The sequence below is a fragment of the Polyodon spathula genome, chromosome 11, assembly GCF_017654505.1.
Source record: "Polyodon spathula isolate WHYD16114869_AA chromosome 11, ASM1765450v1, whole genome shotgun sequence".
NCBI lineage: Eukaryota > Metazoa > Chordata > Actinopteri > Acipenseriformes > Polyodontidae > Polyodon > Polyodon spathula.
In genome coordinates, this window is record NC_054544.1 from 20,130,389 (window position 1) to 20,191,336 (window position 60,948).

The 60,948-nt window shown below is 37.5% G+C and overlaps 1 pseudogene; it reads right to left on the reverse strand.

Annotated features, from left to right (window-relative positions):
- Nucleotides 1–15,498: 15,498 nt before the first annotated feature.
- LOC121323067 lies at nt 15,499–59,994 on the reverse strand (annotated as a pseudogene).
- Between the last annotated feature and the right edge of the window lie 954 nt (nt 59,995–60,948).

The following is a 60,948-nucleotide window of genomic DNA, read 5'->3' on the forward strand; positions in this document are numbered from 1 at the left end:
TTAAAGATACAGGGCACTAAAAGGCCATAAGGATTGTCTCTTTTTACAGTGAAGTAAAAACCTGGATTTTACCTTTTGTGTTAGAAACACACTAACCAGACCAAATCAACAGACACTGATAAGATTCCAGTTTGTTTACTTTGTATGAAAGTAACTTTTTATTCATTTGTTTTTGGAAATTTCTAAATAATTGACTAGTTTGAAATGCTATAGTCCTGTCAACACAGCTTATTGATGAATGACCTGTGAGTATATGTGTGGCAGGCAGAATATGGTACCATAAATACAGACCCATCATTATTGCCTCAGCAGATGTAGAGGAAAAAGCAAGTCATAAAATACATTCATGCTGGTCAGATTGTGCAGCTGCATGAAGTTTTTGGCAAAAAGCCACATTTCTGATGTATGACATTGCTCATCAAAATATGTGAGTCTTTACATTGAGCAAGGATTATTGACCTCAAATACTTGTGAAAGCCAGTCAGATAAGTGCATTATTGTTATGTTTTTCTGAACACAGGGTGAATCATGATGTGCACAAAACTGTCCACAGTTATTTAGGTAGAGGTTCAATATGAAGATAAAGACGGTACCACTCTAAACAAAAAATTGTGCTGCACGAAAATATTGCCTATTCTTTTTAAACTATAGAAAAGTGAACAATAAAAGTAAGCAGAACTTTGGACACACTGATATGAAGTGTCTGTATCCTACTACTTTACATATCTCAACACTTCAGTTTAGCACAAGTGATTTATTATATAATGTAGGAGTATATGGAGGCTGTTATTACAACAGTTTGACAGTGTGCCATACTTATATTTTTCACATGTATCTAGAGAAGTGCCTATTCAAATGATAAATATTAAGAACATCCTTTTCATATAACTGATATCTCTAATTTTGTAATTACAGTTGTGTTGGGATATGATGTAGCTGACATGCTTGTTGCCATAATAATTTATTTGAAGTATTCCAAATTGATAAAGGGGTTATTTGAAAAATACATGCATGGCATTATTTTATGATACAATAGACAATATTTTATATACGTACAGCATACTGTAATTGTATAATGTTCAAAAGGTAAGGTGTTACAGATAGTTACAGAAGTAGGCTATATTATCACAGTTCTCATCACCATTCAGTTGCATATAACATAAGGGAAAGCTCATTTTAAATTAATAATTCCACACATTACCCTCAAAGTAAAGGTTGACATTGAATTTGTGTAAAGAAGCATTACGTAATTTTTTTTTTTTTTAAATCGCATAACCAACATGGGCACACTAGTTATTCATTTTAGAGATCGCTGTTCCTTCTAAAGTAGACATTTGCAAGCTGCAGGAATGCAGCTATGAAGCTAAACACATAGTGGGTGCTTGGCTCGAAGGAAAACGTAACATGCGAAAACATGTTTTTAAGTACGTGGTACAAGTTGGGAGATAGGGTGAACCGTCACGCCTGCTTTTTTTAGCATGGGGTGTAAATTGGTTCTTACCGGTACAGAAATGTTTTTTTGTCTGGTTGCATTTATATATTTTATCATTGAAATTGTTATCCAATGGCAAGTTGTTGCGAAATCTATTGGTTTACCTGTAGATTGTTTTACCAATTCACACCAAGGGAAGCTTTTTGTCTCGAAAGCAAATGAATTAAAAATAAATAAATAAAACTGCTATTCTAACATCGTCCTAAGTGTTTTCCATATGAAAACGAATGTGTTCAAAATTTCAACAAACCGTGGCATATGAATAGTGTCACGATTCGGATTGATGAAGTCACAATCTGTAGAATTTTAAATCGCGTTTTTTGGGCGTTTTGCCTCACAGTTTACACGGGCAACCACAAAAATAGCAACTCATTACCTGTTTTGGATTTTATATATATATATATATATATATATATATATATATATATATATATATATATATATATATATACAAGCTTTAAGTTGGCAGAACTTTTATAATTGAACACAGTTATGTTTAACGAAGGTGACGAGGACTGGGAAACAGACCCAGATTATATCAATAACAGGACAGAGAGAGATTTGAGATGGGGTACAAGCAGTCGCGCCTACAACTATTCACCCACTGCTGAAACGCCCCCCATAGTTTCAGGTACAGTACATGGGATACCACACGCACGCTCTAAAACACTGATAGTTTAGAAGAAGGTGTTCTTAAAAGGTATTTGACAATGAACCAACAGACAACAAATTAGTGAACCGAACCGAATCACACAGTAAATTGGTCATCTGAAATAACTATTTTACAATAAATACACATTACTTTGAAAAAATATAGGCCACATAAAGATATTTGAAATACTATTATCATATATTATAATTAATAACTATATATATATATATATATATATATATATATATATATATATATATATATATATATATATATATATATATATATATATTTATTTGGTAAAACTACTGTGGTGGAGTGTAATCTCTGGGTTTGATGACTTGCTGGTATTTAATTTGCTGGATGCAGTCAGGCTACTTCCAGCTTTGTTTACTACATCACTGTAGCAACAGGCTTCTGGTTCACATCCTTAAACATCTTTTCTTTAAACAGTTCTACAGTAGTAGAAAAGCCAATCAAATAAACTTTATATGAACACCTTGTGGGAACTTTTTTAGAACTTACACAAAAAAGAATGTGTATAACATGTTTCATCACAGGAAAACAAGCAATTCTGAAAATCTACCTAAAATATTTAAGTACCTGTATTATTAACATACTTAAAGTAAAGATAAAGTTCTATGGCATAGATTCAGAATCAGAAATGTTTTTGTAAATGCTCAATTGATTTGTTTTTAACTGTAATATCTCTCTTCCAGAACTGTCTAAATTCATACAGAACTATCTGGTGATAAGAAAAGTGCCTGATCAATTGACCCAGACCCAATCCAGCAAGGAAGGACAAATATCCAAAATATTTCAGCACCTCCTCCAGCAAGAATGTGATGTTGAGAAGGAGGTGGTAAAGGAGGAGAAGCCTATTAAGTCCTGTAAAGAGGTCAGCCTTCTATTGGTTCCTCAAAGTCCGAGATTAGTCCAGACCCCTTCCACAGAGTCCTGTAGGCCCTCTACCTGTGGTCCAGCAACCACGTGCAACCAGTCTCCAGAAGATAAGCCCAAAGAACATACCCAGCCCTACTGTGATCAGCTTCATTGTGGTGAGAACAGTGTGGCCACAGAAAAGTGTGATGCTTCTCTGTTGGAGCAGCGCCAGGTGGATAGCAAAGACCTGAATAGATGTTCCACCTCTATTGAGAAATATGAAGAGTTCCCCCAAAGGAAGCCAAACTCCCCATGTCAGCCTTTCCAACCCGAGGATCAGCAGATTTCTCATGGGGATATGGACGTTGTTGGTGAACCAGACCCTCATTGTCCCAGAGGACATCTTTGCCTGAAAGATGATTCAAATCAATGGAGTCCTCCTGGTTATCTTATCCTAATAAAACAGAGGGTCATACTGTGTTCCACCTTGGACAGGGAGAACCTCTGCCAGCCAGTGCACACTTCATCCCTGGCCCTGGAGAAGCTGGATAGAGACCAAACCCAATACGTCCATCTTATGAAGGTAAAATATGAGAAGGGGATTAGGTGCCAGCAGCAAAGAGCCAAGGAAACCAAAAGAAGCGAGAGGCAAAATTCCCTCCAACACTTGGAGTATGAAAGAAACAAGAGGAGCAGACAAAGCAATGTAGCTTGCTTTAAGGCAGAACATTCAAGAAACTGTGATGGAGAGTGCTTTGTCTGGCAAGGGCACCAGCATATGCCTGTGGAAGCCAGTTTTAGGAGAAATGAAAGTACCAGCCATGGAAGCCAAATGAAGCAGCAAGCAAGGAGGACCAAGAAGAACGTTGAAGCCCAGAAGTGGGTTGAGAGAATTTCTAAGGGGGAACTGCACAGGAGTTCTCCAGAGATGCACAGCCTAACCCAATGCCGGCATGCTTGCACAAGCCAACTACCCAGATGTCACACTGAGAGAGAGGGTCAGAGGCAGACATGCACTTGCAAGGCCTGTTGGAGCCTCAACAGACAGCGAGACAGAGAGAGCAGTTACCCCGTGTCAAAATGTGGCCACAAACACTGCAAGACTTCAAGAGTGAGCAGAAGCTGGGCCAATGTCAGGTCTGCGACTAAGCAAGACCATGGATTACCTGAGGCAAAGGTTAGGCAAGGCCACAATATTATAAGACACAGGATATTCCATTATAAGTTGACTACTGTGCACCATGGCAAAAGCACAATGAAAGCTTAGTAAAATATAGGATTGAGGTATGGTAAATGCATGGCAAAAGCATAAGTAGCTAGAAAACAACCTTACACCCACTTTTCTGTGAGGGATTTTGCCTATTAGATAACTATGTGGTCCTTTCTCAGTGTAAAATAGTATGAAGTTCCTGTATTGTATTGCAGAACCATGAAACTGATACTCTTCACTTACACACACACAGCTTAAATAACCATTGTTAAGACATAAATCTAACATGTACGGCAGTAACATACACCCCCTGCTGCAGCTGCAGATAAATTAGAAATTAGAGCTATCAGGGCCTGAAAATTTAGATTACCATACGCACCGGCAACAGTATTTATGTAAAAATGTATAAGACATCTTACTCCTTACCCAGAAGGCTGATACTCTCCATAAAGTGCTAAAGAATGTCCTTGCCAAGTTTCATCACAATTGTTTCTCTATTTTAAGTGTGACAAATACAGACATTTTACAGGAATTTAATTTAAAGGAATATGTGCTAGTCTTAAAAAAAAGGTCTATCAAATGTATTAAAAAGTCACTTAACCAGTTCATAGATATGTCAAAGAAATAGTCTGTGGCTTAGCAATGTAAGATCAAGGGGAAGACAATAGTATGGTTACCATCTTGCCTCATAGGGGTCTCTGTTGAATACTGTTGTGGTCCCATATAATATCAACAGAAATGATCTACTTTTGCTATATGCTAAGTTTCATTTCTGTGCAGTACACACTTTTGCTCACTGAACTGAACCTTAAAATGTCACTGTGCTTATAGCTGAAAGCAGCAGATGCATTGTGTCAGATTTTAGTAAATATTTACATAAAACAAATTCTTGTTGTAAATATCATAATTTCATATTTAAAAAAAAAGAAATCCAATTTTTTCTTTATTCAAGTGCCAATTAAGGCTTGTATGTGTTCTTATGCATTAAAAAATATACCATGTCCATTATAAAAAGTTAGAAAAATACCATTTGGATACTGGTACTATTATTGTACCAGAGTATTTACTTAGAATAAATCCTAGCAGTATATTTGTATAAACCATGCTTATAAAATAGCCTATACAATATACACGAAATTAGAGAATTACCTTAGTAGACAGCAAAATTATGACTACAGTCACAAGGAATTGGTCCTTTTGGAACTGATTAATTTGAATCTGAAAACAACTGGGTTGGGATGAATCAATGCTTCTGAATCTAAGCACTGATTCCAGCTCAAAACTAAATTACATGCAGACTACCGTATATAGAGGATTTGTGAATGGATTCCTTGATCAGGAAGCTTGGATCTGATGTGATTGTGTATATACATGTAAATGTGTAGCACCTAGAACTGTTCAAGTGGAAACAGATGTATCTTGTCCAGGGTTTTTCTGATTTGTCACAATTTCATCACCTGCTTGTGATGAGAGTTATGTCACATGATATGCCAGGTGAAGATTTTTCTTAGCATTCTCTGTATTAAAATACATTAGTGAGATTGCAATAATGAGACTGGTCTGGTGTTCTTGTGCCGTTGTGCCTTGTTAGAGAGCTTGTTTTTCCTAGACCATTTTGTAACACTTTGTTTACTTTTTACTGTTGGAGCAGCGAAGCCCCAAGACCACCATCTTCAGTAATACTGACCAGTTGGAGGTCTCTACAACACAGTGCTTGTGTTGTGACTGCTCCAGGAGGATCCAGCACTGCCACACCCCACAGGAGCCCAAAAAACGAAGCAGAAGGCAGCCCCGGCAGGCCTCACAAGAGAGTCTGGGTCTGGCTTTCCTGAACACCGAGGACCTGGAGAGCTGGCTGCCAGGTGAGAGGGAGTTAGCAGACAGGCAGCAGCTGGCTTGGAGGCTCAATAACATGAATCTGAGAAGAGAGAGCTGGAGTTCCGATCACTGCCATTCTTCTGCAGAATGAGCCACCCACACCGCAATGGAACATACTTTATTAGTGTATTCTTCTCAAGACAACAGTTTTCTGTTGACCAACTGAAATACAAGAAAATACAGTATGGCCTGCTGCATGACTAACCAATTGATTAAAATGGATTCACACTTAAATAAAAAATCTTTGCATGCTCATGGTATCACAATAATATTAACGAAAACACACTCATAATCCACTGCTGTACATTGGCATTGTGTCAGGACCATTGTGCAACATAGTTTAACTTGCAATGCCTGTAACCTTTTATAGTATCATTATGGCATCAATGTGAAATGTCCAACGAGGTTATTCCTTAGTTATTGGTTATTTGAATTGCCCCCTTCTTGCCCCCAGTTCTAAAGCTACAGTGAACCCTGAATGACCATTTAGACAGCTGATTCTGCCGTTCAAGATGCTTCTGTCATTCATTTGTATTATTAAGTGGCTCACTGATGTGAATCTTATCTTGTGGATTAATTCAGAATGATTCACTCAATACAACAATTTGTCAGTTTAATACTAATACTTTATTAAACTTCAACATCAGCATGCAATATATTAAAAAGGCCTTAATTCACATAACTGCCCATTTCAGAGACAACAGAGTGTGCAGTCTTCATTTCTTCCTCTGGTCTAGCAAAGGCTCCATAAAAACATATGGTTACATCATTCTTTAACAATTCTTTATTTTTTTATGTTACTGTTTTCCAGCCCAGTTTGGTATCTTCTCAAACCTTTTCCCAGTCCTTCTAATACACACACACACACACACACACACTGCTAGTAAGATATATTGCTACACAGAGGTTACAAGACACAAGAAGAGTACAAGACACCGACAACCTCCATACATCAGACCCCAAATAAGGAATGTGTCATTTTCAGTAACGTTTCACAAGCTTGCCTTTACTCTGAAACTTACATAATTCGAAGCAAAGAAAATACACAGACAAAGCACAGCAACACATAAAATAGAAAAACATAAAAATAACACCTTGTCTTCTACCAATATTGAAACAAAAATATAGGGACAGTTAAACTGGTCTACAGCAAATGCAGTTTGTACAATAGCTATATCAAGATCTTTGTGAAGTTTTAACCAATAGAAAGCATTGTCTCACCATGGTTGATTACTGATGAAAACATTGTCAAATGTTTTGCTTCCTGTCTTGGGAGACGCTCAGAAGCTTTTGTTATTAAAGGTTTTCCTCTTTTGCACTCTCACTTGAATGGGAGAGTCCCTCGGGTCTGTCTTCTAGGATCTTGTTTCCTATTCTTGTGAATGGATAGTCGACGTTCCTGAAAAACAACTAAAGCCTACATTGAAATGAAATGGGGACTTTGTAGCAGGACAGCTGGTGAAATGTTAACTGTTAATAGCTGTACTATAATTAGAAGTAAACTATTACATCTATATAAACTATAGCCATTTACAGACATTTACAGCCTTATTGTTTACAGTTCCAACTTTACCAACTTTGCCTTAGAACAAACCAACCAGCACAATCAGCACAACAAAATTTAAATTTATGAGGAGGATATACAAATGTAATATGAATATGAGAAACCATAGTAACTGAAGAAATTCTAAATATATCAAATAAAGTAACCGCCCCCCCCCCCCCCCCCCCCCCCCCCCCCCACTGTACATATAAAGCTGTAATTCCATTTTAGATGAATTACACCATTACTATGTACAGTTGGGACATTATGCCTTTTACATTAATAGTTACAGTGAAGTTACCAATGCTAAATATGGTTTTAGCTAGGACCTGCTTGTAAACAACGTTTAAACCATGTTGCTTGTTTCCTGCAATCTGTATAGTGCCAACATTATTTAATAATAATTAACTGTAAAGGGCCTACCAACATGCTGCACAGATGTTGTGCTGTCAACAAGCACAGATACATCTATAACACAACGATAATGGGTGATAATACTTATAATGCAAAATAAGAAGCAAGAAAATGTATCATATTCTTCGGTTAAACTTTACTGAGAAAACTATAGTTTTTAAATGTCTGCTAGTACTCTATAATAAAGATCATAGTTATTATCTCATAACCATTTTACTTAGATAATATGTTTTTAATCAGACTTTCAGTTGCAGTTTTCTCCTAACCAGTGTGTAATTGATTAAATCTGTGTGCTCTTTCCCAGCAATTGGTTTTGTTCTGCATTTCATTTCTGTTACGGTTCCCCTTCTGGGGATTTCTAGCGTATCTGTATAGTGAGAGTCGTCACATTTGGATTACATTTGGAGTACCGTGAACCCTTCCATTTGTTTTAAGGGTGTCAGTCTTTAAATTCGGAGAGTCTTTTAAGCAGCGTGGTAAACATTAAGAGCGTGCATACTATTTGTTAATCATCACAATATTCTCCATCGTATTCCAGTTTGATTTAAAAATGTTTATTGTTCTAAAACTTTGTGAATAAGGCCTAATTTACTGTGTGGATTTAGGGCCTCCTGAGATGCGTTTATTCTTGTTATTTTCCTCCCCTAATGAGACAACAAGGTTTTGGTTCATTGTTTTAAATCACTCAGCACTAATTACTACTAAACCACTCATGGCAAGGACATGCCATTTTACCCATTATAAATCATAGAAGATGTACAAGAGGTAAATTAAGACCTTCAAGGACTGTAAACAAACACACACACATATTAAAAATCATATTGGGGCCCTCTTATGTTATGGCAAGCATGACGTCTATGGTAAACGTGTTACAAAAATAATAGTTAAACACCCAGAAGGGTTTTTAGAGGTTGACTTACTCCAAAATATCAATCAATAAGATATTTTGTTTCTGTCATTTGTTATATAAAACTGTTCTCTAAATTTCTGTTTTACTTTGTTGCCCAAACAGCCAGCTGCTTTTTTGCCTCAACGTAAGTGGTAAACCGCTTCACAATCAGTATGGTAAAGTTTGATGTCATTTTAGTGTTATCCACTGTTCACCCTGGGAGCGAGGCTGGGGATGTCAGCCAAACATATAAACCAATTACAGCCATAATTACACCCAGCATTTCATTATTAAGTCAAACAGCAAACACCAGTAAACAGCAAAACTAAATATTCTACTAACCTGCACATTCTGGTTCCATAATCAGCTCCAGAAACCATCAGTTTTTTACGTGTGTATCCTCATAGAAAACTGACTCCTTGGCAATTTGCCATGATTGCTTCAAAGAGTGTGATATCTCAAAATAAATTGCATCACAATACTTCACACTATCTGTTAAGAGCAGCTTAAATTAGCTTCAGCATGCGATAAGGGCGAATATTTCCACTCAGTATTTTTCCAGTTCTTTCCTTTAAAAAAGTAATAGACATCATAACGAGGGATCTGCTCTGCAGTACAGTCCAGCTTGCAGGCCAGTATTTGGATAGTGCTTGTTTCTCTGAAAACCTTCAAAGTCTGTGATAAGGCAGAAGATTATTGCTTGCTGCCCGATAGCATTACATGTCTATAAAAACAAAAACTAGTATTCTTTTTTTTCTTAGTGTTTTAATAAGGTGAGGTGGGCATGGTTCCAAAAAAGAATTAACAACAATTACATTACCAGAAAATACTTATATGAACACATTTTATTTCTGCAAAGTCAGTCATTTTGTTATTATTCAGAAGCACTGGCATGTCCTTTCCAATGAAAAATGAATTATTCAATTTAAAAAGGCTTGTCAAAGCATTTGTCAATTTTTTAAAGCATGCTGTTTTTCTATGGTATTTATTCTATGTGTGTTTTAAAATGAAGGGTATATTTTTTATTACTAACACTATTGTAACATGATCCTGTCTGTTATGTTATGTCTCTCTGAGTTAAGCCTTTTGTTTTGTATTTTTCTTTTTTAGTGTGTTTGTGCACTGGTACTGCTGTCCTCAATAACTTCCATGAACCAAAAAAAAAAAGAAAGAAATTGAACTACCAGGCTAGTTTCAAAACACTGCTGGTTCACAAAATTAACGAAGCTCAAAGCGTCCACACTAAAACACTGTTTCATGTTTCGTTGGGCTTAATGCATACAAACACAATTAAAATACTTTGGTTACAGTTCCTAGCAGTGCAATGGGCTGTGGGTCTTAATACAATACTATCCCACCATGCACTGTCTGTTTACAACCTTGCAAATATGGATCCCTTGCCCACGGAAGACATAGCACTTCTTAGCATGAATGTTATGGTTTTGTTTCTTAAAAACCGAAGGTACAATTTATCATAATGTGTGCATTTCATTTTGAACTCTGAAGTTCTTCTTGACCAATTTCATCGCTCCAGATATCAATGCACCTTGATTTCGGCATCTGATCACATCGCTCCATGATTCTCCATTTTACAACAAGCCTCAGAAATTGTATATATGTTACAGCAGTATTGATAGTCATTCTCAACTCCTTCAGGCGCCTGTTCTGAGTACGGTATTTGTAATGTCCACGCGCCAAAACATCAGAAAGCATTTTGGGATATTGGAGGATGCACTAAAAATGTAGTGTGTACAGTGTGTATAGTGTGTACAGGGCCTTAGTCAAGTGACTGTGATCAGCTAGTGTTTGCCAAAAATGAGTGGACAAAAGAAGAAAAAAAAAAATCTGGAAAAAACACAAAACTTTTTTAATAGCTTATCACTAACCTTATACATGAAAATGCTGGCATGATAGTTTGCTATTGTAGCACAACTTTAGAAAAACCTTAGCAGAACTTTTAGCAGACCAAGCATTACTAGCAGTAGCAATACAATGGATTTGGAAAGAATATTGAAAATGATACTACAGTATATTCATATGCTACTGCAGTGGTGTAAATTTGTCTATACTAGTGGTCGCCAAGCTTTTTGTGCAAGAGAGCCAAACTGAATAGAAATTTAGAGCAAGTGGTTTGCAAGGAGCCAGTCATTACAGCAAATCAAACCCTATACATGGTAAAACACACTCCAGGAATAGAATAGGTGGACCTTAAAGGAACAATGAGGTAGTATGAGATGACTATGAGCCGAGCAGCAGTACATTTGTGTTGATGAAACTTGTACGGTCTTAAAAAAATGATTTTTTTTTTTGTGTGAATGACTAACAGAGACATATTTGGTTATTCAAAGAGCCACAGGTTGGTGACCACTGGTGTGCCAAAAGGAGAAATGTTTATAAGAATTTGTTAGGGTTGCACAAACTAAGGGCAGGTTATATGATTAAGTAATCTGGAAATTGGTGAAAAGTTAAGGGCAAATACAGACTGCATGCAAAGTTTCCCATACCAATTGAAATCCACTGCAGCCGTGGCTCAGCTGTCAGCTGTGTTAACAAATCTTTGGCAGTCCAAGTGACTTCATTTTGCATTAAGGATTATACAGTCTGGAGTCGCAACAGGGGGTTATAATGTACTTCAAAAACACCTTGTGTCTTTTTAACTTTAGCTGAACCCATATCCAAGGAAACTGGTCTTGAAAGCCAAAACTGTTTTGTTCTCTGCTGTGTCTTTCTAGTTATGTGCAGGCACATGGGTTGCCATGCAACCACAAATGGTAGCAAGCATCCGCTGAGTTACACAATGCCAGTGCACAATGACTATTGTTACTTTGGTTACTGGAGAAGTTTTTAAGGTATGGGCCACCTTAGTTTCCACTTATAGTACAAAAAAAAGAACCAACTATTATGCAAAATGTACAAGCACAAGTACTGTGGATACTAGTGTCTTGCAAATTATTAGGTGATTACATTTTAGCATTGATTTCCTGATTCTAGTTTGAGAGGCATTTCATCATCTTCAGAAAAAGATAGCAACTAAAAATGGCAATTAGGGGAATGTTGGGTTGGCAGGGAGGGGTTTCAATTTCTCCCTGTCAAAGTACGTGGGAATGTGGCAATGTGGCTTTGAGCCAAAAGTTGAATAAATGACTAAATGTTTAATTACGCTCCAGCCACTGGTGTATAAAATAGGTGTTCACAGGTGTTAGTTTGGGATTAGTAGGATTAATGTTGGAGATGGAGATGGAGATGGAGGTGTGCTTGTGTTCCATGCTGTGCTGTCCTGTCTTTGTGTGTTTACATTCCTGAGTTTTTGTAAACCCTTTCATTTTGGCCCATTTGCCATTTATTTTTTTAAGTGTGTCAAGTGTTTTGATTGTGTTATTTGGTTATTAAACTACGGATTAGCATATTAAATTTGCAGCTTTCTGTGTCTGTCTCTCCCCCTGCCAATACCACCTGGGCTGTGATGCTACCATGCCACAGGTGTATAGAGGCACAAACCTGGTTTTGGGTGTGTGCAACACAGTATAATTACATGTCATATTGATTTTTTTAAACCAGAGTAGCTGAAAAAAAAACCAAACAATTTTAATTTTTTTTTTTTCTTTTTTCAGTCCATACTCGTGTATTTCATTGTGTTCTTCTCAGTGGTTACAGATTTTGTTCCTCCAAAATGTATTTAACATTTTTCATAAAATTGGGTTTTATGAGGCTTCAAGCTTGCCTGGTGGGCAGTGAACAACCTTCCTTTCATACCAATTGACAATATGACCTATCAACTGCCAGTCACATCTACTCTTTCTCTGTTTAATGTGTGGATAGGAGGATCTGAAAGGTCAGTAGTCACATGATTTCAGTGGAATAAGGAAGCCTGTTCAGGTCAGTATAGGATTCTCAAGAGAAGCTCAAAGCTCAAAAACCAGATTATGAGAAATATGATAATATAATTATAGCAACAGAGCCCAGAATCACTCAGAATAATTAAAACATCATAGAACAGTAAGGGGAAAGTAAAAACGCTAGTGGAATGACATTTGAATCTACTTCCTCTTTAATCAGATTAATTAACTGAGATTAAAAGGGAGACCTATTACAAATTAATCATAAAGGGTGACTCTTCTCTTTGACCCTATTCACACTTGCGATTTCAGGTAGCCCAGGGCCACCTCTTCTCATATGTGAATGTTCCAAAGAAGAAAAGGCAGCCCAGATTTAGGCCGCTGTTTCGATGTGGTCCAGGGCCGGCCTTTACATATGTATGAACGCAAAGCAGACTAGGCCCAGCCTTTTTGTATCACATGACCAATGTGGCTGCATAGCTCAGTAGATACTCCCATACTCTTGGGAGTGAATGTGCGAACGGTAACTAAAAAGCTGAATGCTCTGCTAGCCAGGACGGCAGTGGATCAATATTGAATTGTGTCTACATCATACAACTTTAATTATAAAAATATAAAATTAAAAAAATCTAGAAAGTTAACGTTCAGGTTGTTTCTTTCACATAATAAAAAAACTGCAGTGCATTCACAATTATGCTTAATTTGTCTCAATTACCCTTCTTCCTGTTATTTAGTAACTAAGCAATAAATATAAAAACTGCAGGATTGTGAATCTCAATAATGATCACTGATGCTGACGACTTGGCATATTCAGCCACCATTGTTTATTTTGCAACAATATACATAGCTAGAGAAGTGTGCTTCTTTATAGTAAAATGTCAATCATTTCTTTTAGCTGCTTGCTTTTACACACATATAAAATACTGTTCTCATCCACAAACGTGCAGCGTTGATGCACCATGTGATATTTCAGTGCCTGTTACTGTGATTATTTTCTGTTTTATATTTGTAATTAATTTAGATGTAATTATGGACTTTTTTTGTATTGATCAGTGGCAAAAATTCCAAATTAAATCCATTTTGATTCTATGTTTTAACACAACAAAATGTGGAAAAGTCCAAGGGAGTGAATACTTTTGAAAGCCATTGTATATAACTTGAAAATTGATACATTAGAGATGAACCAGGCAAACCAGGTTTCAAGGAATAACTAAATGGTGTAGAAATAAAAAGTGTTAAGTGTGTTGTGACTTCTGTGACTTGCATACATAAAAAAGACACCAGTAGACACAGGATTTTCTTTTTTTTCTCAGTGCCAAATAAAGAGCAATCACACACCATTGTAACAGGGTGCTTTGTAAAGTAATTAGTAATTGAAACTGACGTGCGAGTTACAGTTTTTTATAACTAATTTGGTCTCCAGTGGGTCCCTTGCCTTTTACAAACATTGAATTTGTTACATACATACTTACAGCGAGGGTTTTAGTTTCCAGCCCTGTCACTCATGCACCTACAGACACAACAGTCTCAGGGTTAAAGATTTCAAAGCCAGCGGCACAGGGCCTGTACACACAAAGGAAAACATTTTACATTAATTTTGTAAATGCTGTACATGGAACTATATACCTGCTTAGGGATTTATTTGATCAATTTACACTTAGTTGTAGGGGTAATCCCGGGTTAACCGAGGATACATGGTAGATGTATGGGATTTCACTTGAGTGAGTATTACTATGAAACTTGTAAGATGGATGCACCAGACTATAGATGACAGGACTATCACCATTTACCAAGCAATACTACACCACATATTATCCATTCACTTGTAAAGCAGAATTACTGGATGGGATATTAAGTTCTTTTAATGTTTGTATTTACCTGAAGACAGGGACTATTATATAAATGGGAAACTACATTTAGAAAGCAATTAAGGGGTCTGAGGTAAAATGGGCAATCAACCCCCAATCCTACTCTAAAGAACAAGGGGGGGGGGGGGTTACTATGGAAGTTGTTTCACTTTTAATGGAGCTACCATTGGGTATATTGGTAGGAATTAGCTATTTTTTTTCTATGTGTATCCAATCGTATGTAGGCCCACTTGTGCAATTTTGTTCCTCAAATGTGCAGTTTTAAAAAAATACATGGAAGCATGAATTTTAATTTCAAAACATACCTTGTCCTACGTGTTAGAGAAATCCCATATTGATTAATTTAATCAAGTTTGCAGTTCATGGTTTAAATGGTTTCTTTTTGGGGAAGGTTTATTAGTTTATTCCAATTTTTTAAAGCACTGTTTAACTGAAGAGATGTCAAAAAACAAACAGTGGCAATGCTTAGAGAATAGGCAAGTTTTGGCACACCCATACAAACCATCAAGCACATTAACCATCAGTCTGGATGGAGACACTAGACCTCAAACAGCATGCAAACAGTTAATAAAATACATTCAAATAAAACAAAAATGTGACAATTTTTGTTTGCATTTAAAATGTTACACTTTAAAACAGTTTAACTGCTTCCAAGTCAAAGTTGTAGCTGTTACTGCCATTTAAACATAACACACAAATGAACAAAATGTCTGTTTTTATTGTTACAATCTGAAAAATAATAATAAAAAAAGACTTTTTACGACTGCCATTTCATAAAATACATACATATAAGACATATATTAATATTTAATAAATATTCTTTATTTACTTTTTTATTTACAGATTCACAATATAATATTTCCAAATATTGCCAAAGACTATTATCAAAGATATTTAATCCAAAGTGTAACTTGTACCAGTTGTTGTTGTTTTGTTGTTGTTGTTGTTATTTTAAGAAGAAAAACACTAATTAAAAATTATAAAACTAGAAAATAACAAATAAGAAATCTAATTCAGTTTTTTTGGAAGTTGTTAATTTTGTAATAGATACCGTTGTTTCTCTTCTTTAAAAACAAAATAAATGCTTTTGATATAGCCCTCTAGTTTCCCTTTCAGTTTCCAATGAAACATCTTGGCGGCCATTTTCTCTGTGTTCGGGCTAGGTGAGTCAACTGAAGACAAATAGGAACATTTTTGTGCTGACCTTTGCAAAAACAGAAATACCTCTACTTTTATAACTATATCAAACTTCCCTGCTCTGTTTGTGTAGCTACTCCATGAGGTCCCCAAAAAACAAAATTCTAAGAAACAATATTTTAACACTCTATATTACCATCACTGGCCTACAGAACTCCATTAAGCAAACGTGAAATGGAGCCTTTCCCTGAGGTGTTTTTGTTAAATGGGATTTAAGAATTAGTGAAAACAACTTATAAAAAATTATAACATTTATGCAAATTTAGTTTTTTCAACATCTTATCCATGATCGAAGTCATTAATCAGATGGGGGAATATCATAGTCAAATCTAACCCCATGACTATTATTTTTGAACCTCAGACAATATGTGGTTCTGTGTGGTTATTTCTCTAACACTAAAAAAAAACAAAATGGTTATTTGGGTCTTGAATTGACACTGAGGCCTGCTTCAAAATTACTTTAGAAGACAAAATGGAAGCTGGGGATTGAAATGATTTTGGTAGCAAACCCTGTAGCTCATATTATCACAACTGCTTTAATAGAACTTCAAAAAACTGAATCATACATTCAGGTCAGGTACACAAATGTTTTGACCAAAGTAAAAAAAAACATGCTATAATATTTATTTATTTATCAATCATTAATTAATTTACCCATGTTTTTCTACTGGATTTGAAACAACAATTTTGCCTGACCACCTACCGATTAGGAGAAGTAAAGATCACGAGACGGCCTTTTCTTGACAAAGCTACTCAATGAATGTTACCAAGCTACTAAACTCTGGATGCAAGGACCCAGTCTGGGAAATTGTTGCCTGGATGCAACGAGGAGAACTATGACCAGATGATTTTCCATCAACTCGCAGGAGCACCAATGCAAAGGCAGCACTCCCTGTGGGTTCCCACCCAAGATCGGGAAATCAATGCAACTAGCAAGCTCCTAATTGTACGACTCGCCCTGCCCTTCAGCACGTTGGAGCTTTTTCAAAGGGCTGTGCTTGGGAAATTGTTGCCTGGATGCAAGGAGGAGAACTGTGACCAGATGATTTTCTACCAACCCACAGGCGCACTAATGCAAATCCAGTACTCCCTGTGGGCCCCTAGCCAAGATGGCCAACTCAATGTAAACTAGATTTGAACTAGCAAGCTAATTGTATGACACCCTGCCCTTCAGCACAGTGGAACTTTCCCTGGATGAAGCACTGGAAATCCTCTACTAAAATATACCAGTGTTTTTTCCATTTCTATAGCACTTTGACTATATTTTATTCCAAAAGTTTCACACTTACAAGACCTTTGCAACAGTGTGTAGTACATACAGTGGTGTTAGAACAGTAAAGCACTGTTCCCATAAGCTTTATGTTAACAGAAATCCTCCATTAATATGCAACAAAGCAAATGTTAACCCACTTTGTAAAAAAAAAAAAAAAAAAACGTTGTGAATCACTATAACCTCTAGATTTAAAAGCATGACACATCTTTGGGAAGCTGAAATTGACAGTTTCCTTAGGAACCTGTTTCGTGAAGGTTGGTGTTGAGTTTGACTCCAAACATGGCTTCCCATTGAGTCTTGACCCACTCCACAAGATCCTTCAGCAGATCCTGGCTCTCTGTCTGCAGACACCATGTCTTCTCATCCTTGGAAATCTGGAAATAGAAACAAAAACACAACATCATTCACTGACTGTAAGCAGTGAAAGGATAGCAGGAGTAAGGGATAATCTACAGATTTCCAACATACGGAACAATACAGCTGCAAAGTGAATGATCTAAAACCTACTTATCTGAAATTCTGGATCATCTAAACAAATGTCATGTAACTTTATATAGTAGACATTAATGACTAATTGTTCAGCAAACTGTTAGTAATAACTCAATTACATCAACAGTTTTTTTTTTACTTTACCTTTTTGTGATTGTTATTAGTTTTATATATGGTTCACAGGTAGAGGCCAATGGTAAGGTAATTGTGTCCTCGTTAGGGCAATTTCTTTCATCGGTGCAAACTGGGAGCTTCCACAGCACAGGAGTTGAATACTTATGCAAGCAAGATATTTCAGTTTTTTATTTTTCTTAAAAATATTTCCCAACATAAAACCAATGTCACCTTACAATAATTGATTCTGAGTTTCAGTGTTTAAAAATAAAATATCAAACAGAATTAAATTTCAATGTACAATTTGTAATTCGGTAATATGAGAAAATTGGTCAGGGGTCTGAATACTTTTGCAAGGCACTATATATATATATATATATATATATATATATATATATATATATATATATATATATATATATATATATATATTTTTTTTTTTTTTTCCCATTGTGCTGTAATAAGGCATGACATTTTTTTTTTGCTTTCTGTATTTATAACTGTTGCATTTTTATTTTTCCTTTTGCTTTTGAAATGTATTTATTTTCACATTGCCCGTCCCTTAAACTGACATTGAAATCCTAGAACAATTACTCATTTTGTGATGAAAATAAATGTAGATGATATCTTTAATTTAAAATATATTTTTTGGTGAACAATAATATTGTAATAATGATCGTCAAAGTAGGGTTTTGTCCTCTAAAGAGAAGCGGTTCCAAATACTGCCACTGGTAGTAATTATTATGGCTTAAGGAACCTTAAAGTGTTACATAAGCCCCTGCAGCGTTTACAAGAAACGCATATTCTCCCCCCCCCCCGACTTAGTCAGGAAAGTTCGTCAGGAGTAACACTATTTTTCTTCTAAACAAATTTGCAGGAGTAAGCGTTGCATTGCATCTGGGTGCAGTGCAATTCTCATCAGAGAATTTATTTCTCTCCCCACAAATGCTCAAGTAAAAGTTGAGAAATTTTTCCCCTATGTGAAATAAAATTATAAAAACAATCAGGATTATGCTATAGGGTTACAGGACGGCGAACGTCTGTGCATGTGGACAATATGGGCACGCATAGAAGTGAATGGACCAAGGCTGAAAGCAGAGGTCTGTTTACGAGCTGAAAGTGCTGATATAACCCATACATAGATGCTTGCAGTCCTATAAATGTAAAATACACAGCTTTATTATTCATATACAAGTTAAAAATATTGCAGTATTAGTTTTCTAATCATTACCAACCTTTATTTAGTACATTGTCAATTTCACTGAAAACAGGAAAACCACTGATGAAGAGAAGACCGTTAAGTGGCGATTGTTGGCTGAATACAGAAGGTGAAACATGTGTGCTCTGATTGGCTGAAAGATCCTGAGCAGTTTATACTGAAGAATATAATGCTGCAAAGCAGATAAAGTGGGATACAGCAAAGGTAAAGTAGCATTTCTTCTAAATATTGCAGGGGGTCCTATAAAACGGGTTTGTTCAACAGTTCAAAATCTTTACCACAGATGGTGCTGGGGATTGACTCTTGTGGTTGAGATGGATTTCAGTTTGCTGTCAGAATTGGGGGCAAATCCACGGATAATACCTAGAGGACAGGAAGAATATTTGATGTAAATGAAAGCAGAGTTAAATTTCACAAATGTCTTTCACAAAAAAAAAAAAAAAAAAAGACACTCCCTGGCATTTTATATACTTTTACCTACCTGGCATATTCTGATAAGAGTTTTCATTTCCTGAATAATATGAGATGCTAACTTATCATCAAAGTCAAATAACAGAAAATTCAAACATTTTCTGTTGAGTTCAAAAAGTGGAGCTTGGAAACTCCCAAGTGGCACATCCAGTAAAGGTGCTTTGCATGGAGTGCAGGATGCGCCCTATAGCCTGGAGATCGCAGGTTAGAGTCCGGCTATGTCACTGCCAATCTCCTAGGGGGCGGCACACAATTGGCCAAGCGCCGCACGGGTAGGGAGATTTTGGTCGGCAGGGCAATCCACAGTTCACCTCGCACCAGCGACCCCTGTAGCTGATAGGGTGCCTGCGGGTCTGCAGTGGAGCCATTCAGATCGGTGTTGTCCTCCGTCACTATAGGTCTTGTGGCTTCGCTGTAGCTCCACAGTGTGAAAAATTAGGGATTGGCAGGAACACGTTTTGGAGGATGCGTGTTCCAGCCTCTGTTTCCCAAGTCGCCGGGGGTTTGCAGCGGTGAACCAGGATAAAAAATAATAATTGGGCATTCCAAATTGGGGAGAAAACCAGGGTAAAAACCATTGCTGACAACCAAAAATAAAAAAATAAATACATAAAATGACAGATTATCTCACCAAATGCATGGCATCTACTTTGACAAAAGACAAACAGTTCGTTCCTCTAAACCCCCCAAACAGCTTGTACTTTCTAAGGTTACATTTGAACTTTCTAATTGCTAAGAGGGACACACATCTTCGCGCTCAACTTCATGTCCTGTAAACACGCTGACTGTATATATTCATATGCCTTCCTGGCATTAGTAGACACATGCCATAAAGTGTTTATTGTGTTTCCCCAAGTTCATGTCAGAAAGCCCTGTGGTTTTCTTCCCAGTCCACTCACTATTTTAATCTTCAAGCAATTCTGTCAGCCACATCTAGTTAAGAAAGCGGCAATAGACCCAATCACTGTGCACAAACAATAGAACCAAACTATGTACACAATCAAGGCCTGGGTGGCAAAAAGCATGTTCTGCACTGGGGTGTATTACAGGACCAGGAGGAAGGTGGTAAGACCTTGTAAGCCTTTTACTTATGGGGGGCTCTGGGTTCGAATTCAACTCAGGAAATAGTGTGTTGGTCTTAAATTAGCCCCAAGTGGACACATCAGCAGTCCACGTCAAAACCAGAATGCAATTGGGCAGAGTTCAGCATATTTAGCTGTCTTGGTTGAGAGAGGCCCAAGACTGAGTTGAAGAAGATGTTTAGGTCAGGGCTCAGCTGCACTCACAGAGCTATGAAGCTGTAGCTGCTGTAGTGGAAAACACGATTTGGTTAGGGAATCCAAAAACAAAGACAATTAAACAAACAAACAGAAAAGCACAGGGTCACTTCAAATTCAATCCTTTCTGTGTTTAACACTACCTTGGACAACTTCCTGGTTTGCCCAACAAAGTTTATCTAGATCCAAGGAAATCAACATTTTATTCTAGAGGTCAAAGGCCATGACATTGGGGACCTGCCAACAGGGATTGATGCTCTGGTGCCAGAAATGTCAACCTCTGTGTTGTGTTAGGTGGTCATGACAGAACATCCCAGATGTTCTATCAGTATAGACAAGCACTAATAATTGTAATTCTGATAGCAGTTTTGTGTTATGAAGCATCTGCTTACTATTAAGAGTTTAGAAAAAAAAACTGCATTGAGGACCAATCAATTAGGACATATTGACATTCCCAAGACAACCGACATACTGATAGTCTATTTACAGAAAATGGGACATCTGCACACATCGTCCTTCATCCCCAATTGATGCTTCTTTGAGACAATCAATCTTTTCCAGCAGCTGGATCACATCAACCTCAAAGGAACAGGACTTGCTTGCACTTGAACTGCAAAGTTAAATTAGGTGAAAATTATCACTTTGTTTCGAAAAGCCCATGCCCCACTGCAGAACATATAATATTTTTACAAAATATTTTTGTGTAGTAACATTTATAACTGACTATTTATAACTGACTATGTATAACTTATACTTGTGTTGGACATTAACAAGGCATTTCTAATAGATAATAGACATCCACCTAAGTCGCCTAAGTACAGATATGGACTATTTCAATTATATTTCAATGTAATTGTTGCGTGATTCTACGACTTTGCTGTACTGTGCTTTAAAGAAAAATTAATGGTTTAGACCAGACCAGAGCTTTTTTTTATATATATATATATATATATATATATATATATATATATATATATATATATATATATATATATATATATATATATAAATATATTAAAAAAAACACAGCGAAGCAAAACATCACTCACAGAATGGTAACCTCGATCATCCAAAGCTGCAGGTTTATACACATGTGACCGTCTCCAAATTAGTAATAAATCAATCAATCTGGAGACAGTCACATTCTGCACGAGTTTAGCATGGTTGTGGAAGTTTAACCCCACCCATGCTTTAAAAACAATTAACAATAAAATAACATGTTTTTATACACATAAACAATACACTTTAAATAATAATACAACAAATGATATAATACACACAGGGGCAGGGTGTACCACGTCACACTGGGGAAGACATTTGCTCTTCATTTTCTATAAATGTAAATTAGGAAGGGGTAGTCCATACCTGTCACAACTATGTGTAAACATTACCCATTAATATGGTTAGTCTGTTGATAGAAAACACCACAGACAGTTGTGAACCAGCATACTTTGAGTAAACTTGTTTTGGGTATCAGTCTGAAATGTAAACATTTTGTATGATATTGGCCATCAGCATGAATCTTTTAGCCAAAAAGGTTGGGCAGTTTTGTTTAAAGCATTCAGAAATTTAAAGGCACCATTATAACAAATGCTTTTGATACATAAACCTTTTCATAGTGCTGTTAACAGAAACAATGTTGATAGGATTTCCTAGAGTCTCCTCAATTCTTTATAAAACAAGATTGTGCTAAAGGAAGTCCTTTTCAAATTGTATCATGATGAAACAGGCTGTTGTCTAACTATATGCAGAACTCTAAAACGATACACAGAAAGAAAGTCAGATTGAATTGTACACACCCTCTGTATGATTTAGTTTTAAATTACTGCACACATACACTGAATGTGTGACTATTATAAACAGAAAAGGATGCCACAACTTTTAACTGCTCACAGTTCTTGGACTTGCATTGTTCTAGGCTCTAGAAATGTTATAGGTAGTAAGTGTCCATTTCACCTCTATCTAACAGGATATTGAAATGGCTCTTTCCTGAGAGACACATATTGAGAACCCCTTTTCTATAATGGGGTGTGAACAGTTTGCAATGTTCAGTACTTTTGCTTGTTTAACTTACTTGCACATTTTCAAAATGTCAGATAAATGTAAAAACAGAATTGCAAACAATGTGCAAGTAACATTTACTTAAGTATCTCATTTTTATCTTACTGGAAGGGTGTATTGTGGACTGCGCAGCAGTAAATGTAAAGTACTTTTTAATCACCAATTATAAGGTATTTTTAATATATCAATTTTATACCCCACTGGTGATGAAATCCCCTCTGAAGGGGATATGATGGAGGCACTCATGCATAAGTCACATATGTTTATCTTAAAAAGGCTCAGCCCAGGGTTTTAATGTTGACATTTAGTTTAAGAATAAGTTTAAGAAGAAAAAGCACTAAAGTAAAGCTGCCCACACACACATACCATTTGTGATTCTTTCAAATTGGCTGGAGACAACTTAATTATATTAAATCCTTCTATAAGTGCCAGTGGGATACAGCCCATCCCGATGAGTAGAGGACACAGCCCTGTATTGCTAGAAGCACATGCAATACTGAAATCAGGCACTTTCATGTCTCCACTTCAAAAGAGAATGAACTTGCCCTTTTTTAGTGCAATTACCAAACATCTCTTGTAAAAATTACAGCTAGGACTAATGAAAAGCAATTATCATTAAGCAAAAGCAGAGCCTCTTCCAAAAAACCCCAATGACTTCACCTTAGCTGTTGCACATGACGGATCTCTCAATAGGTAACCTATTCCTGTTCAACAAGTTTGCATGTGTTTTTGCAACTTCAACTTTCTACTTTTTTTTGTATATATAAAAAAAGAAAATTGCTTTTTTTTAAATGTATTTTTTTTTTTTTTTTTTTTTACCGGTTTGTAATAAGTATAGGAAATTTTAAAAAAATGCTAAAAAAAAGTTGCTTATCAACATTTTTAAATATTATTCTGCAAAAAAAACCTAACCAGTGCCTTAAATGTTTGCAGGATTACAGGAGAGTTAAGTATTAAGTTTAAGGAAAAACATTATTATGTGCAGTTTTTTCATAATTTTGAATAACGGACTATAAAAAAAAAAACAACCAAACAATGGATATACCAACTAGAACTGAAGTCCCTTCACCAATAAGAATTTTTGTTTACTTTTACAAAAATAGCAGTCTTTGTAGTTTTGCTAGTTTACTGTATGTTCCTTTTTTATTTTACTATGATGGTGAAATTAGAGACAAATCCCAATGCTCTGATTCAGTTTGATTTGTGTGTTAGAGTTCAGCCTTGTTCAGTAATTTATAACAGTGGAACTGACTGCCCTGTTTACTTTTATAGGAATTCCAAGTAGGTATACCCTACTACTGTATATACAAACAGTACAGATTCAGCATTATAAAGCTTACTTTTTAAATCTCAGCACAGCTTAGCCTCCAGCAACTGTTTGAAACTAACACCGCCCTGTATATTTCAAAGGGCCTGCCTATCATTTTGATGAAACTGACACAGACCTGCACTTTCAAAATAGTCTATTTAACTTCTACCTGATCATATTCAGATACTGTACTAGTATTTTGATTTGATATTCATCTACCCGTGTTGGAAAAAAAATCAAAAATAGCTATGTTATCCTTTGTTTAAATTTGTACTTCACTGGCCTCCTGTCCCATTTTTAAAACTCAAACCCCACGGCCTTTTACTTCCACACCCTTTGTTAACAAAAGTGACTTTTAATGACATGTTGAAAGTCACATAATTGCTATAACTTTAAGGCTGGTTGTGTGCGACTTGGGGGTGAGTATAAACTGCCTTCAAGATTTCAGACATTTATTTGCTTGGGAGTTGGTTTATTTCTTTGTATTCTTAAAAAAGACACCACACCTTATTTCCTGCCGATGTGTCTATTTAGTTGTGACTTTACACATACTGTTACCTGTATGCAGATTGAAGAAGCTCTTGCACTTCTCCCTGTCTCGGATCAGCAGCGTGTAGGCGGCTCCACTGTCCTCAAACTCAGCTCTGATACTCTGGCTCCCCAGCCCCACCTCCAGGTAGCTTAGTTCTAAGATGCGATGGCTCTCGCGCTTCCGCAGCCAATTGGATGGCTGGCCTCTGCAAGGAAACACAAGCACTTAATGACAATAGCTGTGCAGTCCTAGGAGCTCTCCAAAGTTCAATAACTCCATTATTGGAATCATACATAACATCCAATGTTTTAAAATCCATCCTTATTGTAAGCGTGGTCAATCTTATCACTGCTCTCTATTCTTCTGTTGGATATTTTGGCTCTTTTCCATGTATTTTCTACTACAATTTGGAATATTCAGATATTTGTAAGACTATAATATATAAATAAAAGCTGCTGCTGCGTCATGACATGAAATCCCTTTTTAGCATCATTAGATGGAAAGAAACGCAAATGAATAGAGACGCAAATGGATCACATTAGTATTACTGTAAAGCTATGTCTTAGTCGGTGCTTATCTTGGCAAGAGCAGAGTTCAAATCAGCATGAAGTTTTAAAATCCACTCTCATGTAATGGAAATTATAATCTTAAGACCAAAGTAAAAGCTGCTGCTGTGTCATGATATGAAATCCTTTTTTAGCTAATTATATCCTGAATTAAAACTTAAAAAAAACAAAAAGTAAGCTTCTCACAATGCCACTCCGGGGGTGCCCTCTCTTGTTAGGTACAGTGGCTCTCAAAAGTATTCACCCCCTTAGACTTTTCCACATTTTATTGTGTTACAACATGGAATCAAAATGGATTTAATTAGGAGCTTTTCCACTGACCAACACAAATAAAATCCATAATGTCAAAGTGAAAAATAAAATCTACAAATTGTTCTAAATTAATTGCAAATCTAAAACAGAAAATAATTGACTGCGTAAGTATTCACCCCCTTAGTAGATGCACCTTTGGCAGCAGTTACAGCCATGAGTCTGTTTGGATAAGTCTCTACCAGCTTTGCACATCTGGACACTGCCATTTTTGCCCATTTCTTCTTTGCAAAATTGCTCAAGCTCCGTCAAGTTGGATGGGGACCTTTGGTGAACAGCAATTTTCAACTCTTTCCTCATATTCTCAATTGAATTGAGGTCCGGGCTTTGACTGGGCCACTCCAGGATACATTGACCTTTTTGTTTCTAAGCCACTCCAGTGTGGCTTTGGCTGTATGTTTGGGGTCATTGTCTTGCTGGAAGATGAATCTTCTCCCAAGTCCCAGGTATCTTGCCGACTTCAGCAGGTTTTCCTTCAGGATTTCTCTGTACTTTGCTGCATCCATTTTGCCCTCTATCTTCACGAGCTTTCCAGGCCCTGACGCAGAGAAGCATCCCCATAGCATGATGCTGTGACCACCATGTTTCATGGCAGGGATGGTGTTCTCAGGATGATGTGCGGTGTTAGGCTTGCGCCAAACATAACGTTTAGCGTTGAGGCCAAAAAGCTCTATTTTGGTCTCATCAGACCATAGAATCTTTTTTTTTTTGGCTTTCTTTTTGCCACTCTCCCATAAAGGCCAGTTTTGTGAAGCACTCGTGCTATTGTTGCCGTATGCACAGTGTCTCCCAGCTCAGCCGTGGAAGACTGTATCTCCTTTAGAGTTGCCATAGGCCTCTTGGTGGCCTCCCTGACTAGTGCTCTTCTCGCCCGGATACTCAGTTTTTGAGGATGGCCGGTTCTAGACAGATTCACAGTTGTGCCATATTCTCTCCATTTCTTAATAAATTGACTTTACTGTGCTTCGGGGGATATTCAATGCCTTGGAAATGTTCTTATATCCTACCCCTGATTGGTGCTTTTGAAGAACTTTATTCAGAATTTGCTTTGAACGTTCCTTCGTCTTCATGATGTAGTTTTTGTTAGGAAATGTACTAATCTGAAATCATGTGAAACACCTTAACTGCACACAGGTGGACTCCATTCAACTAATTATGTGACTTCTAAAGACAATTGGTTGCACCAGAGCTTATTTAGGTGTGTCATAGCAAAGGGGGTGAACACTTATGCAATCAATTATTTTCTGTTTTATATTTGTAATTAATTTAGAACAATTTGTACATTTTATTTTTCACTTTGGCAATATGGACCTTTTTTGTGTAGATCAGTGGCAAAAACTCCTAATTAAATCAATTTTGATTCCATGTTGTAACACAATATAATGTGGAAAAGTCCAAGGGGGGTGAATACTTTTGAAAGCCACTGTACCTAAGAGAGGGCACCCCCAGTATGGCATTGTGAGAAGCTCATACTGCCAATAATTACTTAGCTCTTACTACTATCAATAAGTAGTTCCAGAAGCCCTCCTCCACCTTGTAAATCCAACTGCTATGTGACAGGAAAGATTGATAAAGAGGTGGCACTTACTGTATCTCTGAGAAGATTTCCAAGACATAAATCCAGTGGTCTGATATGATCAGCATTGAAGAAACCTCCTCTGGTTCGCCATATTTCACTATTGATAGTTGCAGAAACACAAAACAGACACTCACAATTAGATTAATGATGTTGTAGTCAAAATATAAATCAAGGCACCTATGGGGCTGCATAGACTATGTGAATTACTAGATTCAATTTCCCATTCACGCAATGAATATATTGGCATTCTGTTAATCTACACATGAAAACAGAAGACTCTTCTTTGTTTTTTGCTTTAAAGTCCTACGCAGGCTAAAAAGTTGTGTTTTTTTTTCTGTCTCCCCCAGCTATGGAGGAGTGGGAGTTATGCAGAATAGTCTTCTTTATGGGGTATTACAGTGATTTAACAGACTTGGCAGTTGTTCTACAAAAAAAATATCTGTATTTCAATAGGAAATGTGGATTGGAAACTTCTGACATTTAAATTAATTAATTTGATATGGACAGGGGAAGAGTGATTTTAATGTTCATAGGAGGCTGAGAAGGAGTTTTACATTCAGAGTATATAAACAGATTTGCTGTCGACCATGCAAATATTAAAAACCCCATGCAGAAGGTGACCATCTCCCTATTTAACTAATTGATTAAATTTGTTGTTAAACAGGAGATGGTCACCAATATAAAAACCTGCAGCTCTCCTTGTTCGAGGTGGAGTTTTGGAGTAAGAGAGAGAAGAACAGAGAATAAAATGAAACAAAAAAAAAGTAAGGATCATTGAAGGTAACTGCCCAGCCTGACTTTAGGTCTATTGTTTTAGTGTTCGTGATTTATTTATTTATTTTTAACTTTATTTTGTTCTGTGAGCAGGGTTTTTGTGTTTACATATTTTATTTATTTTTGTTTCAATAAAAATGACGCAAGAGTACGCTTTGCACCCATGTACCTGAGTCTGTGTAGTTCCTGCTTCTGGTCTGACGTCACCACCCTCAGCCGTCCTGTCACAGTGATAATAATGGTACCCTATTCATGCTACCTAAATAATAAGCAAGCATCCCTTTCAGAAATGTGATTGTTAAATGCATTGCACTCACATGGTTTCAATGTGTGATCATGCATTATATAAGTAGTGTGGATATATGTAGGCTTGCTAGTATTCGATTTTAATTTTTTTGCCAAATCGATGAAATGTCATCTGAAACTGAAATGTCATCATTTTTTAAGTATTCACCCCCCTGGGTCAATACTTGGTTGAACCACCTCTGGCAGCTATCTGAGCCAGTAGTCTTTTCAGATAAGTCTCTATTAACTTTGCACACCATGATGGAGCAATATTTACCCATTCCTTCTTGCAAAATTGCTCAGGCTGTGTTAAGTTAGTTGGGGAACGGTGATGGACAGCAATTTTGAGGTTTTGCCACAGATTTTGATGGGACAAAGGTCAGGACTGACTTTTACTTGCTGCGGAGAGCTCCAGTTTCTAATTTATATGACTAATCTATCTTCACCAGAATATTCATAAAGTTAGCTAATCCTCTGCTGCAGTGCTATACAGTATTCCTTTGTAAAAGTTATGAACTGGGGTTAAAAAACGGGAGATAAATGAAATAGGGTTTTGTCCAGAAACATTACTTGCATATTTGCGTCTAATATAAACGTTCCACAACACAGATTAGCCTCCCCATTTCATTTACTGTTCTGTCAAGCCCCCGCTTGCATTCTCTCCATCACGTAAATTAGAAAAGATCTTTAAATGCCATCAATTTAGGAAAGCAGTGGGAGTGTGGTGAGGCAGATTGATGAATTTGATATAAATCATGAAGTCTCTCCAACTGCAAATTCATGTACAAGTTCCTTCATATATAACATGGTTTTAACTGAATAGCAGTACTCTAGAAAAGTAAAAAAAAAGTGTGACATATATACATGAGCATGACAGACTAATGCAATCAGAGCATAAGGGTCACATATTATTGACTGAGGACCCTAAGAATGTAAATGTGACACAGAAAGGTGGACAGGGTTCCAATACTCTCAATAACTTCTGCTTGTGGAGGACATATTGACTTGTCCATAATGTGGAACATAGAGCTCCAATGGGGAATAACACCCCATCAAATAGCGGAAAGCTATAAAAGCATGAGGTACACACTACTGCATCTTATTTTGGCACAAAGAAAACAATCAACTGACAAAAAGACTATAACTGGAACAAACCAGTTCCTGGTAAGTATATATAGCATGTTATTTGTTTTCCAGGTAACAGCAATTCTTAATAAATGTCTCTTTCCTGTTACACGCACCAAATACATGTCAAATCTGTCCTGCTGTGCAGTTAACACCTCCCTTGAATCCATCTGACGGTACTTAACTGCTCTCTGTATTGGTATGCGAGTCTGACTGAGTGAAGGTACAAGACTAGACACATGTGTCGTCTTTACTGAAGCAAAAATAAAGAAGCGACTGTAACTGACTAACATTTTCTGAAAGGGTGGATACTGCAACTGAGGTTTTGTTTGCTATGGTTCATTATACAAATCCTCAGGTTTTTAGATGAATGGTAGAATTATTCAGCAAGGTGGTCAAAGGATATTACATGTTTTTGTTGTACTACTCACGGACAAAACCTAAACCACAGCACTATAGCTATAGTCAAGCATGTTTGCCTTTATCATCTATAAGCCAATGTGTGGCGAGGGGTTAATGTGCACTGGGAACACCAAACTCATTTTCTTCAGACATTGGGTGGTATGTAGATCTGTCACTCTTTAAAAAGAGACCCCAGTATGTAAAACGTTCCTTCAGGAAACACTGCAGCTCCTCTGTGTTCTCTTCAAACACCTCAACATCAAAGAACAGCTTGAGCCTGTGATCCACTCTCTGGAAATCTTCTGTGAAGAGGTTGTATTGAGCTGGAACACAGAGCCACAGATTAATCTTTAACCACCACACAGCACAGGCAAGCAATTAAATACACTGCAAAACTAAAAGTAATCTGTTGAACAAAGCAACAGCAATGCAGGTCTGATTAACTGCAGAATAACTATGATAAACTGCAAGATTAATTGAAGAACAAACACAACTGACCTTAGCCGTGCTCAAACACTTGGATTAAGGAAGTTACTTAGGTGGTTTTTGCACATTCATCTTTTTTTTTTTTTTTAACTGGCTAAGCTGCTCTAAGGGTGGAATGGCTAGAATAAGACTAGATGAGGTAAAAATAGGAAAATAGGTTGACCAGTCACCTAGTCAAAATATTCATAAATCATGAACTTGTCTGGTGCTCTGAGTGTATGATTTCATAACACTTTGTTGGTTGTACAAGATTTTAAAACTGCTTGGACTTTTCTATAACCATTTATTTAATGTTCTAAAATGTCATTGTACATGATATAATGGCTGTAATAACTATTGTTATTTTTGGAGATGACTATTTGTTATGTGTCTCTGTTGTCTTTTCAATGATTTCTATGTTAATGGATTGCAACTGCAACTGCCAGTGTGTCCATCTTAAACTGCACGCTTCATAATTATTTCATAATTACGTTATGTACAATTAGTCAACTACCAATTTCTGAGGTCAGCTGTTTTGTGATACCCTTAACATATACTTATTACAGGGATGGAGTTCTATTATCTAGAACTGAGATTTTGTAAAAGGTCCATAATTTCTAGCTGCTTGCTATGTAATCTATCACTGAATCCTTTCTGTGGTAAATATTTTCTCATAGTAGCGGAAGCCACTTTAGAGTAAGTGTGACAGACCATTTCTGCCTGCCTGGGTTACAGTACTTTACACTTGGAATCTGGCTTCACATGTATTAAACCAACTGTCAGGATCCAGTTCGGGGCTGTTTCCCAGTTTAAAATCCTCACCCTCACTTGACGCTTCCCCGTATTCTGAAGGTTGTTTAGGTACCACAAGCATGCTGTAGCTATAGCTTCCAGCCAAACTCTTTATACAGGATCTCCTTTATAGGTTCACAGGTCTCCTTTATACAGGATCTCTCCCGGCGTCCCGCTGGTAAAGGAACCCCTCTTGTTCACAGGTGTCGAGGAGTCGGCTGTGCTGAAACTTGCTAGCTGTGTGTCGCTGCTATTAAATGAAGTCCCGTGGCCCTCGTCTCCCCATCCGTCTTGCCCCATCTCCACCGTCACCGTTTTCTCCTCTCCGATGTACAAACTTAGGTTTCGAGCCGTGAGAAATGAGTCTGTTTCAGTTACGTTACTGTGTTCACTCATCTTCAACGTATCGTCATCAGTCCCGTTATCCTCCAAAACTGGGATGTTTTCTCGACGGCTGCTGCTCATGGGAGAGACTGTCCAAACTCTAGCACCCTAAAGACAAGGAGAGAAGCATCAGTTTAATTCTTAACATGTAGTGCTTCTTAAAATAATGCAGTCTCTGCTGCAGGTGGAAATGATGAGTTTTAAGGGCGGGTTCCATTGTGCTGATAGTAATGTGGCAAGAATTATTTGTGGAAAGGACCATTTATTTTCTTATGTTTAAGTAATTATATGAATTGTAATACTAAGTAATTTTTGTACATTTTTTTCTTTGACAGCTTTCACACTGTTGACATGAGTTTTCAGCCACTTCCTGTGTGATCCCTATTCCCCTCACCTCACTGCTGACCTGCTCCTCTGTGGGAGGGTTGCTGTCAACAAAGGCGATCTGCAGCATGCTGGAAGTCCTTTCTGAGAGGGTTGGAACTAGGCTGCTGGTGCAATGTTTTGATTGGCTGGCAAGCTGGACCACATGGTCACTGGTGCATGCTGGGCAGACAAGAGCTGTGCCTGGAATGAAAGACAGCAAAACAACATAAATCCACTGCCACAGCTGCAAATAAAACATTGAATTACAGAAATATACTGCACATCCCTTGTGTAATATGCACATCTTATATAATGCACATTATTGTATACTAGCCTATCAAAAACATCACTATATAGAATACAAGAAGATGTGTGGTCCAGTGGTTAAAGAAACAGGCATGTAATCAGGAGGCCCCAGGTTCAAATCTCAGCTCAGCCACTGACTCTGTGTGACCCTGAGCAAGTCACTTAACCTCCTTGTGCTCTGTCTTTTGGGTGAGACGTTGTTGTAAGTGACTCTGCAGCTGATGCATAGTTCACACACTCTAGTCTCGTATCTTGTAAATCGCTTTGTGATAGTGGTCCACTATGAAAGGCGCTATATAAAAAATAAAGATTATTATTAATATTACCAAAGTATAGTGTACATCTTGCATACAAGATGAAACCTGTACACAGTATTTAGAAATGTCCTCAATTTGAGTGCACTATATTCTAAAAATTAAGGTACCAATATTGACCAATATTTAGCCAATCAAGTACCAGTCTGTTAAACAGCTTTTTACAACAAATGTCAAGCAGTGTCTCATCAAATTTAAATAATGTCTACACCAAGTTTCATCACAATTGGATGAGCTGTTATCAAAATACAGGTGATACCAGTGATATAAACTTGTTGACAACAATTGGGGTTTTATTTTGTTCCTACTTTTAAAATTTGCCACTTTCTTGTCTGGGCTATGATAGATTTTCTAAGATAACTGCCTAAGTGAAAACAATGGCAACTTGCTTGGGAAGAGAAAATAAACCCTAAACCGTGTGTAATGGGGAGGTAACTTCAAAGCAAAAAGTTAACAGCTCCATATCTATTTTACAAGATGCAGACAAACAGCAGTAAGCAGCATGAGCCTTTTAAAGGGTGTGAACAATGCTTTTAATTGAGGAAACTCTGCTTTCCGTGAACAGATACACACTGTGGCCTCTTCAAAGCAAATACACATTTTTAGATAGCCCCTACATCAAATCACCCCTTCTCTCCCACACAATAAAACAATAAAAGCTCAATATAAAGTGAAGTGAACAAAGCTCAACAGGGGAAATCTTATTGGGGCTTTAAGATTCATCGCAATTACAATATCTAAAGCTTGCCTTTACTCGTTGTAGCACAGCTGAAGGTAACTGGCATGTTGCGCATTCTCGTTCTAGTGCATTAGAAACCTAGAAGGCTCCACAGAAAAACCAGCGGACAGATTTTTCTTTCGTTCCTAAAACCTGTGACTAAAATTAACTAGTTTAATCAAATTTAGTATTCTCATTTATTCAGGGTGATTTTGTTATGCAGTCTTGACCATACAGCAACGTTGAGGAGGATTCTGGGATCATATACTTTCACCGAGAGTCCCCTAAGATATATATATATATATATATATATATATATATATATATCTATATATATATATATATATAATATATATTTGACTTTTCACGTATCAAAAGGGGGCAAAATTCAGATAAGATGGATAGGATATGATTAAAAAAAAAATAAAACATTTTCTCATGTCTTATTGCGCAACATTATTCTCACAAGTCCCTATCATTTTAAGTTTACTTCATTTTTACTTTAGACTGAAGCGTAGGTGTGGTCCTAGCAACAGCTGCACAGAAAGTTATTTGGCTTTTTAGTGAAAGTCTGGAAAAGTAGCAAAATTGTGACTTGAGAATCTATTTCAACCCTATAAAAAGTAAGAAAATTGATTTAAAAGGCTTGGTTATAATACCTGTGTAAATACTATGCAGCAGATTTACATACAGTAGTATGAATCCACTATCCTCTAGAAAGAATTCCCACAGTGCAAGGTCATGTGAACTCAGCAGATACTCCCTTTTAAAACCAAGGGAGCATTTTAATAAAATATTAATTTTGTAAAGCTGTTGAATTCACAGACCTGGATGAAGATTGTGTGTTGTATGTCAAAGCTCACAGCACAAATGCTGGGAACAAGCCTGCTGGGCCAATAGAAGCTCAACCTCGACCCTTAGCCTCAGAGCATTATCAGATCGTTCATTAATGTCTACATCATTTTACCTGGAGTGTCTTATCCTGATAAAGCAATTCTTGCATGTATTCCGCTCTGCATATACTGTGAATCAAAGCTACTTCTACTCAGCTTTCATTTGGGGGCTGTCTTTTCTGTTTCTTTGTCTTTGGTTGTTATTAATTCAGTGCTCATGAAAGGTAGAGTCGAGACCCGAGCCAGTAGACATCCTGAGAGCTCTGTAAACAATATTCTGTACCTCAATTCTGACCTGAAAACCCCCAGCCTGTCTTTCTGCTGATTGTGACAAATTGTAGGGTGTCAAGTACTGTCATGTTGATTAATGTCCGTCTGAACTCATTTCACTTGTAACTATTAAACTCAAGCTTCCACAGGAGAAAGGCATGAACGACTAGTGAATTATTTCAGAAAGTAGGACAAGACGATAGGTATTGCAGTGGCTTATATTTGATCAGTTAGGTTAACCTGATGACACTCTGAAAGCTGGACCAGCCTGCTTGTACCCAGACTGCCGTAGCTGTCTTAAAAAGAAAACACCACAAGAAGTACACCAGTGTAAAAAAAGAAACAGATATATTCACGTCTTTTACCTCTAATGGCATGAATTAGAACCTGCTTTGCATGTGGACATTAGTCAACATCACCAAGCCACTACACATATCAGCACCATTGAGAGTTGCCTCAGATTGACTTTCAGAGACAGAACATTAAAAATAATTATAAAAATAATAATCGTTTTAATAGTTTGGTGTTTGGTTTCCATGGCTGCTGGCTATCCACCATCACAAGTTCAGGGATCCCTACATAATTAAACAGTAGGCCTTTTTATATGTGTTTTTACTGAAACCTGATACCACTACACACATTTTCCATCATGTACTGCCTATTCTAGGTTGTTTTAACATTTCCATATGTTATCCGGTATGTGACAGCTCACCAGTGGAGAAAGGGTATTGCAGTGGAAGATCCCCAGACAGTCTAGCTTGCTTACCAGCTGTCTGTGCCCCTTCCCCCAGCTCCTCCCCTCGGGCCTTGTCGAGAGAGTGGAGCCTCCTCTGCTCCTCAGGCTTTCCTGGTGAGAACTCCAGCTTACACTTCAGGCACTGCAAGCGCACAGACTCAGGCTCTAGCTCCAAGAGCTTTTGCACATTCTCCTCCGCAATCTTAGAGAATACCTGTGTTAAGGTCTAAAAAAGCAATAAATAAATAATAACACTGAAAAACTGTAACACCAGATTCCCAATTTGTATTGGCAACAACTATAAAAACATGATACTGAAGCTTACTTTAGAATACTTTATAATTATTATAATAACAGTAATATTCTTCAAGGCAAAAATAGTTGCAAACCATAAAATAAACTAACATGCCGCAGCCATATATGCACATGTATCACTATATGAATGCGCTGCTCAATCATCTGACATAGATCAGAAAGCATAAAAATCAGACACATGGCCAAACTAAACTGCATGAATGCATTTCAGTATTGCAGCAACAGAGCTCCTCTTGAATTGGTAAGGTTAAATCAGTGTAAAGTAAGGTTCAATCATTTTGAGATATTTTTGTTTACCATTCATAGTTTGTTAACATACTAAGAGACGAGAACAACTTTGAACCAGTCCATTAAAATGTATTAACATAGGTGTGGCGTGACTGGCAGTCTTCTTGTAAAATTAAATACATACAATCTCTCTCTTGCTAGACCATGTAATACCTTTGTCCTGAATTAAATCAAAGTTCATGGCGTAGCCATAGCCATATGCTGCCATAGTTTTGACTGAACCAATGCCTTTGTTTAAGCAAATGTCATTTAAATATGTATTTCATTTCCTTTGCTACAGGTACTTTATGGAGTTTGCCATAATTCTGAGTAGTGCTTGTTGCTCCAATATTAAATCATTACAATTTTCTCTCAATCTGTCTTACCTGGCTTTCAGCACAGAGATACCACATTTAAATAGACAGGAAGTGGGGCTGGCAGAGTTAAAAGGCCACATTTTCACATGATTTGAATGAAATGAGGAACGCTAATCAGTTTGAGTACCTTCTCCAGGCAGGTTTAAAACAAGTTCAAAGCCAAGCTGAGTTAAAGAAAAACAACAAATCAACAGGCTTAGCAAAAACCGAATGAATGAATTGTTATAAGGCCTGTGTTGTAAGTACAGCAAGTACAGAGCTTGATATTTCTCAAGAACCACATGATGACAAAGGAAAAACCAAAAAACAAAAGCACTGATTGTGCCGCTCACACTGCCTGTCATTACTTACCTGCAAGGCCTGCTGTGGGTTCTCATCCAGCATAACATATCGCCGCCTCTGCCGGTCCCTGCTGACGTAACTGAAGTGCAGTTCCAGTGATGGAAGAGTTTCCTCCCTGCCGCCCACTCAAAGGAGTCTAAAGCCAAACTTGTCTAAGGCCATTTATTAGTCTCATTTCAGTGAAAATTAGTTATCTACATGTAACAGGGCACCGTTAAATGCAGTCTCAAAGAGAGTGGCCAATGGTTTCAGGCCATGGAGATGCAACAGTGAATTGAATTCTGGCAATTTCACTCACAGGCATTACATTCACTGCGGATGTTCTCACTGCAAATAGAAAATACAGCTCCCATACTTTGCTGCCACTGTCCCAATATCCAAACTCCTCACAAATTCAGAACCACATTGACCTTTTCTCTCCAGATGGCCTGGGAGGTGTTGACCTCTCTCAGACTGTCGAGTTCAAGCTGGGCTAAGACCCTGGCACTCTGCAGGTCCACCTCCACAGCGTGCCGAGGCTTCACAAGGAGAAAGAGTCGCGAGCCGCCCAACTCCAGGAACTCCCCATCGGGCACAACGCCTACCACCAGGGGGTGGCAGAGATCCACTGCAAGAGTGAGGAGAGCTTGATAACAACACTTCATCATTTGATTAAGACATTAAATTGATATAGCTTCTTTTCCCATTAAAACTCACATCAATACAAACATTTTTAAAATTAAAAGTATTGTCTGTGGCATTCAAAAAATCAAGGAGTATAATATATATATATATATATATATATATATATATATATATATATATATATATATATATATATATATATAAAATCATGTGTCTCTATTTTTTATAGTTCTTTTTTGGTTCTCTCCCTGTGCAAAACAGGCATCGGGACTCCACCTTACCAGTATAATATCTAAACGTGTGTTTTGTTTCCTTATTGCAGTTTCTTTTAAACTATATTTTTCAACCAATTTATGAAGTGAGTTGGTTTTAGTAATGACTACTTGTAATTTCTCTCCCCCTTTGCAAGTGTGATTTTGGATAGGTTTACAAGATGCAGAGGAGATGGAAATTTTGGTCTGACACCCTTAGTAGTAATTCTTAGAGGTCCTTATACCCCTAGTGGTAATTTCTGAAAATTCAGGAGCTAGAATTCTCCTTGCCTTCTAAATTATCCTCTTCATCTTCTTCCTCCTCCTCCTCCTCCTCTCTTCTTTTTTCAGTCATCGCCTCTCTCTCAAATTCCTGGACACACTCTTCAAGGGTAGGGTCTGAGCCCTCAAGAACAGACTCTACCCCTTCCTGGCTATGTTCCTCACACTCCAGGGTAGCCTCACCTTCCTCTACCTTAGGCTACCTTAGGTTCTCCAGGTTCTGATGTCAGCTGGGTTGTGGCCGGATACTGCAAGGGAGCCGCTGCTTGGGCCTGCTTTGGGCTGTGCCTCACTTGCCTCCTCCAGGTGGTGTTTATAACGCAGCCAGTCTTCCCCCAGCTGGTCACGGAAGCTATCCATCTGTTCGATCTCCTTCTGGTGTCGTAGGACTATGTCTGTGAAAGGATGAGAAAACAAATCTTCAGCATTTGGAATCTTCAGCATTTCTTTATAAAAAGCTGGTAGCGTCAATTATCCGATCTTTAATCAACCGCACTGTCTAATGAACCGAACGCACCTGTAATCACGTGATGAATTACATGTGGTGTATTACCCACACAGCTGCTGCTAAAACTTTTAGCTGCCAAAAAAAGGAGCAGCAGACTGAGGAAAATGAAAGTTACAGAATTATTCAGACCACCAAAACCTTAGATGGAGCATTGTGTGCTTTAAATTGTTTTAATTTGCTTAACTGCAACAGTCACCTCTTTCTTGATTTTTCTTCTATTTCGTCAGTAAGGGCTGGAGATCTTGTCTATGTTATTGAGCAGCTCAGAAATTTTATTTTATTCATTTCAATTGCACATTATTACAATGCCTTATCAAAGTAACATTCTACTGATTTTTTGAAGTTTAATGATTCCTGAAGTTCTGTAATGTGTCAAAGGTGTACTGAATTGTATTCTTTGATGATTTTCAAAGTTTGGTATATGGTACGTTTAATTTTTTAAAGTATTTCATTACCTTAACTGTAGTTGTTGAAGTTTTATTGAATTGCATTAACTTAATGATTTGTAAAGCTTTGTAATTTTGTATACTTAATGTAATAGGATAGATTACTAGCTATATTACTAGATTTATATCATCTGTAGGTAGTACTTGTTTTTGTTAACTTTATTCTATACATTATTAAAGGTACAGTAATATTTATTAATACCTGTATGATTATCCATACAAATCGATTATGTGAACTAGTATCAGTCCCAATTAGTTTGGATAATTGACTCTCTACTGTAATAGGACTTTAGACGCTTTTATGGCAGTGGGTTCTATTTTAATGATCTAAACAGTGGTGGATCTAAAGACCACCACTCTTTAAATTACTATTAATTCTTCAAGGATGATTTATTGACCACTTTAATGGCATTACTACATATACTAAAAACGTGTACATTTCAAGAGACGAAGCATTAAGATCATTAAGATCCAGTTGTGATAAAACTGATAAGGAAAGCCTTTAGAAATCAGATAGGGAATGCCAATAAGATTTCACTGGATCAGCTGTCTGAAGTTAGCGTTTTAAAACAAATTCGATTATTGGCAGGTAACAACGATGTTGGCTCCGGACAATAAGCTACACACAGTATTTAGTAAGAAACTACCACAGCGAAGTTAGTGAAGCCCAATAAATGAACTTTAATTTTAAAACCAAATTTTATTAGTCAGTAAAGGCCTATACAATTAAAGTAGATGTTAAATCCTTGATTAACAAAAGTTTGTTCAATCCACGTAGTTCAATGGTATGTTGACTTGTATATAGGATGCATACAATTTACCTTGCATTACAAATAATAGTATTCCGCATTATATACAAATAATGAACCAGTTACTGACTGTGTTTTCTCAATTCTCAAGCTTAGAAAGCAAAGAAAGATCGGTTGTCCCTTCTCACATTTCACTATATTTTATAAAAGTGGGCTTACCAGGTGAGGTATACTGGCTCTTGTGATCATGGTCTGTGTCACTGGGTTCGGAAATACTGGCTCACCTTAATCTTGCTCTAAAAGAAGAATATGAATTTAATTCACACTTGGCCTCTAGATCACTGGTATTATCAGGCACACACTATATTGAGGATTAAGCTTTCAATTAAAGGATTGGAAATGTGTCTGGGAGGTGTTAACCTCTCTCAGACTGTTGAGCTCCAGCCGGGACAGGATTGAAGATTGTATCTCCCGAACCAGATGCTGATCTAAGGGTTTAAATCTCTCACTACGTAGTAACTTTACAGATAGCTACTCTAGATCCGGTGTTTTTAGTGGAGTTCTCTTTCCTGTTCTACAAGCTGCAGTTTTGCAGTTTGAAAGAATTAATAATAATTATAATTTTTTTAAATCTACCTTTTTGCAAGATTGCCATGTCCACCTTTCTTTCATGAATTCTGCCAGTTTCTGTGCGCAATACTTTTAAAAATTTGTTTGAAAGTACCAGCGAGATAGTTCAACACAGTCTACACACCTTTTCATTTCAAATGAAGCAACACATTACTGCATCAGATAATATATTGGATATTGAATTTGCCGTTCTTTTCTCAACTGGAATTATTCATATTTTAAAAAAGGTAAAACAGTGTTTAAAGTAGAAACTTTTCTAAAATAAGAAATTTAAAAAATAAGTGATTTCCGTAGATGTTAAAACTTCATACTGCTCTCGCCAAGACAAGCACCAACTAAGACATAGCTTTACAGTAAACTAATGTGATCCATCTGCATCACCATCCATTTGCATTCCATCGGATGATTTAGATATCCTTCTGCCTGGTGTTGATGGCTGAAGTGTAATGCTCGCTCCAGGGATCAGCTTATTTTGCCTCCCCAGAGCATCAGCACACGCAACGGCTGCGATTCTGGCTCGGGGGATCAACCACATCGCGGTCTCCCCAGCGCATCAGCATGACAACCGTCTGGATTGAGCTAAGTAGGGTACATCTCTGGAGTCTTCAAGTGGGCACCCTCTGTCCTCTGTGTTTCGTCGACTAGCCCATGGCACTTCAAGAGGGCTCAACAGTGATTCTGGCATCCCAGCACCATCCCTCTCCTTCCCCCACTCAACTCAGCCCAGCTTACTTATCTGTACATCAGCGTTGCTTTCTTTCTCTTGTGCTTGAGATCCCCAGCCAGAATCTTTCTGACTCAACCGCAAGTTGCTGCTCCTTTCTGCTGCTTCAGATAAGTTCTTCACTCTTGGCCACTGAACCTGACAGCTCTGAGAAACTGGGTTGTAGAGTGTGCCACAAATCCTCGACAACCCACCTCCACTGGGTAAACCAGGACTCTCCATCCTTGCTTTTCCACTTCAGCAGCTAGTTGAGCATACCGAACTTCCTCTCATACGCCTCATCCACAGCATCCTCCCATGGCACTGTTAACTCTACCAGATGAAAAAGGCGTGCTGATCAAGACCACAAAACAATGTCTGGTCGAAGGGTAGTGGTGGCAATCTCAGGTGGAAAAATAAGCCATTGACCAACATCTGCCAGTATTTTCCAGTCTCTAGCAGCTTCCAGCTGTCCTGGGCGAAGTGGTTTTAACACCTTTTCTTGGTGGTTGCTCTCCTGGATGGAGGAATATTGTCTTTTGTTTGTAATGCTTTGATGGAACTGGTGGCAAATTATTGGTGATGTTACGCATGTCTTCCAAAGCTAAGTCCAAACATCGCAGCATCTGGCTATGGCGTCAAGTAAACCGTTCATGGCTAAGACCCACCTTACATCCTGTGAAAATGTGCCTTAATGTTGCAGGTGATGAACACAAAGGACATGAGGGATCCTCACCCACTCAGAGGTTTAGGTTCTGTGGTGATGGGAGAACATCATATGTTGATCTGATGAGGAAACTGATCCTGCTCTGTTCCATTCTCCATGGATCTTGCTAGCCAATCTTGTGTTGTTCCATACTCTCCCATCTCATCCATTCTCCCTGCTTGGCCTGGGTCCAGCCTTTAAACACCTCATTCTATCCTCCTGCTTTTGCATCTTGTTGACTACCAGTCACCTCCGTTGAGTTGGGGTTGCCTTGTGCCATGTAGGAGGAACTGAACTGAGACCAAGACCCTTCCTTCCATGCTGAACTTTCCCCACAATATCACCAATTCGAACGGTAGCCTTTGTATCTTCCACAGCTTTCTTTGCTGCCCACTTTTTTCCAGTTTTCAACACAGGTACTGCCTCCCTTACACATTTTGAGTTTCAATTTGCCCAGTAAAGCGCAGCTGTCTAGGCTCTTCAACCCTTCCGATGCTTATTGTCTAACTTCTCAAACATGAACTGTGTCCTTTAGATCCCCATCGTACCATCTCCCAAAACCTTTCACTGGCTTCTCGGACACTGATGGTACTGCCTCACCATTAATGTAGCACCTTTTATCTACTACTTTACCTTTAATTATAGAGATGCTCCTTGACTTAGTAGGCTTGAATTGCATTCATGCCCATTCAATGTTATTGCTTAATTTGCCCAATAACCAATTAGTGCAGGCTACTGTTGTAGTCATGGTTGTCATGTCATCCATGTATCCATGACTGGTGGTAGTTGCATTCCAGAAGCCACGCGTTCTCCTCCCACTACCCATTTTGATGCCTGTGGCAAAGTGCCCGCCCCTGTGTGTATTTTGTGTTATATGTTGTGTGTTAATGTTGGTGTATAGTCATTGGTACACGAGATATAAACGGGTCTGTGTAACACGAGTGTTTAAAATGTATATTTGTATTTAGGCACGAGGATTGCACAGCATTTCACGTGCAAGTAAAAAGTAATGATATATGAGCACGGGGAATTGCATTTTATTAATTCACATGCAGTTGTACCACGACTCCAATTGAATGATTGATTAGCAATCGAGTCTCGGTACAGCTGCATAAAAGCTGCATGTTTTCACTCACTCAGAGTTGTGTGTTCGGTGAGTGGAGAACAGGATTGGAGACAGAGGTAATGATAAAATAATAATGTAAAGTAAAATAGAAGCTCATCGTGTTTCTCTGTGTAGTCTGTTTTGTTTGTCTGTTTGTTTTGGTGAATGTGCAGTGTCCTGTTTCTGTTTGTTACAACCTTTTTATTTACTGTTCTGTTAATTCATTAAATGCTGAGCGCAAGCATGCGCTCAGCTCCACCCAACTCCACCTCTCTCTTTGTTTGTTTCTCTGGTTCCTGTTTCTGGTTTGACGTCCCCCACTCCAGCCGTCTTTGTGACATGCCCTAATAATTACTTCCATTGCCATGGTAAAAGCCAGTGGAGAAATGGTGCATCCTGCCATTATTAAATATATCATACTTCCATTCAACAGGTAGTGGTATTGGGCAAGATGAAGAATTATATGGGTTTCTCCAATAGTAACTTCCACATTCATTCACATGGTCGTGTGTTATGGATACCTTGGATTTCTTGCGGATGAGCCTTTCTGCTCTACTTTTACTCTGGGACATACTGTCACTCAGGTCGCCTCCTCCACTGGACACTTCCTGGATCCCCTTCTCAGACAGCATCACTTCCTGAGAGGAGCTTCGTAGCGCCCGGCCAATCAGCTGACATTGTTTCGGCAGCACCTGGAATGGAAGAGGAATAACAACTAAAGTGAGTACAGGTTCTTACCAACGTCGTCTCCGTTGATGTCTTTAGCAACAAAATAATTTGTCAGCTTTTAACCTGGTCTCCTTGTGTTGTGTGTCATGGTAAAAACTGTAATGGAGTGGCACATATTTTCCTTAATTGCTTGACTTTACAAATATAAAGCTGCAAGAATGTCTTTAGCAAGACTCATTACAATTGGGTAAGTGGTCCCCTTAATGAAAGCAATTCACTGTTCAGACAGACAACTTCCACACAGATTATGATACACTCAACAACTTGTCCTTAGCAAAGTTCATCACAAATGGACAAGTGGTTCTCTAGATATATGCATGACATATCTACCTGCAGACAAATTACTGTCTGTATGTGGTGGAGTGTCCCGTCCCTTTATGTTTATTAGTGTTTTATGTTGTATGTAGTGTGTTAATGTTGGTGTGTATGTATAAAATACACAGGATATAAATATGGGTTATGAGCAAGAGCAAAATGTATGTTTGTATTTAGGCACGAGGACTGCACAACACTACACGTGAAGGTAAAATGTAATATGTGAGCACCGGGAATTGCACTTTTATTAATTCAGGTGCAGTTGTACCAAGACTCCAATTGAATGACTGATTAGCAATCGAGTCTCGGTACAGCTGCATAAAAGCAGCATGTTTTCACTCACTCCGGGTTGGGTGTTCGTGAGTGGAAAACGGGTGGGGAGAACGAGAAAACAAAAAGTGAAGTAAAACTAAATAAATAATTAATTTAACTCACCGTGTTTGTTTGTCCACTGTTTGTTTACTGTTTCCTTGTTTTGTTCGTCTATTTTATTTGGCGTCAAGTGCGTGTGCCATTTTGTTTAAACCATTTTGTTTCATTAAAACACTGAGCACAGTCATTGTGTCTCAGTTTCAATCCCAGTACTGCCTGCTTGTGTTATTCTTTCTGGTCTGCCGTCACCCCTACAGCCAGCCTGTTCACACTGTACTATACCTGTCTCCAAGGATACGTGTGAAACAGATGCATACTTTGATTTAAGAGTACAATATTAGCACCATGAAATGATTTATGAAATATTTGGTGCTGATAATGTAAAAAAAAACTTTGCTCACCGCTAATTCAGAGAACGACAGAGTACTCCCATCCAACTTGAGCTGCAAATGAAATAGATCTTCAGTAAGGATGATTTTAAACCCTGGCAAATCAGGAAGAAACCTTTTAAAAAGTTTATTTTTAATTTTTATGGGGAACTGTTCTCTGCTTTTAATGGTTGCTAAAATCACAGGACAAAGATTACAACAGTTTAATGCACGTCCATTGATATCAAAGGATTTCATTATATATATATATATATATATATATATATATATATATATATATATATATATATATATATATATATATATATATATAGTACTGTGCAAAAGTTTTAGGCAGGTGTGAAAAAATGCTGTAAAGTAAGAATGCTTTCAAAAATAGACATGTTAATAGATTATATTTATCAATTAACTAAATGCAAAGTGAGTGAACAGAAGAAAAATCTAAAATAAATCCATGTTTGGTGTGACCACCCTTTGCCTTCAAAACAGCATCAATTCTTCTACGTACACTTGCACAAAGTCAGAGATTTTGTAGGCATATAGTCAGGTATATGATTAAACAATTATACCAAGCAGGTGCTAATGATCATCAATTCAACATGTAGGTTGAAACACAATCATTAACTGAAACAGAAACAGCTGTGTAGGAGGAATAAAACTGGGTGAGGAACAGCCAAACTGTCAAAAGTCATACACCATGGCAAGACTGAGCACAGCAACAAGACACACGGTAGTTAGTTATACTGCATCAGCAAGGTCTCTCCCAGGCAGAAATTTCAAGGCAGACAGGGGTTGCCAGATGTGCTGTCCAAGCTCTTTTGAAGAAGCACAAAGAAATGGGCAACGTTGAGGACCATAGACGCAGTGGTCAGCCAAGGAAACTTACTGCAGCAGATGAAAGTCACATCATGCTTACTTCCCTTCACAATCGGATGATGTCCAGCAATGCCATCACCTCAGAATTGGCAGAAAACAGTGGGACCCTGGTACACCCATCTACTGTCTGGAGAAGTCTGGTCAAAAATGGCCTTCATGGAAGACTTGCGGCCAGAAAGCCATACCTCCGACGTGGAAACAAGGCCAAGTGACTCAATTATGCACAAAAACACAGGAACTGGGGTGCAGAAAAATGGCAGCAGGTGCTCTGGACTGATGAGTCAAAATTTGAAATATTTGGCTGTAGCAGAAGGCAGTTTGTTCACCGAAGGACTGGAGAGTGGTACACGAATGAGTGTCTGCAGGCAATAGTGAAGCATGGTGGAGGTTCCTTGCAAGTTTGGGGCTGCATTTCTGCAAATGGAGTTGGGGATTTGGTCAGAATTAATGGTCTCCTCAATAATGAGAAGTACAGGCAGATACTTATCCATCATGCAATACCATCAGGGAGGCATCTGATTGGCCCCAAATTTATCTGCAGCATGACAACGACCCCAAACATACAGCGAAAGTCATTAAGAACTATCTTCAGCGTAAAGAAGAAGAAGGAGTCCTGGAAGCGATGGTATGGCCCCCAAAGAGCCCTGATCTCAACATCATCGAGTCTGTCTGGGATTACATGAAGAGAGAGAAGCAACTGAGGCTGTCTAAATCCACAGAAGAACTGTGGTTAGTTCTCCAAGATGTTTGGGCCAACCTACCTGCTGAGTTCCTTCAAAAACTGTATGCAAGTGTACCTAGAAGAATTGATGCTGTTTTGAAGGCAAAGGGTGGTCACACCAAATATTGATTTGATGTAGATTTTTCTTCTGTTCACTCACTTTGCATTTTGTTAATTGATAAATATAAACTATTAACATGTCTATTTTTGAAAACATTCTTACTTTACAGCATTTTTTCACACCTGCCTAAAACTTTTGCACAGTACTGTGTGTGTGTGTATATATATATATATATATATATATATCAACTAAGATATATATATATATAAATATATATAATATATATGTAGTATGTGTATCTATATATATACATGTATTATATATGTATGTACATACATACACATTTAAAAAGGTATTAATATATTTATATAGCTATAATATTTACATATATATATATATATATTATATATAATATTTATATATCTACTTATTTATTATTTATTAATAATTTATTATTATTTATTGTTTTATTTATATATCTACTTATTTATTGTTACCTGTTTTAGGCAAATCTGAGGCAATATATTGATGCAAGCATTCAGATCATATAGCCAAGCATTAAACCTGAATCTGTATGTGAAGGGGCAGTGTACCGTACAGATAACCCCAAGTCCCAGTCTGTGTGCTCCATACTCACTGAGCAGAGTACAGTAAAAAGCAGATACTCACTTTGAGGAAGGCTGCTTTTGGAGAAATGTGTCTGACAGTGGTGGCTCGGTGAGTGCTATGGAAGTACAGCGGATTTCCCTCCAGGTTAAGCTGATATAATAAAAAGATACTTATTAGGACTTCATTTTGAGAAACTACAAAACCAGCATCTTCATTTAAAAAAAAAAAAAAAAAAAAAACATAAGTATATAAAGCAACTGCTACAGACGAGCACAGTAGTTCATTGTGTCTTAAATTTCCAGATGTAACAGTCATTTGGACGTCCTAGCTTACTTTGGTGTTAAAGAATTTCCGTAACTGGGCCCCTAAAGACACAACGCTCAATTAGAACTTTCAAACGGCAGCTACAACATAATAGTCTACTGCAATGTGTTCAGTATCCATCAGACTCTCTGGAGTCTTCAAGGAGCGTCTTACGTCCTCTGTGTTTCATCAACTAGCCTACGACACATCAAGAAAGCTCGACAGTGATTCTGGCGTCTCAGCATCACCCCCTTAGGGGTTCTAATTTTAATTGTTTTGTATTTGATTGAAACATCATGAAACCTATTTATTGTGTAACAGGATGCAGTGGGTTTTCTATGTGAATTTATCCTCTCGTTCTGACCAGTTGCGTGGGACTGAGATATCGAACAGTAATACAGAAATGGTGGAAATCTAACACTTTATCTTCAACTTTTGTATTTAAGCCACATATATTCTAATTATCTAACTATTCAATCAGCATCATACAACATAAAGTATCTTTCATTTAGAAAGCCAAATTGTGCTAAACTCAGTAACAAGTATACATTGTTATTTACTTACCTGTTACAACTTTATGACCTCACACTTTTAGAATGAATCAGAATGACTTTTATAGTAAGAAGATTGCTACACATCCTTCAGGATAGGTTGGATACGATAAACCTTCAAATTGCTGGCTTTCTTGCCCCTCCACCGCAGGATTTAATCAGACTCAAACAATACATGAAAAGCTACTGCATTAAGCCCCTGCACTGCAAGCTGGTGACCAACTACAAAGCTCAGCTCAAGGGAAGAATCATTAAATACAGTTGTGAAGGACAGTAACTCAAAGCAGTCTGCATCATGGCCCGAGGTTAAATAAACTGCACACCATCAATTTAACTTAATTGAGAATTATCATAGAATGCAGTTGTGCCCCATATGTGAAATCAGCCTATACAGTAGAAACATTACAGCAGCCATATTAGGAAGAGTTGGGGGTGCCGCTAAACTGAAAAGAAAATACAAGCTCTCTTCCAGGGGAGTACCATTGAGCACCTTTGAGAACCATGGTATACAAATCCAACATCTAAAAGTGCAAGCGAGTCTCTTGACATTATTTCTGTCTGCAAATGTAAAAACATATTTTATAAGTCAAGTAGCTTCATTTTAATTGCGTATTGAATGGTGGTTGAAATCATTCTCAGTGATTCCAGGGTTGTCTTGCTCCATTACAGAGTTAATATAATGTTTTTCTAAATTTTACTAGGGTTTGAGCTGGCTTTCAACTTGTCTGGAAAATGCTAAGTGGCAAGACTGAATAGACTACCTCACTCTGGGTGCAGTGTTCTAGTCTGGGAGTGACTCACCTTATTGAGACAGTGTAGCTGTGAGAGGGGGGCAAGCTGGGTGTGCTCCATAAGGAGGTTATACGCCAGGTCGAGGTGCTGTAGAGAGGAGAGGTGCTCCACCCCTGCAACATGAACATAATATCACAAGCCCCGACAAGCACAGTCAATTTCCTCTTGTCCATCACTCATACTTGGGATGATTGCAGTCTTTTACGATGTGACTTTCGCAATCGAAAAAAGTGGCACCATTTTTGGCACTTATATTAAAGGGTAAGTAGCCTCATATTGCAATTCTTACTACACGATAATGATTCAACTGTGCAGGATCTTAATAATATCACATTCAAATGTACAGACCTAACTTTCGCATACCTCATTTCATTGTACCTTTATTGTGAGTAGTAATGTTAATAAGTTGGTCTGTAAGTCACCCCTGGGAAAAAGACACCAGTAGGATTAATACAGTTAGAGAGCACCTGTATTAGGATCCGCCACGGTTTACATAATTTAAATAGATCCCTGTGTGTCTGAGCAAAGCAGCGCGACATTTTAAATGCATGCCAAATGAGAAAGCTTTTATCGCTGAATATACAAAGTGTATTAAAAAATTAATCAAAAATAGCATATGGTTAATAAAAGGCTCCAGGTATTGAAGGGTTTCTATAGCTGCTACTACCCCTCCCCTCTTTACCCCTCACCCCTTACCATTGATGCTCTCCAGTTCATTGTTGCGGAGGATGAGGGTGACCAGCTTGGCTCGACAGCTGGGACTGAGCGTTGCCACTTCGGTTAGAAAATTGTACCCCAAATTCAAATGCTTCAACTCACAGAGGGGCTGCAAACAACAGCAGAAAAAAAAGGTATTGCAACAAATTCTGGTTTAAGTTTCCAAACACCCTCTTTACCAGGATTCCATGTTTCTTAACAATTCCACTTAATCCACATAAACACTTAATTCATTATATTCAGTGTTTATTTTTGTTTAAACATTTTATTTATTTTAGTTTTCTTTAAATAAAACGGCGCACGTGCCACTGCACCGTACCCGTCTGTTGTTGTTCCTCCATCTGGTCTGAGTGACCGCAACGCCATTTCCTGCCACACACTGTTATAGGCAGTCGCTGTAACGTCTGTCGCTGTGATGTCATAGCGCTGTTATAGGCAGCCGCTGTAACGTCCGTCACGATAATGTTGTAGCGCTGTTACGGGCAGTCGCTGTAATATCTGTCACAGTAATGGCCCCTGCAATTATGTCAGCGTGGTTTTGGACTCGCGTGATGTCATGATACGCTCAAAAAGATGCTCATGTATGTTGAAAACAGGTGAGTGGAGAACTACGATATAATATCGGGAACAATAATACTTGAACAAACAGGGTTTTCCATGTTTGAAATTTTTTTTCAAAATCCAACTGAATATTGTTTCACTTTAAATTACCAAAGAAAAAAATCTAAAATTAGTACCATATTACAGTACAAAAATCTCTCGAATAAAAAAAAAAAATACAAAAAAAAAAACCTTGTACCTTATCAAATTACTTAAAGGAGAGAAACAATCCTGCCATAGAGAACAACTGTGTCTATGCCTATTTTAGCAAAACAATACTAAAACAATGGAAATATCACCCCATTGCTAGTATACTAACGAGTAAATAGTCAGTGCACTCTTGGATTTTATTGTGACTCAGATCTAAGGACTTCAGAACATTCAGTAAACTCTTAAAGAAAAAGAAAAAGGAAGTTGCCATTTCAACTGTCATGTATAGAAGCAGAGTTAAAAGATCACAATATGACATCAGTTCAAATAAGTGGGCCTGCAAGACTGAAGTCAGTTAACAATAGAACAAAATAATAAACTCACAATGTTAGAGCAACAAAACTCAGAACTAAGGCTGGAAAGATTTAAATAACAAACAAAAATACCAAAACATAGAATTTAACAAAAGGTTTCAAGTAAATGTCCTATTGTATGAGCATCCATTTTCACATCTACACCAAATGTTTAGTTTTGTTTTGTTTTTTTAAATCCAGTTTACAAAACAACTGCTTAGTGACTTTAGGCTGTCTAAATGCCAAAATAACCCAGACCTATTAATTCCAGAAATCTCAATTCCGCCATGGTCGCGAATTGCTACAAGAAACAGGGTACTAGTCCTAAAAAAGTGTGACAATCACTGGCATAACACCTTATATTCACAGCAGCAAGTGCTTTTAATATACATATTACTAACTGTGGCATAGCCCCAAGACAGAAAAAAACACACCCTATCCTATATTTGCAATTTGGTATGCAGCTGGAAAACCAAGAAGAGAAAATGCAGCTTAACCTTTTACAGATAGTGTGACCATCAAAAGATAGCTTAACCAACGACTGGTGCAGGATGACATATCTGAGTATTGTTCATCCTGTAGGCCCTTCCTTACCAGCGAGTTGTCGAGTGCAGTGATCGAGTTATAGCTGAAATTTAATGTGTGCAGTTCAAGCCAGGGCAAGGCAGAACTCAGATCACCTCCACATGAAGAAATTAGCTCCTGTATGGGAGGGAAACAAAAACAAGCAAGATAAAGACTCAACTGTATACCACAGTTTTTTATCCTTACTGTTATTCGCAGTTGTTCTGAGAAGTGCCATTGCTTGAAAATTGTGTATTGTTGACTTGTTTGTTTTGCTTTAATATGACCTGGGAACATTCTCTGAATCGCATACCCCCTTACTTCTTTGTTTTTTCAATGTGCAATTTTACTGCAGGTTTATTTGAGTAATACTTAATGCCCTTTCACACAGGCATGCTCTAACTGGGTCGAAACCTACCCGCGTCAGGACCCGCTGTCATGTGGGTCAGCTATGTGATTTCACACTACTTTTGATAAAGCACGATTGACCTGGGTGACAGACGCAAGTACACAATGCACGTATCAAAACACCGGAAGCAACTTGTTACGGATGCTTCCATCAAAGCTTCTCTGGATTGAACCGTCGGCCCAAATGTTGAAAAGTGCAAATGTTTCTTCATCCCTGCTGCAATCTGGCTCACGGTGTGTCTCAATCAACAAAAATACGGCTAAACAGAATAAACAGAAAAGTTCCTTGTGGAAGTGAAACCTTCATGCAGGAATGGCTATTTGTTATTTCCTCGGCTTATGAACGGCCATCATGCATTTTGTCTCGCTCAATTTGGGTCAAAGTGCATCAACCCACATCCTGACGTGTTGTGACCCGGGTACCACTGAGGTATATGGTTTCATACTCACAAGATTGTGACCCAAGTAGCCAGAACCCAGGTAGAAGTGCCAGTGTGAAAGGGGCTTTAGATGCATCAATTTAATGACCATTATAATAACACTATGTTAAGACAATCTAATATACTATCCAGTCTGCATTATACTCACTAGATCAGATTCGGCAGTAACTGACAGAATGTTATTGTTTTGATTTGTACAGCAATGTAAGAGAGATGTCGAAAATATGGGAATCCACTATCAGAATGGGAAGTGCAAGAGACAAAGTAGTTTCAAGTAGTTCTGGCAAAGTAGTTTCACGTTAGAGTAATATTCCAAGTCAAAAATACTCAATATCTAAGCAACAACACTTAAAACGATTGCAAATATCATAAAAAGGTAAGAGAAAGTCAAATAAAACTAATTGCTCTTCAAGCATTATTTTGCAATATGTCGGCCCACAAGTGGGAAAAATCAAAGAACTAAGTCACCCGTCTGACTAAACTAGTACCTAACACATTATTATCAAGAATATTAAGGAATAAAAAAATACATTCTTTAAAGTCCATAAATCTAGTAATTCCAGTAAATCACACCTAATATGTATTTTCATCAATCAGTAGACTCACGCTACGATGAACCTGTTTTTAATTTTTTTAAAAAGCTATAAGATGAACAAAATGTACTGCTCACTAATGGATCTCATTGCCAGCATATCAAATTCCCAGAAGCCTCCTGCTTTGTCTCTACTTCTCTGCTCTTTCTAAGAATCTCAGGTTTTCTATATCTTTGCATTCCTTTAAGAAACCTCTAGAAGTGGAATGCAGGGTTGTGACAGAAGTTCAGCAATAAAAATATCTTCAAGGAACAACCTGTAAAATCTGTTCAATACTGACCATAAACGTGTGTATCTTCTGTATAAAACAAATGTGAATTTACAAAATTACACCAATTATATTAGGTAAGATTTACTCGAACAGAAATATTTTCAGAATAGCTGAATAAATAGGATTATAAAATGTTGTTTGGAAGCACAGAGCTTATTTATTTTGCTATGGGTAGTGTTAATAATGTGTAAATGGGTAGGTCAGTACCATCTTTCACGAACAGCCAGAAATGTATTAACACAGACCACAGTCTGGAAACCTGCAATGCACTCAGTTTATAGTTTGGATATTTCTAGTTCTAATTGCTTGAAAAAAAAAAAAAAATTCTGCAGGAGTACATGTAGAAGAGAAACTGGAAGAATGCAACTCACCTCCAGGGAATGGACGCTCTTGGAGCAGATGAAGACCTCAAGCTGGGAGTACACAGCTCTCAGTCCCTCCAGGCAGTGTGGGGGGATCCGCTTCACCTGGGAGAGCAAAGAAAACAGCAAACTCTCTAATCAGCTCTGAGACTGTCCAGGGTCAAACACATGTACCAAACGTTAAGACAGTAACTCAAAATGTATTGTTTCAATGCAGTTATTTCAACTGCATTGAAACATGGCAGCCACATTATGGTCTGCAACAGATTTCTAAACATTCCCTTCAAATATGAAGTCGCTACCTCAAATGTTTTCTGAGATCAGAGGAAGACTTTATAAAATTATAATACTGACAAAAAAGTAAAATTTTTCTTGTACAATATCTAAGATCGAAATTGAGAGAATAACAGAATGCACCTGTGGACTGGTTAAGAAGCCAATATCTGAAAGCGTTAGGTGGTCATCCAGACAGCAAAAAGTCACATGATCCAAATATGGCAGTCATTTTAGGTCACAGGTGAAAGTGCTGTTAGAATTTGCCTGAGGAGTTGCCACGACACTGAAAATATTAGCAGTTGTTGGTGTGGTGACTTCATGCTTAATTAACAGATTAATTCAAGAGAAGAAAAGTGGAGTGAGTGATAATATAGCTAGTGTTACGAAGCAAGAAAATGCATTAAAAAAATCTTGGGAAGCACTTTTTAAATTCTGGTTAATCAACACCTTGTTTTTGACTGCTATACTTGAAAGAAAAAAGCTTGTACCTCAGTCAGATGGATACATCACTTTCCTTGTTTAGAAAACAAAAATCAAAGATCTGACTGTACCTCCAAGTATTTGAGAGACTTGAATGGGAAAATTTTTCACTGTTGATAGAAGCTTTGACTCACTAGAGTTAAAAAGCTGCATAAAAAAACAAAGACAAGTTCTTAAACTTATTTTTTATTTACTGAAGACTTCACAACCTAATAGCGCCCGCCACCTGCTGGCAGCTGGAGTTATTGAAGTATTCCCTCCACACAGTGTGTGTGTGTGTGTGTGTGTGTGTGTGTGTGTGTGTGTGTGTGTGTGTGTATGTATGTATGTATGTATGTATGTATGTATGTATATATGTATGTATATATATATATATATATATATATATATTCGTATGAGCTTAACATGATAGCCTACAGCACTCAGTATTCCCAGGTGGTCTCCCATCCAAGTACTAACCAAGCCCAACATTGCTTTGCTTAAGCATTGCATGGTAAGTTCGATTTGAAGAGCTTTTTGCCTTCAGATACGTTGCCCAGGGGTCACTATGAGGAAGTAGCTCTTCTTGACCTCCCCCCTCCACACAGTCACTAACTAACAGTTACTAACTCCTCTACCAAAAAGAAAGGCATCCCCAATTCTGTGTCATCAAGACATTTAAATAATAATATTTAATCAAAGACTAGCAAACTAATGTACTGCGCTATAAAGACATGTGAAATTTAGTTTTTTTTTTTTTTAAATTGTTATCTTTTTCACAGCTATCAATGAGCAATTCAGGAGCATAGTCTACATTCAAAATATGTCCCCCTCCCCCTCCCCACACATACAGAATTCAAATTTCCTGAAGGTTTGGAGTCTGTGCCCTGAAGATTGTGGACATTCTGTTAACCTGCTGAATACCTTGAGGGAGATGGTCTTCTGCAGCATGTCGAAGAGAAACTGCACCTGCAGCATGGAGGCTGGGTCGGCCGGGTGGGAAGGCAGAGCCAGGAACCCATGCTGGTGTTTCCGTGACAGAAGGTGTTGCTCAAACAGGTGGGTGAGGTGCTGGAGGCCTTCAGCCTGGAGAGTCAGGGTGCTGGTGCCCTCCAAGACTGTGTCTCCTACAGGGAGAAACATAGGCCTCAGCATAGCCTCCATTTTTATTTGTACATTTTTATTTTACTGGGCTTTCTTACCAAACTATGGTAACTCTACCATTATTTCCCCTTGGGCATTTATTTTATTTTTTGGTTTATACACAAGTATTAAAGAGTAATGTTATGTCATGTCACATGTTCCGTTTGTTGTTTACAATCAGTTTGTATATCGTTTGCTGTTTCAGTCCTCTCATCCTGGTCACTCAGAAGTTTAAAGCACCCCTGTTTCCCCCAAGAGAGCTCTCAGGATCATGTCTAACCTACAAGAAGGCCCTACTTCTAGTACAGTCATGTGCAACCATAAGAAATACGCCTGCAACACTCTCCTAGTGGATGTAAGAAACACGGCACATGTGTTCCATGTATTATTGAGATATGTACTTACTGATGTACAGTACAATAATAGTTACACTCTGGTATACTAGAAGTACTTGGAAGTTATACATGATTCTGTTTTCAACTGGGGACTCACTGTGTCTGCTGGTTTTCATTCCAACTGAGTTCCCAATTACTTAACTAGACCTTTAATTGAAATGATAATTTGCTTAATTAGGCTTTCTTAATTGTTTTCACAGTTGCAGAGTTCAAGTTACTAAAGCCCGCCGGACACAGCCCAATTCAAGCCGTCCCGACTCATCTCATCTCAACTCAACTGGCCGTACAGAGTCTGGATGAATCTTAGCAGTGTGTGTGCCCTTAAAACCAAGATTATGCAGATTTCAGTCAGAATGTCTTCAGATTTGAAGATTGAACATGTTGAATCTTTTTTAGACGCAGTTTCATTCAGATGTGATCAGTCTGTCTGTGTGCTGCGGTTGCCAACCAAGACTGACTGAGACCAATTAGTCATAAGAGTATCAACCAATGGTGAAGCAGGTTTAAGTGACGTGGCTTGTCATGCGATGTCATACAAGATGGCGGAATATTGACAGCTTTAGTTCCACAGGTAAAAATACATTAGTCTTGAACTACACCGAGTGTCCCGAATTCAAAAATACCAGATATGTGCACATTTGAATAGTTTTCTTAGGCGTTTACTAATCATCAATTTACCTTTTTATTATCAATCTACTGGCAGCCTATATTTTTTTACTGAGCTAAAACAGAAGTAACTGGTGCGTCGATCTCCAATAGTTCACAAATCACAAGCCCCTAGATCCACATGCTGAGATAAAAACGCCAAAGTCAAATAAAAATCAACAGGTTGGATTTTATTTACCACAGGCTAAAGTGTAGCAGACAAACTATACAAAAAGTCAAACACTGCCTGAAACGTTTGCATGGTGTAAATGGTCAATACCTAAATTAATAGGCTAAGCGCTTCTTTTGGTTGCCTTGCAGCACTGTCTCTGCTGTCTTATCAGCATACAATGTCATGCATAATGTGAGGGTCTCTATGTTGGGCAAAGTTAATAAAAAAAAATGTGTACCGCACAGTATTAATTAAATTTGGATACACAGTAATCACCAGTATCTAGCTGTGGTCAGTAATTCAGTCTTAGCAGTGTGTGACACCCAGTCAGGAAAAACTCAATTGCGATGTCAAACCAAAACTGAGCACAACTGATCGCAGAATCTGTGCAAACTCAGATGAGATGAGTCGGGATGGCTTGAGTAGGGCTGTAAGCGTTGGGCTTTCTAAAATTTTACAGCTAACTTGAAATCTTCAACTATTTAAAACAATTAACAATGTCTAATTAAGCAAATTACGAGTTCAATTAAGGGTCTGGTTAAGTAACTGAGACCTCATTTGGAATGAAAACCAGCAGACACAGGACCAGGGTTGGGAACCACTGCTCTAAACAACAAGAAGAGTACCTTAGTTAGGAGAACAATAATATTCAAACCTATACCAAGTTGCTTTTTAATATGAAAATAATACAGTCAAAAACCCATACACTAAGCACTGAGCAAATACTGACAACATAAAAAGGAACTACACTCGAAACAGCAAACCAGTCAAATTAATCTAATACACTAAGATGGCAATTTTAGTATTACTATTTCAATAGAAATGCAATACGTTATGTATGCTAGTCTTTCAATAACAAAGAGTTAAGTAGGCTACATACTATAATGAACATCAAACTGTTATGTTCTCCTGTTTCAGTTTATAATTTACAAGCTGCCGTTCTATGAACCAGTCGCTCTACAGTATGTCAGGTAGAATAACAGAGGTTACTTGATCTTATGTCAATGACTTACGTCAATTTTTTTTATTTTTTTTTTTGTTATTGGAAGCTGTTGAAACAAGCTTTAAAACAATTATAACATTATTATCACAATTCTATCGCATGCACAGGAGACACATCATATTCTCAATCACACACGGTTAATGTGTCATTAACCACAAATGGAGGAAACACCTCAAAGTGCACTGGAATGATTAACAGTAAGTAGACAGTTGACCTAGATTCTATGCAATTTTTTAAACTTCTAAATGTACGATTTCTTCTGTATTTTATGATTTGTCTCTTTTTTGGTAAGGTCTCAGTAGTAAACGATTGTATACCCAATGCCATAAAGTTTAAAGAATAAATACAATTCTTGTAATTGCCGACAATTACACATTATACATGCCAAGCCCTATCTCTCTCAGGTTTAATTATTTTGCCACCTAAAAAAAGAATAGTACAAAATTCAAAGCATAAACATCCCTCACCACAAATGTAAATATCATTTTAGTATGAAAAAGTATAAATATAAAAAGCAATACTGTGTGAGCAGATTTTAATAGCGCTGTCCTTTAACTTCACCCTACTGGGGTTCTCCCCTGTCATGGGTGACTATACCTGACCTATGAAACTTCCAGGAAATAATTTTAGGGTGGTGGATTTAATAGAAGTAATTATTTTTGGAGCAAAACAGGCCAACAAGAAAATAAACCAAATGTCATAAAACATAGATTAAAAGCCTACCACAGTTTCGCAGTAGACTGGCCAGACCCTGCACCAGTGATAGTCTGTCACTAGAAGACGTTGACATCTTCCGAAACACAGATGAGCAGAGCAATGCAGAATTCAAACCCAAAAGAAAGACAAAACATCATTACTGTAATGCCCATGTCCAGTTTTAATTTTGACCTCATAACAATTGTAAAAAAAAAAAAAAAAAACGTTATTTTCAGGGTTAAATGGGTTATGTGAAATAATTCCATAAAGCTGTCCCTTTGTGCATTTCAGTTTGGTATGCACTGAAGGCTTTATGGGGAGTTTTGAAAGAATAACCATTATAATCAACAAGTATTTTAATTTTTAAACAAATATACCATACTAGACTAAAGCTCTCAATTTGCATGGCAGTGTTACTGTTTTAATGCTTACATCATTTCACTCCAGCAAAGTCAAAGCAGACATTCGGGGCAGAAGTTGAAATTCATTAATGACAGGAAAGAAGATCCTACTTTCTGGTATTCAATTCCGATTTGAACTAGTAACAGACTACCTAAAAATAAGGCATGCACATTTAGAGGAAAATGCATGTCTTTTGTAACGGTTCTTTCAAAACTGCCAAACCTACACAGAATGCAAGTGCATGACAGGTAATACAGAATGTAAAAAAATTAATGGAATAAAGCAGACTTTACATTTTTCATGAAACCTCTACAAACTGGAATTTGTGTCAAAAGATCATACTGTGCACTGTACTTTTGCATTGATATAATGTTGCACTACCTGGCACATTAAGTACAGTAACATGTTATCAGTTTAATACAGAACATAGTGTTCTGTAACATTGTTAATTTCCATCAGTCCAGTTGCAATGATAATGCAATCTGGACATTGCTGATATTCTTACTGTGCTACTGATTATGTGCAGGGCTTGCATGTGTAGCTGTTTTACCACTGTTTAAAATGGAAGATCCTTACAGTCTTTTAAAAAATATTAACCACGTTGGGATACTAAAATAACTAATTCTGAAATATATTGCAGTGCTAATTGAGTCATTGGACTGAACCGTACCATGGTTTGAATACTTTCGCATAGTAGCCATTGGAGAAATGTAAATGTTTACCATTGGGTCGAACATCTGAGAATAATGCCCTATTTTTTAATTTTTTTTAACAGCCAGCAAAATAACTCAGACGTTCATTAGAAGTAATTTCAGTACTATAAAGTTGCCAAGCATGGCTGCTGTCAAGGGTTGAGCAAGCAGCAGGCATGCTAACAAACAAGATTTATTTGAATATTTAAAAGGTGGTCTTATAAATCATTAAGAGTTTTGGCATAGATCTTACTAAAGCAGTGACCGGTCAAAACTCCGAACAGCAGTGGGATGGAAACTTAACTACTGCAGTCAACAGAACTGCCTTTAAAACTATGCCTTAACCCAATTTTAAAAAATAAAATGAAATATCATTTCAGGCCAACACACTATTTGGGGTTTATCTATGAGAAAATGAGGGCTGCAGCAGTTATTAAAAAAAATAAAGAAAATTAAAAAAAAAAGTTTAACAAAAAATAAATAAAAGACATCCCTGGGGACATAAGAGGAATCTCGCTGAATGGAAGCCACCTATTTGACAAATTTTTGGACCTATTAAGAACAGTTAAGTGAGTGTAACTATAGCTTTAAAATTCAACTTTTGTCCACTCCCCATACCTTTTTTTTTTTGTTGTATTGAAAATAATGTTTTTTTTTTTTTTTTTGTTCTTCATGCTTTAACTTGGGATCTACACCTAGGCTAAAACAACCCTACAGATTATGTTGCTGCTGGTTCCTTGTCATTTCCTGTGCGGTATATCATACTCACTGGCTTGCATTCAGCCCCTGTGACTTAGTTTACAGAACTGCACAAGTGCCAGGATGCAACAGTATTTGCATATTCTGAATTAATTCAGTTTAGAAAAATGATAACAACCAAAACGATTTTCATCACACTAAAAAAGCAATAATGTTAATAAAGCTAATACGAGGTTGGAAAATGTATTTGCTTAGAACTAAGGTTTGGACACTAACACAATTCAGTAACGCAAAGTTGGTAATGAGATAACGCCTATCAGAAAGTACGTGTGGTTCATTTTAAAAGGGTTTTAATGGCATTTTTCGGGTATTACCTTTAGTCGATAATAAAGCCACATTTGGTCAGTTTGCTTTGTGACTTAGGGGGGAAGCAACACGGGTCACTAAGGTGATGTAGACGATATGTTATCATTCACCTATTGAGTGATCTAAATTTGGGGGCACACAGGTTCTCAACATCACAACGAGCCAAAGTCAAATCTGTACGCTTCATGTAACCGGAGCAACGTACTTAGTAAAGGGGAAACTTGACACAACTGAAACACCAAATGTTAGCCTTGTCTACCAAAGTAAAAACAGTTATCGCCGGTACAGTATTATCTTTTGGTGTAGCAGAATAACACAATCATTGCGTTTTTGTTTAAATAAATCAATGCCATGTTTTTTGTAACGTAATTGTTTTCAAAACTAGCATTGATTTTGCATTCAGTGGCACCGTTTTTTTTTTTTTTTTTTTTTTTTTTGTATCATTCATAAATTAAATGACATGGTCCCGTTAAATATTGCACCTTATCAACAACAAATACGATCACCTTACCTCGTTAATATAATAGTTATTATATTCCCCAGAATCCAAAAAGTACTTCTGAATTAACCCTTACTAATTTCTGCATTGACCTTAGCGAATTTATTTTACAGACCATCTCCTCAAAATATTGTTGCATCTTGAAACATCACATGATCACGGAACATCACTTCCTGAAACAACAGTCATTGGTAAAAGGGCCTTTAAACTTTTCACCTTACTGAGTTCAGTTTGCATCGCCGTATCAGTAAGCTCACGATACTTGAGAGGCTATTTTGACAATCATAAAATCAGTTATCGAATTGTGGTTGCGGCTAATTGTACTGTATGTGCAGGTGATATTTTTCATGCACAACGAAAAAGGTAGTCAGCAAGTTTTTTTTTTATTTATTATTTTTATTTTTTTGTATTTAATAGCGTTCATCAGCTCCCTCTCGCGGTACGGAGTCTAAGTTGCAAATTGTGAATACCGATGAAAAGGAAACGTACGTTGATGAACTGCTATTGCTGATGTGCTGCGGGTATCGGCAGTGCATTTTCCACAGTTAAGGGCCAACGTATGCAAAACGACCTATTACTTAACTCATGTGGGATGTAAGGTAAATCTCAATTGTTCTGTTGACAGTACAGTTTGTTAACGTGATCTTCAACAAGACGCACATTCTCTCTGATAAACTGATAGCAGAACAACATAAACAAAACAGTGTTTTATAAAGTCCTATAGGAGCCCAATGAAAACCATTTTTAAAACTGTATAATCTACTACCCCTCGAACCTTAGGAATGGTTTACTTAATGTTGAAAACAAATTTCTTCTAAAACAAGTCCAAATTTGATTGGAAATTCTTCTTGAAACATCCTGGAAATGTAAATAGATAATGTATACAGTGTCCTGCCAAACACTTCGCCTGACCTTGAGACATTAGTAAAGCTCATCTCTTACGGCTTTAATTAGATTTGACAAATGCAATCACTTGAGTGATTTGTTATGCTGGATTGGCAACTTAGCATGCCTAGTTAAATACTTGGTAATATGCCTGTGCAAGGATTGTGATGTATTGCAAAGAGCCTGAATACAGGTGGCTTCTTAGCCACAGAGCTCACTGGGTGTAGAGTTTTATACTAGTTGGA